General features: G+C 40.5%; 1 protein-coding gene and 1 long non-coding RNA gene across 2 annotated transcripts; both read left to right on the top strand.

Moving 5' to 3' along the window:
• The first annotated feature begins 27,119 nt into the window (after positions 1-27,119).
• Positions 27,120-31,830, top strand: LOC137096562 (uncharacterized). Its single transcript, XM_067466231.1, has 3 exons — positions 27,120-27,463; positions 29,440-30,734; positions 31,780-31,830. The coding sequence occupies exons 1-3, from the start codon at positions 27,433-27,435 to the stop codon at positions 31,828-31,830; spliced, it is 1,377 nt and encodes a 458-aa protein (XP_067322332.1). The 5' UTR covers positions 27,120-27,432.
• A 2,586-nt stretch (positions 31,831-34,416) lies between these two features.
• LOC137096718 (uncharacterized) lies at positions 34,417-68,130 on the top strand. The gene is made up of 3 exons (XR_010909650.1): positions 34,417-34,936; positions 40,077-40,259; positions 67,831-68,130. It is a non-coding gene; the product is annotated as an uncharacterized lncRNA (long non-coding RNA).
• The last annotated feature ends 3,959 nt before the right edge of the window (positions 68,131-72,089 follow it).

Genomic DNA, 72,089 nt, shown 5'->3' with positions numbered 1-72,089 from the left:
TAATTGAATTAGCTTGTGAAATTTGCTCATATGACTTAAAGAAATTATGTCCCCTCCTCAAAATGTGATGCCATAGCTGATTTTCTGCATGGCATTCAATGTTCAAAATTGCTCTTTTAATGGTTTCAAAACTGGATTCTAGGATTGTTTTTGACTGCTTTTGGGAATTTAAAAAAATATTTTAATGTGTTTTATTATTTTAAAAAAATAATCTTTGTATTTCTTTAATAGGTTTGGATTTAGCCATCACCCCAGGAGCTCCTGTCAGCTGGACAGCAATACAGAAACACTTTAAATAATTTTCCATCCTTCCTTCCTTCCTTGCTTGCTTGCTTCCTTGCTTGCTTGCTTGCTTGCCTGGACTCTGCTGTTTAGGCATAACAGTTCCCAGATAGCTTACAAAATAACCATGTGAACAGCATAGACACCATGACACAGGAAAATTTGCAGAACTAGTAGTTTAGCAGGAAACTAGTGAAATCTGGCAGAAAATACCCTTTTCCAAATTGCATGTCTCAGGATCTCCCTGTTTAGAGTAGGCCTCTTTGAACATGAAATGACTGAGCCCTGCCCCATGCAAAAAAGGTGGTGAAATGTGTTCTACACAAGCAAATTTTCACAAAAATGACCTGAAGTCATTAAAAATGTGCCTGGAGTCCTCATAATTTTACACGGCACAAGAAAACTGTTAACAGTTTTAATTATTATCTATGAGAACAAAATAAGGAAAATGTTTCCATCATTGATGGACACTGCCTTTTGACATCACATGCCACAAAAAGTAACTCTGTTTTGAAAGAATGGAAATATAACATGAGAAATAGAATATACTTGGGTGGTAGCAAGATAAACATAACTATCTATATCACGTTTGTTTGATATGATTTTAGGGGCTGTCATTATTCCTTGTGAAAAAATAGCAACAGTAAAAAGAGCCATAAGTATCTCGCCTTTCTGGTCCAGAAAAGTGCTTGAAAATTTGCCTGTAAGAAGACCTCTACAAAGGCATGTGTGAGTTCACTCATGTCTTTAAAACAGTTTGACAAAGGGCCGAAAATGTGTGGACCATGCATATATACTTAAGGAATAAAGCTGGTCAACACATGTAGCTACAGGGTACATTTGCTTTTACATATGTCAGCATAACCCGAGAACACTAAATTGCTATTGAGCATACTTTTAAGCATTTCAAGGGACATATTGAGGACTGGGGAAAAAACCCTACTGTGTTGTTCAAAACATATTTATGAACTTGGAATATCACTGTGTAGGATGTTATTTTATTATTGCATACCTTCAGATTTTCCCTATGGGCCATCTTGAGACCATTTCTAGATTCCAAGGAATGAAGTAGTTCTGCCAATAAATAAAAAAGCATTATTATTTGAATAAAAAAGAACAGAGTATTCCCTTTGCATTTGAGCTGCAGGGCTGATAAAAATGGAAGTGCAGAGTCAGACCAGTTTAACATTTCACCATAACCTGTATACTTAGGGTTGGGGTTGACATTTGTCTGGCTAATATTGCATTGTAAATTTAACCAGATGGCAATTTTGGAATGAATATGCCAACTGAAATGCAACTGGAGTTTAATATTGGCTTGTATCCAAAATTAGTGATTTAGTTATTTAACAAAAGAAATGTTTAAATTTGCGTATATTTTGAGAGGCATGCAGAAACAGGCATAAGTTAGTAAAAATACAAAATACAGAAACAAATTGACTGGCATAATGTTATTGACATATGTATTTATTTATTTATTTCGCGTATTTCTACCCTGTCCTTCTCAACCCCCGAGGGGGGACTCAGGGCGGCTTACAAAAGGCACAATTCGATGCCAACATAAACATAACAATGGATAAAACATGTAACAGCAATTATAACAATTAAGACAGTCAGTCCATACATTAAAATCAATAAAACAATCTATAAAACAATCTAATGCTCAGCGTTCGCCATCTCATAGTCTAAATTCATTCCACATTGTCAAGTACTCTCGATTCTGGTCATCACTGTCCTTATCTAACTGCCAGATTGCCCGAAAGCCTGGTCCCATAACCATATGTATGCTTTACATGCACATTTGATGTTTTCTGTATGTGGCACAACAGACTATTCTCCAGTCTCTTGAGTCTTACCCAGTCACTCAACAACTTTGGCAGTTACTGTTGTAAGGAAAAGGAGTGCCATCTCTATCATGGGGTTTTATCAGCAAGATTTGTTCAGAGGTTACCATTGCCTTCCTCTGAGGCTGGGTGAGTTGACTTGCCCATGGTCATCCAGTGGAATACAAAGTCCAAATGGGGATTCAAGCCTTGGTCTCCCAGAGTGCTAGTGCAACACACCACACTGGCACTCTTGTAAATACATAAAGTAGATTCATCTAATAATACTTATGCATGGTCAGATACATAGTCTGATGGATGAGGGAGAAAGAGAAAGAAAGGAGGACATCACTGCAGGTTAGAATTTATTTATCGTGTCAGGAGTGAACCAAAACAGTTGTATTGCATTAAAAAAACAGACAAACAAAGAAACAAAACACAACGTTTGCAGACTTGGTATTATATTAAATGTCCTTTGACCAGTAGCTGGCCACTTGGAGTGCCTCTGGTGTTGCTGCAAAAAGGTCCTCTATTGTGCATGTAGCAGGGCTCAGGTTGCATTGCAGTAGGTGGTCTGTGGTTTGCTCTTTTCCACACTTGCATATCGTGGACTCCACTTTGTGGCCCCATTTCTTAAGGTTGGTTCTGCATCTTGTGGTGCCAGAACACAGTCTGTTCAGCACCTTTCAAGTCGCCCAGTTTTCTGTGTGCCCAGGAGGGAGTCTCTCATTTGGTATCAGCCATTTATTGAGGTTCTGGGTTTGAGCCTGCCACTTTTGGATTCTCATTGGCTGAGGTGTTCCAGAGAGTATCTCTGTAGATCTTAGAAAACTATTTCTTGATTTAAGTCATTGGCGTGCTGGCTGATATCCAAACAGGGGGTAGGCCAGAGATGTCACTGCCTTGGTCCTCTCACTATTGGTTGCTACTTCCCAGCGGATATGAGGTGGTGCAATACCGGCTAAACAGTGTAATCTAACCTAAACAGTAGGTTAGAATGATTAAGGTAGAATAGAGATAGTGCAGGAACTCCCCTCTCCCCAATAAACAAGAAATTACCATAAATATATGGTGTGCCTCAACTCTAGAGAGCAGCATGTCAACTGTGAATTAGTGAGTATAGGGTTTTTTTTCATGTCAGGAGCCTTGCTTCAGGTTTGAGAGAATTAGCCATCTTCCAGGATGTTGCCCAGGGGACACGTGAATATTTTTGATGTTTTACCATCCTTGTGGGAAGCTTCTATCATGTCCCCACATGGGGAGCTGGAGCTGACAGAGGGAGCTTGTCCACGTTCTCCCTGGATTTGAACCTCCGACCTATTGGTCTTCAGTCCTGCTGGCACAAGGGTTTAACCCATTGCACCACCGGGGACTCCTGTGAGTATAGGTGAGCAAATGTTATTACCACATGTCCTCCTGCAGTTTAAAAAACTGGGGGCCCAGAGAATGCCAGTGCTATAATTACTCAGTCCACTCCCCTCTCTTTTACAACCTGAGGGGAAACGAAAGGCAGTCACATCTACCGGGTCATTCTACTTTCCCTCACTTAGTCTTTTAATTGTCAGACCACTGGACTCACAGGGCAGGTAGGTGCTGAGCTATGCATGTTTATGGTCCTCACTTACTACCCTTGGATCTTGGCCAACATGTTTGAGGAAAGGTCTTAGAAAAATACATATATTAAGCAAGACACGATTCCACAAATGTTTTCCCTTTCTTTCCCATTGCCAGAAAATATAATAATAAGAAAGGAATTAAAATATTCTGCCCATTTATAATACCAGAATCTGTTGAATGGGCAGCTGCCTTGCTCTCCCAAATGGTAAGGCAGGCTCTGATTTTGGGAAAACTTTGCACAACAATGTGCTTATTAGGAGAAAAGTACCAAATAATTGTGCCAAATTTTAAGACAGTTTTTTTGGTTTTTATTTTATTAAGCACACTGCCAATTGATCTGGAAACAAGATACAATGGACTTAATGTTGTGAGAATTAGAACTTTTGCAAAACCCAACAAGACAGTTTCCTCTGTCTCTAGATGCTTTTAGTCACGTGATAATTCCACAAACAGAATTCATGTGGAACAAAAAGGGTGAGAATAAGCAACCTGATATACTAATTATATGTTCCTAAATAACCCTTGCCTACTCTCACTTTTCTCCATAGCCTGATCTTTTAAAAAGTATATCCTTTTATTCCATGTGGAAAGAAAAGAGTATCTGAAGGTTTCATCCAGCTGAAAGATAACTTTCTGCAAAAAAGGAAAAAAATTAAGCAAGCGAGAGGGTTTGCATAAGATCCCCAGTGGGCGTGTTTTCTAAAGATTTCTGCACATTGTCTTTCACTAGCAGATCCGATTTACTCTATTACAACAACAATAATAACCCCTAGTGGTCTTGGCTGGGTGGAAAAATGTTAACAGCTGCATCAGGGAATCTGAAGAGCAAGAAACAAGAGGCCAGTGTACCATGAACAACTGTTCAAAATGTGGTTACCTGATTTTCACAATCACCAGAAACTGCCTTTGGTGTATCGTAGCTGAAGCCTTTTTTTTTCTACCCAACACAGAGTGGGTTAAATTAGCAGCTGTCAAAGAATAGCTACTAGCATTTCTTAGTAATATTTTAATTAACCATTTGGGACATGGTTGACTGAAATGGGAGGAAAAACACCCATTATACTTTATGTAGCAGGATGCCCAAATGAACAGAAGAAAGAGCTGGAAAGTATTTCCCTTTACCTTCTCGTATCTTCATAGTCTCCCTTCTTTTTTAGGTTGTTCATTTGTGGAACTGTGTGGACAAGAGCAGCTACACTGCAGCGTCTCTTCCAGGCTAGTGATGAGTGGCCATGGTCTAGAAATGAGGCATCAAGCAATGCACTATAAAGCAAATCATCTTAGCTGGAACTGGAAAGACCACAACTTTATTGATTAAATAATAAATAGTATAAACTTTATTTTTTAGACCTATCTCCCCCGGAGGACTCAGGCAGTTTACACATACAAAGGCAAATATTCAATGCCTGGCATATACCAAAACATTACAACAATAAACATAATATGTAATAATAACAGCATTGTACTAATCAAATGAAATGAAATATCAAAATAAAAACATAGAACAATTAATCACTAAACAAGTACATTTAAAAACATGGTCAACAATAAAACATCTAGTTTTTAGTGATTTGGCACAGCATAGGATAATGATTCAAGACATTGGTTGACCTACTCATTGACAAATTAGCCCCTCATGCCCATCCCTGCTATTTGAGATGCTCATGGGTAGTATTTGATGGGAAGCACACAGGCTTCCACCTCTGCATATTTTCCTGTACAAGGGGGAGACACCAAGCCGGGCATCCCTTTCAGCACTTTAATCTCCAGAATCCCATAAGTGGTTCTCTGAAACTAGAGGGATGTGCATGCAGACCACACTTCCCCCAAAAAATGTTTCCAGCACAATGCCTAAAGTGTCATCCAATGTGTAATAATGCAATTACAGAGCATCACCTAGCTTCAACTCTTCCTGCTCACCAGCAAATGCCTGAACCTAAAGAAGGATGAGTAGATGAAGCCACCTCCAAATGATTAACTGTCAGGGAAGCCAGGCAATTGTTTATCTCTCCTACGGGGAGCAGAGGGGAGCTACTCCATCAATATGTGTCTCAGAGACATGGTCCTCCTACCCACCAGCCGACTGACAACACTGTGCTAGGATCTTTAATACTACTGTAGAAAGAAGTTAGTGGTTACCCATATCTCCCGCCAGCATCTAGTAAACATTGCCTCATATAGGTTTGGAAACTTTTCTTTCTGTGGTTGCCACATCTCCTTGCAAATCCTTCTTGAGCTTGGCTTGATTCATTGGATTTCTCATAATTAACACAAAAATTCAAAGGTCTTTGTGGATCAGCATTGGATATAGGAAAAGAAAGGATGTATCATGCTTTTTATTTTTAGTGGGTGGGATAGCTGGCTGGTTTAATCTTCTGACAGTGTTGTTTCTTTTCCATGGTATAATTTTGCATTTGATCAGTCACTGACTAACAACATTAATGCAGACATGTATTTGACTTTACATGTTTGAAGACCTGTCCTATTTGGATTAAATGTAAAAAAAAACATAAGATGGAAGAGCAGGGGCCTTAATATTGGCCAATTAACTTTCCATGTCTGAACAGCAGACTGAGAGCCTTATCTTCATATGAATCCTGTGGCATCTTAAAAACCAGACAGTGGGCTTTTAAATGGCAAAACTATAACAGGACACACCCATTCTTTAGAAAAATTTGGATTCTAATGAAAACCATAAAAGTGGCTGATAGCAAATTTATCTAACTCCAGTTTTCTCTCAAAGCTTTTGCAACCCAAGGTCATTGCACTGATCCTGACCATGGATTACCCAAAGTTTTGGAGGAATGCTGGGGTTAGATAAAATTACTTTCAACCACCTACTTACATGTGTCTTTCCTCATAAGTCAAATATTTTGAAGTGTGGAACAGCCCTTTTCCAGTCAAAAGGAGTAGAAAATAATTTCTCTTCTAAGTTTCAGATTTATTCCTTATAGGACGATAAAAATTGCCAAATACCTCAGAGGGACCATATCCTGTCACTTTACAGCTGAGCAGGATTAGCCATGGTTAATACTTGGATGGGAGAATGAATACCAGGCTATATTTCAGAAGAAGGAACTGGCCAAACCACATCTGAGTATTCCTTGCCAGAGAAAGGAATCTAGTACTGTTCTAGGTTCTTGTGGATTCATTGTACATTATAATTAGAGTTTTTGCTAAGTTTTGAAATATTCAGTCCTTCTCAGTTTCACATATATTCATCATAAGTCAGTTTTATCAAACTCCAGGATAATTCTTCAATGTTTTAAAAAACAACAGCAGCACAGAGAGTACATATTTATTCCTATATGCACATTTCTAATCATTTATGTATTCTAAATGCATCTTTCCTAATCATGTACACTTTTTCTATCCAGCAGTCCCCAAAATACACAATATGCATTTCTTGAGTGAGTAACCTGATATCACAGTAAAACAAAAACTGTGGGATCCAAAGCATAACTGTCTTTTAATCCATGTATTATGGGGGAAAGAGAGATTTAGGTCAGCTCATGTTACATAAGGACCAACCAACATATATTAGCATCACTAATTATTTCATAAGTTCTTATGAATCATTAGTGTTCTGGATGTCAACTGAATCTGATGGATTCTAGTACAAGGAAGCTAAAGTTGTGTTCATTCGGTAGTTATGACAATAATAGTGTCACTCTCAAGAAGCCAAATTCTTGATGTGCAGAGATTGTCATAGTTTGGATGTAATGAAAAGACATGGCTCATGAGAAAAGGCAATAATACTTCTTAAGATAGAATATAGTAAGAAAACAGGAAGAACACATTATATGTAAGTGGACTCAGTCAAGGAAACTATGACTCCGAGTTTTCAAGATCCAAGCTGGGCTGTTGACAGCAAGGTGACTCTCTCATGCATAGTCTCACTAAAAGTGATGTTGAGCTGATATCAATTAACAACAAGAAGAACAAATACCATTGAGGGAATATAATATATCTGAGTTCTTGTGGGATTTTTGGGCTATATAGCCGTGTTCTAGAAGCATTCCCTCCTAATGTTTCACCTGTATCAATGGCAAGCATCCTCAGAGGTTGTGATTTCACAACCTCTGAGGATGCTTGCCATAGATGCAGGTGAAATGTCAGGAGAAAATGCTTCTAGAACATGGCCATATAGCCCAAAAAACCTACAAGAACCCAGTGATTCCAGCCATGAAAACCTTCGACAATAGAATATATTTGTTGATCACACGAACAGCCTGTTGTGTCTTTAGATAGAAAGCCATATTGGGATCTTTACAATTGAATTTTTTGAGATATATTGAGCAGCATATTTAGGAGCAACTGCAGGTGGAGGAGACCTCAGATGGTGCTACATCAAAGAAGAGAAACAAAGATCAAACATCTCTTTAGCCCCTTTAGCATTACAGTATATTGTCAGTAGTCTAGCAGAGTTTATTTTGCTGAGGACAGCTCTCCCACAAAGGCTGTTATTTTACAAGCTCTTACAACTCGTTTCTGGAAAACAACAGCACCTTTATCTGCCCATAAGGAATTAGACTGGAGGGCTGAAAAATGATCTAAACCACTCCAAAGCAAAACACACTCTGCAACCACCAAACGACCACCGCCACCCTCAAACCTCTACAGCTCAATTTCTCCTTGCCATGACATCAAAGAAAGTCTGTTGCCTCAGCGGTTTAATCTGTAATAAGTATTTATATCTCTATAGCAGGCATCATATTTCTTGGTATTTAAGTGACCCATAACCTCAAGGGAAATGAGATCCTTGAAGTTGGGTGGGGCATTGCCAAGTCAGCTATACACTGTGGAAGCACACTTAAAAAAAAAAGAAGAAGAAAAAGATAGGTGCATGCAAAATGACACTCTCGTGTGCTATTAAAATTAGTATTTTGTATTAAAGTGTGTGTGTATTTGTGCGTGTGTTTTGCAACCCTCTGTCAGTGAAATACCCAACTCATGACACTGCTTTAAAAAAAAATCCCACAGGGAACAAATGTCTGACTATCTTAATTGCAGGATAAATACTGCCAGCATCCAGTGTTTAGGAATAACACAAAGCATTGCTAACAAATAAATTAGTGAACAAGTGCAATTAGGCAACTTTGTGCCTGGGTGGGTGGAATATGCTTTGATCTGAGAAGATATAAGAGGGAGGGAAGTAGGAAAATGTCAAAATGGAAAAAAAATAAAATTAAAGATTTTAGTTTTGCTCAAGAGGAAAAAAAATCTGCCATTAAAGCAGTGTTCCCACCCTGGCTACCCTTTTATGGGATCTTGGATGCTTAGGGCTCTTTCTGTAATTGCTTCTTGTAAATGATCTTTTGCTCTGTAACACTTTACTGTAAACCACTTTCCTTTTGCCATCTGTTATCCAGTTGTTTTAACTGGGTTTCCAGTATTTGCATCAGTCATTTACAAGAACCTTTATAACCCCCCATGAAAAGGAAAATAATTGCAACCCCTTCCTCTCATATTTTTGTCTCAGAATCAGAGGCAGAAATCCATGGAGTGAGAAATCCATGGAAAACCTATGTGCCTGCATGAGTAATGGGCATAGTCAAGACATTGGACTTTCCCCAAATACTGCTGAAATGAGTGTTTTTCTGGGTGGAGGGGGTTAAGAAAGTCTTGATATTGTCTGCTCTGACTGGCAGCAGATCTCCGAAGTTTCAGATGAGGGACTTCCTCAGATCAACCAGAAGATGGCGGGGACTGAATTTCGGATCTTTTGGATGCAAAGCATATGAGGGACAAACTTTTGGATGGTAAAAGGATTGTGAATTATCTCACTTGCCAAGCTCTTAAACTGTTGATATATTAGTGGTTTTGCAGTGTAAAAATATCTAGTGCTCAAAAGGAATTCCAATTGACTTCAGAAGTTTGTGACTTCAGTATTAAAAAGTTTAAGATTGTGTTTAGGAACCAGATTTTCTTCAAGGCTGTAGAGCAGTAAATCTATTTGTGACATCCTTATCATTTTGCCCTATAGTTACTGTTCAAGCTGCCTTTTAAAAAACACTTTGGTATTTTTCTGACTTTTAACTACTGAACGTAAAAGGAGATGTGGGATAAGAACCTGTATTATCCAATGTAATTTTCTTGTAAACTGAACTGAATTAACTTGGAACAAGAGCTTGGAAAGGCTGCTTTTTGGACTACAGCCCTCAGAATCCCCTGCCAGCATGACTACAGGGATTTTCTTTCCAAACATTGTTTGGAACTGATATGACTGAGGAATTAAGATGAAGAAGCAAAAGCTCTCCACCGCCTACAGCTGGATGATTTGTATGGAGAAGGTTATCTGGTCTGGCATTTCATTTGGTTGAATCATAGCTTTAAATGTAATCCCTGGCAAGTACTATAGGTGTGGCTTTGTATCTGTGTGTGTGTATATATATATATATATACACACACACATATGTGTGTGTGTGCAGAAAAACCTTAAATCTATCACAAATGAGAATTATATTTGTGAATGTTAATTTTGTGACTGATAATTTTGTCATGGAAGCAAAATTGGAAAATTCAAAGCAGGAATCATCACTAGAAAAGGGCTATTATCTATGGGACAGACCTTAAAACATTATAAAATGTATACCGAGTATGAGGTTTTAGTGTCTGTTATTTACACTAACATTTCTGGAGAAAAAGAACATTTTGTCTACCTGATATTTGAATACATGTCTTGGTTAGAATGCAATTCCAGATGCCCCTTCCATACCCTATGTGAGAACTAGAGATGGGACATAGTCAATGGGACAAAGGACCTTCCAAGATCTCAGTGGGAATCCAGCTGCCAGCTGTCCAGCATTCCCCTCCTAGGGTCTTGACTATCTACAAGACAAAGGTTCACAATAAAAGTGTGATTACAATCCCATCAACAGATATACATCTCTGAGACTCTTTCTTTGTCTCCTGGCATGGGAAGATGTTTGGGACAACAACACCCATTGTGTTCTCTGGCAGGGTCTGATCCTGTCAGATCAGCTTTTGGACCTCTTTGTTTTCCACATTCCAACACGACCCACCCAGGGGTTGGCACAGCCTCTGGAGATCCCTCCTTCCCCTGGACTGCCTCCAACAGTCCATTGGAAACCTCGGCGCCTCCCTGCCCAGCTGGGAGGAGATCCCCAACTACATCACTGCCGTGTCCTCCAATCAGGGTGTGCACCAACTTGGACCCACCTTCTGACCAATCAGAGGCCTGGAGGATGCTGGCCACATTCACTACACTGACCAATCAAGGGAAAGGAAAAGTTATGTGCATAAAAATGTCTGCTTCTGGTTATGCTTTTACAGTTGTATCCTTCAAGCACCCGTGCTTGAAGGGTACAAAAGCGCCCCCTTTGTACAAATTGAATAAAGTCTCTGACATTTGCCTCCAACCTGGTGAGATTCCTGGCTCCTGATTCTTAATCTGGGGGGAAGAGGCAGGCCACCCTAGAGCAGTGGGAAATGAACAAGGGCAAGTGCAGAGTTGGTGGCAAGCCACTCACTGTGGGAGGGATAACAAAGCATCTGGGAGAGATGTTGGCTCTCAATGACCAGCACTTCCTGATGGTGGAGCAGGAAAGGTTTTGTTGATTGATGGTGCTGTTTGCTCTCCAATACAAGGTCCACGCCATACCACTTTCTCCAGAATGATGGTTCCATCCCTGTATTGAGGCTGCAGGGAATGCGTGAAGCAGTTGCTGGATAGCATTATCCGGACATCCATCCACTTCACCATGGACATTTGGTCCAGCCGTGGTGGAGCCCATGTGTACTTCTCCCTCATTGGGCATTGGTGGGGAAGAGAGGGCACCATGGAGACAGGGCATTGCTGGGTCCTGCTCTATGTAGAAGTATTGGACAAGGCCCATACTTCGGCAGAGATCCACCAGGACATAGACTGCATGCTGGAGGGTGGCTGTCGGAAAGGTGCCAGCTCACCTATGGTTTTATGGTAACAGATTATTATTGTAGAGTCATGCTTGCAAATTCCTAGAGAACATACATCTCTAGGAATGTTCTAGGCCCTCCATCACATCTCCATAGTACCTTTCAGTGTAAGCTGTTTATTTCAATAGGATTTGCTATTATCCAAAGTTTCCTTATTCACAGTAAGTTCTGAAACATTTTCCTTGCAGATAATAGGTTGTATTGTATACTCATGTCAATGCACACTATACTTGCAAACTGCACACAAATGTGTGCTAGTCAATGTGAAAAATATCTTTAAAACATGAGCATTAACACAAAAAAGTACACCACACTATGCACTAGTTTTTCTCTGTCTCTCTCCTTGAGGTCTTGTAAGGTAATATAAAATATGGCTGGGATAGGAGTAATGGGCAATGGCTTCTAAGGTTAGGAAGCATTGGGTTCTACTCCAGATGCCTAAGGAGCTGTTCAGTGTGCTGAAATCTATCCCTCCAGTCGGTTCAATATACTTCTTAGCTCCTTAGAAGTTGAAATAAAACCCAAAATGGATTTGCTGCACATTCACTGAGAAAATGCTGATAGGATTCTGAGCAAGGCAAACCAAATGAGATGTTAACAACCATATTGCCTGTATAATGCATTTTTGTGTACACCTGCTTTGTCCAGCCACTCTTCGCTATATTTACTGTGTGCTCCAGCTGAATGTGGTTCCCAAAATCAGCCTTTGACAGGCTTGTGTGCAAGCTTCTCCAAAAGTCTAGCCGTTTTACCACATTGTAATTGCCATAGGAAGACTTACTGTTAGCACCTGGCTGGCAGTTGGGATAATTAGCTGCTCTTATTATCCTATGAAACATGATAATAATAAGAACATTGTTTGACTCTAGATTAAAAGCAGCAAAATGCAGGCACTGAATTAGGAAGATGGTTTACAAATACGGCAAGTTATTGTGTGGTGAAAACTTTGATGTGGTGGGTAACCGGGCTCAAAGTGAGGAGAGCATCAGAGGAACTCTTGCCCCATCCCATCCTTGCAAGGCAAATCCCTATTTTTTTAAAGAAATAAATAAATGGAATAAGCCAATTAATGCAACCTGTATACAATTACTCTCAGGTGATATTTGAAAATGAGTCTTTGAAGGACAAACATAGGCCTTCTTCATGAGCTTGTCTCAGTAACAAAGGAAATTGTGGGCACTAGATCAGAAAATTGAGAAAATTGACATATCATAAAGTAAAAGAAAATGAGAAATTGATTTTCTACGTATTGGCTTTTAGTTTAGTTTTGATTTTTACCATTTCAGGAATGACTTGAGAAACTGCAAGTCACTCCTGGTGTGAGAGAATTGGCCATCTGCAAGGACATTGCCCAGAGGACACCTGGATGTTTTGATGTTTTACCATCCATGTGGGAGCTGGAGCTGACAGAGGGAGCTCATCACCACTCTCCCTGGATTTGAACCTCTGACCTGTCAGTCTGCAGTCCTGCCGTCGCAAGAGTTTAACTCATTGTGCCACCGGGCTTATAGTTTTACAACTGTGAAAACATTTTCCTGAATAAGCACAGTTCCTGCAATCGTGCATCCATTTGTGTTATATCCATGTAATATTTAAAGTTTGCATACACATCGGGTGCATTCACACCGAAGAATTAATGTATTTTGACTCCAGTTCAACTGCCATTGCTCAATGCTAGGGAATCATGGAGTTATAGTTGGTGAGGCACTGACTCTTTGTGGAAAAGAAGACTAAAGTGGTTGTGAAATTACAACTCCAACTATTCTATAGCATCGAGCCATAGCAAGATAGTGGTGTCAAACAGGGTTACTTCTAACTGCAGATGGACCCATAGACTTCAATATTCTATTTTTATCTTGTAAATTGTTATTTTTTTCTTTACTTGTCAAAATACAAGATCATAGAATGAAACATTGTGTTTGTGACTGCTCTTTGACAAAAAGAAAAGACAAGACCTGTGACTGAATAGGATTATGAACACAATAGCAATATTCCTTTCTTCTTTCTCCTTAACAAAGGTTTGGTATGCTTTTTAATATTGACTGTTGATGTGTTTTGCTGGCTGTGTTCTGGTGTGCTGTTTTGTAGCATCCACCATGCCCATCATATATCGTATAGGAGTTGGGGGAATACTATGTGCCACAAAAATGTATATAGTATCTGGTGACAATTTTTCAAAATTCACTTGTTGAGAAAAAGAGTGCAACAAGGAAGAATCTCACTTCTTTTTTAAAGTCTGAGGGATTTCAACTGACTTCAGATCTAGAATGCATTATCATCTACACATTACTTCTGGAACAAGGCTTGGTTAGAAGGTACAAATCCATGCCAGAGATATTAAAAATGAATCAGGCAAGACAGTGGAAGAAAACAGATCTTGGGAGAGAGGAGGGTTAATTAAGAACGTCTTATTTATGTTCTTGTTTTGCTCCAATCTTTGTCTTTACCGAGATGTCTCAGTTCAGGCATTTAATTTCCTCACAATTTGGTACCATAACCTCAAAACATGTCTGGTGCAAATAAAAAAATATTTGCTTACTGAAATGTTTCTAACAATAAATTGTATATTTGTCCAAGTTTGAGTTCCTGTGCTGTAAATTGCTCTATAGCGGGTAGAAGGAAAACCTTCACTCATCCCAACTTCTCCATGTTGTGAAAGAGTTTCTATTTGTCATGAAGCTATAAAGATATAGAAAACCTGGTAGGGACAGAGAGACAAAGCAATGACAATTCTTTAACTTAAAAACAGGGCATTTTAACGTATTATTTACTGCAGTGTATTGTTTTACAAAACAATGCCTCTAATTTCAGAATGCTTTGGTAATGTCATAACTATTAGGTTAGGTCTGCAAGTTTTAGAGCTCTAGCCCTCCAGATAACTAGGATTACAACTCCAACAACTCCTTACTTGAGACCTGGTGGATATTTGTGTTCTGTATGGTTTTAACAGATAACTACAGATTCTTGAAACCCATTCATGCTACACATTTATAGAACTATTATTCTACTTTATAGCTGTAGTTTCATCTTACGCAATGCTGGTTTGTCAGGACTCTCTGGTTAAAAATTCTAAGTGCCCCTTCTCTATGCAGCAAGGTTCCATGAGATAAAACCATGACATTTAAAGCAGATGAGAAGTGCTATAGTTGTGTAATAAAAGTAGAACCCAGGTCAAAAGGAAAAAATAAGGCATTGATACCTTAGGTTTAGAGGAAAACATGACCTCTGACAACTGGTCTCTTGTTGTTTGTTGTTGCTGCTGTTGCATCACTTCACATATTTATTTTTAGTGAATAAAACCTCAAACTATTAATATCCATTTTTCATTTGGGGGAAAAACTTCCAAAGTAGCTGTTATTTACTCATATAACAGGAAAGTGAGAAAAAGTACTTCTAGTTCATTTCTTCCCACTTTCTGTGGTCTCAAGAGATAATTATGTAAACAGCCGGGAAAGGGTGTTATTTATTTGTAGACAGTATAACATGACCTTTTTTCTTCCTGGCTTATTCAAAAGGTTTGGGATTGGCCAAAATGATACTTTTATGCCAATAGTTTGCCATCTGCATTAGTTATTAGTCTGCTTCTCAGTCCAATCCAAAGTGCTTATTTTAATATTTAAAGCCTGAAATATCTCAAAGCCATGCTATCTTAAGGGTGTCTTTCACCTGTCTACTTGCCCAGATTGTAAGGACATTTTCTAGGGGACTTTTCCAGATGCTCTCACCAAGTGAGACAAGGGGCTCATCTACACTGGCCACTTAGGTCAGCATGTAGTTAGATCTGCCTTGTGGTGGCTAACCACTGCATAGGGATGATCAGGGCAAGTGGTCTTGCCCCAGGTTAAGCTAACTTGGAGGAAAGCCCAACTCCTAACTCAGGATTTGGACTTTCCCTATGTTAGGAGAAAGTCCTCACTGCCACCAGATGTTCCTTGGGCTCAAGCAGCCAAGGGGCACAGGATGGCAGCTCGTTTTTATTCCCCCCCCCCTCGGCATGGCTTTTCCCAGCCACAGCATCACCTACCTTGTTCTTGGACACCCCCCCCCCCCCGGTGCTTCCTTAGCGAGACAGTGCTAAGGCTGTTGTTGGCCAGACCAACAAAGACCAGATGGGGAGGGGTAATCCATGACATAGGGGGTGAGGGGACCCCTATGGTGGCTGGGTAATCAGGACTCCTGCCACCTCCGATGCAGTTCAGAGAGTTTCTACCTGGCTGTCATATAGACCTGATCCAGTGTTCTGGATGCTGAATCAGGCCTGCAGTAGTGACCACAGTGTAGAAGGGTCAAAGGTAGTGGCCACCATAGACAAACCTTTTTCAGTGGTGGTGTCCCATCCCTTCCCAAAGAGACTTACCTGGCACCTACTCTCTATTTTTTGGTACTATATAGAAGTGTGTTTGTTCTCCTAGACATTTTAGTAATAGTTTTAGTACTTTGAGATCTTCACATAGTTTTATTTTTGCTTCTGGTGTTACTTCATTCTACAGTGTATTATACTGTGCACTTGGTTTGATTTTGTGTTGCTTCATTTTCTACCATCTAGGTATTGTTTTATTGTGTTTTAGATTATATATTTTAACTGCAAGTAGTTTGAGGCCCGAACATCTTCTTTTATTGTGTTTTAGATTATATATTTTTAACTGCAAGTAGTTTGAGGCCTGAACATCTTGCAGTGTTGGGATGAATCATCTTTCCTGTTCAGACATTGACTTGCCAGTATTTAAAACTTATCTGTTCACTTCCCACAGAACTCTGGCTTTTGGGGAATCTACCATGTCTCACTGAGGCATATCTATACTCTGCAGTTTAACACACATTGGGGTAGCAGGAACTTGTCATACAATCCAGTTTTACAATGCCATGTCTAATGCATGGCAGTAGAGAGGGGAGACCTGCATACATGCAGTTCTCTGCATGTTGACTTCCAGAAAATAATCCCAGAGGCTTTGCAAATGTCAATACTGTATGTGTAGAAAACGAACGATGAGCAATGTACCATTTAAAGTGCTGGTTATCTTTCTGTATGAGTCAGCTCAGTCTCTGAAATTGAAATCATCAGAGTCCCTTCGTGGAGAAAGGGTGGGTTATAAATAAATAAATAAATGAATGAATGAATATCAGGAGGCCCATCTCTCAAGTCTCAACACCATCTCAAGCATGCTTGGTGGGGATGCTGTGGGCTGCCCCAGACTCTGGAACTCCCTTCCTGGAATAATTCCCTCTCTGCTGTCCTCTCAGTCAGCCAAAACCCCTTTTCTTCCAACAGGCTTTTAATACAGAAAGTCTGTAAAGAACAGGCTTGAAAGTGCCACAGTATTTAAACTGCTTTTAAGAGCTTTTAGATATTTTTAATTGCATTTTATTCTTTCAACTAGGGATTTGAACTGTCCTCCTATGTGATCCCATGGTAACTTTTGCGGAAAGCATACCATAGAATTACACAGGGGAACCCAGAAGATTGCTGGAGTGTCTGGACACAGGTAAGTGAAACTGTGGGTATAGGTGCTACAATTACAGGGATCTTGTTCTATGGCTTCTAATACCTGAATAGAGTTAATATTCAATAAAAACGAACTAAATATTGCATGTACCAAATAGCCTGTAGAGAAGCTTGGAAAATATTACTGATGTTAGGCAAACTATACTTTGTAAGCCACCTGTCCTAATATTTTTGTTTGTTTTAATACATAGGCCACTGTCTTTCTGTCTGCAAGAACACATTTTTGTTTTCAGGCACATATTATCACTGTCAGCTTTCAAAGATATGGTGGGGCACATATTTGTTCCATTGCACCTGTTCTGGAGGGGTTGTTGAGACCTTGATGCTCCCTGTCTCAGGAAGATAAATCCTCTTTTGACCCGTAGTGCAGGAAGGTCAGCGTCTCTGGGTCTTCCTAAACTCCTGTTTCCTTTGCAGCCACAACAGGAAACAGTGGATTCTAACTCTTGCAGGATCTCTCAAAAAGGCCCTATATCCTGAAGGACTGCAAATGAATGCAAGCCTCAAGTTGATGGCATGCAGGTTATTTTATTCCCAATTTCTCCTGGTTAGCTTATTCCTAATTTCTCGTTCATATGTTGTAACAATTATCTAAAATTGTGTTAAAATAGCAACAAGGGGTTCATCTAGACTAGCCCGTGGAGCATTTTGCTTTCTTGAGTGACCTGGGGTGCTTTCTTGAGAACATGACTGAGTTGTCCCATATATTCCATATATATGGAATATATGGGACATTCCATATATTCCATATATTAAGACTGAAATTCATAAATTCCCCTCATTCAACTTGGAATTTGTTGTTATGTGCCTTCAGGTTTATTTCAATCTATGACAACCGCATTGTAGGGATTTCTTAGTAAGTTTTATTCAAAGAGGTTTACCATCTCCTTCCTCTGGATCAGCTCACAGCATACAATTTGCTTTCATGTAAACAGATCTAGGATCAGTTTGCACTCCTTTTCCTACACATATCTCATGTCAACCCATGTGGCACATTCAGTAAACAAAGAGAAATAAAAGACCTTTTCCAGCTAACAATGCATGAGAATCAGGGTAGTTCAAAACGAGAAAACAAGTGCATATTAAGTAAATGATGGCAATGAAAATACTCTGATTTTACCACAGAATCCACACAGCATAGCAAGCAGGCCAACATCATTTATAACCACAAATACTGACATCATTTAACCACATTGTTCATAGTGCATCCATGCCAATAACAATTGAAGATGATGATACAGAAGAAACATGGGTGCATTCAGCAAAATTAGAAGAATATCCCTTTCAATCTTTCAGTTCATTCAGTTGTGTTTTGTGCTCTTGCTTGTTTTTCTCAATGCAACAAGCAGGTCAATTGACAGAAAGATTGCACAAAGGAGCTATATTCCCTTTGAAATGTGAGCATTTATTTATTTATTTATTGTGTCAGAAACAAATTGGGAATACACTTAGATACCGTTCTCTGTAAACCCGGAAGTAATCACAACAAAAGGCAAAAAAATGAGATTTCCAGGTGCGGGAATATCGTGGTTTTTAGCTGAATATCCAGATCTTCACTTGTCTGTATGTCCCTGCAATTAGAAATCATGGGATTTTTTATCTGGGTTTGTTCCTGGGTTTTAGATACTTGTTCCCGATTGCTCGATCCCTACAAAGAAGGTGACACTTGAGTAGAAAGAAAAAACCTTTTCTGTTTGCGTGCCAGAAACTTCATGAAACATGTGGAGGGCACATTTTCTCTTGCCAGGATGAAGTTGTGGCCCCTTAGTCAATATCGTATGTGTATATCTTTTGACAAGAAGAGCAATCAGGGACAGGCATGTATAACCCAGGAACATCACCCTGTTGTTCTATGCCATTAGTATAGTGCTAAAACCGTCTGGATAGATGGTAAAGCAGCCTGTAAAAAAATGATAATAATTACAAACTTCTGCTCCTAGCTTGAAAGTGTGTGTTCCTGTTCCATTGTGAAGTGCTGACCTGGACTGAAGTAGTCCTACCCAATAACTTTGTTTGTGTGGCAGATATGAACATGTGGAGGACACAGTATCTCTGGCCTGCACATAAAACGGAACTTTTGCGGATTTGCGGATATCTGCATATCAGAGCCTCCAGGATTTTTTACTACCTACTACAGGGTGAAGGAGGGACACAACCTAATCTGTCTAGCTGGATGGCCAGGCAGTCAGTCTGTAAAAATATTAGATAATGATAAAGTATTGTCCCTTGTTTAAAAGTGTGTGTTTCTGTTTGTGTACTGCTGAGTTTGGCAGTAGTGATCATATGCCCATGAGGTTTGTTGGTGTGGGAAATACTTCATGAAACATCTGAAGGGAACGGATTTTCTGGCCAGGACAAAAATTGGAACTTTTGCAGTTATCCATATATCCAAATCTCCACAAAGTTGTATCCCATGAGGTTTTTTTAACATGCCAGTTTCTGATGGAAGTCCTGTTGTGGTCATCTTGGAAGCCTCTGAATATCAGAACAAAGCATGAAGTCTGGACAATGGAGGCAGCAGTCCCGGGACCAAGAAGTCAGTATGCAGACCTCTCGTGAAGTCCCAGGATTTTTTGCCCCTCACTAAAGCCTGTGATTAAGTGCTATCTGGAAGTGCCCTACATTATATTGTCCTTTCCCAAGATATTGGATCATACCTGCCATAAAATGTTTTTCTCTGTATCATCTAGAACTATATTCTACATATCTTCACAGAGAACACAATATCTCTTGTGATTTCTGGGTGGCAGACATTATATCTCAATAAAAATGAATGTGAAATTGCCTGTGGAACACTAACCCCCCCCCCCCAACACACACACAAAACAGATATTTTCAAATGCAGGATTCATCTGCTTTTTATTAGAAATATGATGATTCTACAAGTCAGTCTAGAAGGAGGTCTCCAAAAGTATCAGGATATAATTTCTCCCTTCTGATTTTTATTACAAATCTACTCTCCGATTTCATCAGTCTGCATTTGTAACCTGAGCTGCAGACATTTTGTTCCTATTTTCTTACAAGTAGGAGATTCCATTTATGGGATAGATTTGTAAACAATTCCCTTCACATTTCATAAAACATTATCATGATTTTTTTCTTCAAATATATATATGACTTCAGGACAGTTGGATAAGATTCCCATTGTACTCCAAGATATGAGTGAAAATGATCTCAGTAAAATGCTCCATCTGCCCTCAAAAGTATGCAGTTTATATGTCAAATCAATAATGCATGCTTCCTTCTTTTCTCCTGTTCCATTGTGTCCATTTTTATAACCTGCTGCCAAGTGCATTTTTTAAAATGAAAATTGCTTGTTTCCTGAATTAAGATAACATTTTTTTATTATTATTAACAGAACATTTTCTAGGAAAATGAACTAGCACCAGCACGTCTGATGTCCCAGTATTTGTATGTAATGCTGGAGAATAGTGCAGTCCCCGGCTTTGGATCGAAAATGTGAAAGTTATAGGCAGAAAATGAAGTGTTTTGTATCGATAGAAACAATGAATATAAAATGAAAGCAATGAAGAGTGCAGTTCAGAGAGATAGGAACTGAAGTGATTAAATGTTTGAGGCAAAAATGTAATGAAGAAAGGAAATAAACAAATGCAGAAGGTATATATTTGAGAGCACACAGTCATGGATCTCAGCAGAGCAGGGAAGAAGAAATATCTACCAGTTATGAACTAGCAATAGATTATTTTGTAAAATTACTGTAAAAAGAAGAGTTTGGTTGTTGTTATGTGTCCTATGTTTTTCTTGGAACGGTTTATTCACAATAATTTTGCCATTCTCTTCCTCCATGGCAAAGAACATGTAACTTACTCAAGTGGTTTTTCATGGCTGAGCAGAAATTCAAACAAGTAACTCCCAGAGTCCTAGTCTAATACTGAAACCACTATACCATAACTTAAAGAAGAGTACTATGCAAAAAAAAAAATGGCAGTGAGGGAAAGGATGCACATTTGGGAATGCAGTAATGGCATCTTTCTCATATACCCAAACAGCTCAGATTACCAAGTCCCTTCTACCATTATATTTTCCACATTTAGCAAGGTAGAATGAGTTTTCTCAAAATCAGTAATGGCTACTAATGGAAAAGTTTAGGGACTGAGATACAGATAAGTCATAGGAAATTCTACAGATAGAAGTAAATCAGTGTTGATTAATCTCATTCTGGTAGTGATAGTGATCAGGGTTTGAATCAAAATGGTCCTGGGACAAAACAAAAATAGATTTTGCTATTTGTCCCATCACTGGGGAAATAACTATAGGGACAAAATATCATTTGGAGTAAGAATACTGCTTCCTGTGAAATTTTATTTCATTTTCCAAGTGTTTAGTATGACATATAGTAAGACACTGAAAATTATTCATATCCACAACCTTTCTACTCAGAGGTTGAGAAAGACGGCATACAAATGCCCCAAATAAATAAATAAATAAATAAAGTACTTGTGTTCACGTTCACTTGGGAATTTTGACTGTCATTTTGCTTCAGGTGGCTAAACTGTATTTCCGAATGCCTAACTGAAGATTTAATATATCAGTGCTAGAAATTTGGGGACTAGAGAGATGTGTTATTTGGGGTGCCAAAGTTTCTTTTTGGAAGGCAATGTCCTCATTTTGCCCCCCCCCCCCCTGCAGCTGGACACTTGCCTCCACCAGTTTTTTTACTCTCTAAGGACATTCCAGACATCAGGATCTGATCCCAGGTTTTCTGCTTTAAACTGGATTATATGAGTCCACACTGCCAGAAAACATGGGATATAGGGCCTGCTTGGAAAGCCCCTAATCATATAATTCTGATTCTATTTTCTGGAGTATTAGCTATCTCTCCCAATTTGGAGTCACCTGAAAACTTGATAAGCATGCTCTCTAAACCTTCATATAAGTCATTAAGAAAGATGTTGAACAGCACCAGGCCCAGGACAGAAGCTTGAGGCACTCCACTAGTCATTTCTATCCAGGATGAAAAGGAACCATGGTAAGTACCTTTTGGTGTTGTCTAGCCCACCTTTGACTAGTTTGTTTGCAAGACCCTGCCAAAGCCCTTACTGAAATCAAGATATGCTACATCCACAGCATTCCCAACATCTACTAAGCCTGTAACCTTATTGAAAAAAGAGATAAGACCAGTTTGGCAAGACTTGCTTTTGAAAATTAAGAGTCAAGAGAATTAATTTTCCTTTTGAAATCTTTTTATGTTTCAGTACGCATCTTGCCTGCCACAAACCAAAGTTATTGGGATAGTTAACAGTTTGAACAGAAAATATAAGGCTAGAGAGAAACAAAACAAAATGAAAACCCTCAAAACAAGTGTCCAGTTTTGTTAAATAAACTAATTTTTACCTCAGCTCTAATTTCTATATGACCATCAAATCAATGTGAATGACCAATATTTCAAAATATGATTCCAAATGTGCTTAATCAGACAGCCTGAAAAATGAGCCCCAAGCAGTTGGCCTTTGCTATGATTTTTCCTAACCTACACTGCCAATAGATTACAATTAGATAGAAATGTTCAGCTCATCCATTGCTTAATGAAGAGGTTAGTGTCAGTGTCACTGAGACAAACTTTAAGATTTTACAAGACAATTACTTTCCCTTTGTTAGAAAAGTGTACTCTACTTGAACAAAAATTATAACTACTACTCTCCTTCAAAGTATTGTCATCTTTTCACAGAATGGCCACCTCATTCCAAAGTTCAGTGTTCTTCACTGTATGAAAGTAACTTTAAATCTTTGACCTTTTTCATTTGTTTTCTATCCAAGGTGACATTAGTAAATGAGAGGCCATATCAGAGCACTATTCAGCCTCAACACTGTGTGTGGTGGTGGTGGTGGAGGGGATTAGAAAAGAAATGTTGCCACCTAGCTTTTTCCTAACAAGAAAAGTCCCACTGTAGCAATAATTAACTTAAGAAACTTGGTAACAATAAAAACCATTGGAGATTAGGTCACAGCCCATGGCCTAGTGATGAGCCACTGAGCTGTTACAGCAACTGGAAAACTAGTTTGGACCATTGAATTTTTCACAAGCTACTCTAATATTGTATGACAAAGCATCCAGTCCTATCAATAGGCAAAGTAAAGTGGGCAAAAGTATGATAGCTGGGACCCTATGCTACTTGCGCAATGCGGGTCAGAATTAATGAAAGGAACACGTGTGTAAGACAGCAGAGTGAGTGAGAGACACAGCTGTGACAGGATAGCAGTGAAGTAATTTAACTCAGGAGGGACAGGATAAGGGTGAGGTAATGTAACAGTATTTCCCCCCTCCTTTTTATCCTTCGTTCCACTGCAATTACTCCATTGCAGTTGCGTCTCTCACTTGGTGCGCCTACTCGCGCATGTGTTCCCCTAATTCAGACCTGTGTTGCGCAAGCAGGGGCGGCTCGTCCATTACGCGAAGTAAGCGGTCGCGGAACACTTTTTTTTGCCAAGGGGCGCCTCTATAAATGCCCCTCGACCAGGGCCGGCTGAACCATTAGGCAAATTCTCCGGGGCGCTCTTGCCCCCCCCCCCCGGCCCACCCGTCCTCTCCCTGCCAGGCAAAGGATCGGCCACTCGTCAGGCCTCACCTTCCCTTGCCTGGGCACCGAGGGAAAGGGAGCCGTACAGCCCTCAGCCTCGCTGGGCCCGACGCGGGGTGGGCAGGAGGCGCTTTTCAAGATGGACCTCGCTCAACAAGTGCCGGTCCCTTCTTTCTTCTGCCACGGCCGGCCGTGGGGCGCCTTCCCGCCTGTTTGGCAGGTGGGCGCGCAAACGGGTCGCGTGAAAGGCACCTTTAATTAACAAACCCCTTTCATGTGGCTCGGCCTGTGCGCCCACTCGCCAAACAGGCAGGAAGTTGTCCCAAGGCCACGGCAGAAAAAAGAAGGGAAAGGGCGGCTGAAGGAATAAGGCCCCTCCTCTACTTCCTCTTTTCTTGCCCTGCAACACTTGCAATCCTATCCGGGCTCCAAGCAGCAGCAAGAGGGGTTTTGCAGTAGCAGCAGCAGGAGGAGGAAGAGATGTAAGAAGACGGTGATGGCACAAGCAGCAGCAAGAGGAACAGGAGGAGGAAATGCCAGCTCCTTCCTTCCTTCCTTCCTTCCTTCTCCTCCTGTTTCATCCTCTCCATTCTTGCAGCCTCGTGTTCCAGCCCCAGGAACACGGAGTCATCTTTGCCCCCAAAGAAAGTACTCCAGCACATCAAGGTTTGCTGCTTTGAATTGGACTCTATGGCAGGGTTTGGGGTTTGTTTTGTTTTGCACCCCTCTTTGCCCTGCCTCCTTCACCTCTTCTCTGCTGGAGGTTTCCTCCCCAGAGAGAAAAGGCAGCAGCGAGAAAGAGGGGAGCCAAGGCTGGCCTCCTCGTCCTCCTGCCTTTCGCTGAGTTTCTTCCCTCCTTGGCAGGGCTCCCTTGTTGTTTTCTAGGTCACCCCTCTCACCTTCCAATGTCCGCCCAAAGGATCCAAGGAACTTTCTCAAGGGAAGGGTCGGCTATGATCCGGTTGATTCCCCCCTCACTCATCCCTCACCAAGGCTGGGTCTACACACTGCCATATACAACCCACATATCTGATTTGAACTGGATGATATGAGTCTGCACTGCCACAGAAAACAGTTCAAAGCAGATACTCTGGATTTTGTATGGCAAATAAATGACTTAGCCTACATTTGATTTAAACCGGATTATATTAAAACCTTGTCCACTGCCATAAAATCCAGATTATCTGCTTCTACATTATTCTACATTGCCATATACAATCCAGAATATCTGTTTTGAACTGGATTGTATTAAACCCCTTCTCCACAGCCATATAAAATGCAGATTATCTTCTTTAAACTGGATTATATTAAGACCTTTCTCCACTGCAATATAAAATCTGGATTGTTTTATTTGCACTGGATTTTATTAAGCCTATTCTGCATTGCCATATACAATCCAGAATATCTGTTTTGAACTGGATTGTATTAAACCCCTTCTCCTCAGCCATATAAAATGCAGATTATCTTCTTCAAACTGGATTATATTAAGACCTTTTTCCATATAAAATCCAGATTATTTGCTTTGGACTGGATTATATTAAGCCTATTCTACATTGCCATATACAATCCAGATTATCTGCTTTGGACTGGATTGTTTTAAACCTTTTCTCCATAGCCATATAAAATGCAGATTATCTTCTTCAAACGGGATTATATTAAGACCTTTTTCCACTGCAATATAAAATCTGGATTATTGTATTTGAACTGGATTATATTAAGACCCTTTTCCACTGCCGTATAAAATCCAGATTATCTGCTTTGGACTGGATTATATTAAGACCCCTCTACACGGCCATATACAATCCAGAATATCTGTTTTGAACTGGATTATATTATGCTCCTTCTCCACAGCCATATAAAATGCAGATTACCTTCTTCAAACTGGATTATATTAAGACCCTTCTACACTGCCATCTACAATCTGGATTATCTGCTTCAAATGGGATTGTATTAAACACCTTCTCCACAGTCATATATAATCCAAATTATCTCCTTTAAACGCCACTCAAAAACAGGGGAATTCCAGACAGCAACCAATCAAGTGCCAGTGGACACCTCCCATACAAAGGATGCCTCCAGGCAACAACACTAATTAAGCTGTTGTAGGTTTTTTCTGGCTATATGGCCATGTTCTAGAGGCATTCTCTATTGATGTTTTGCCTGCATCTATGGCAAGCATCCTCAGAGGTAGTGAGGTCTGTTGGAAGTAGGAAAGTGGGTTTATATACCTGTGGAATGACTAGGTTGGGGCAAAGAACTCTTGGGAGCTAGGTGTGAATGTTTCAACTGACTACCTTGATTAGCGTTTGAAGGCCTGGCTGTGCCTGGGAGAATCTTTTGTTGAGAGGTGATTAGATGTGCCTGATTGCTTCCCCTCTGCTGTTTTGCTGTTATAACTTTAGAGTTTTTTTTTTTTAATACTGGTAGCCATATTTTGTTCTCTTCCTTTATGTTGAAATTGTCCACATGCTTGTGTATTTCAATGGCTTCTCTGTGTAGTCTGACATGGTGGTTGTGAGAGTGGTCCAGCATTTCTGTGTTCTCAAATTTCTGTGTTCTCAAATAAAGTTGTTGTTGTTATTGTTGTTTGAAACACAACAAGATTAGTACACAGCGAACAAATCACTATGCTGGGAGTTGTATTGGATCACACATCAGACACTTACCAAGTGTCTAGGACTATGTGTTATATCAGCGAATAATGTGTGTAGATCCCAGCAGGGGGCCTTTTCACCTCTACCTTCTACCTTTTATTTTTCAGTGATTGGTTGGGGGGGGGGGGGCACCAAAATAATGTTTGCTTACCTTTGGAAATTACCTAGGGCCGCCTCTGTGCGCAAGCAGCATAGCGTAGGGTCCCAGCTATCCTACTATTGCCTTAAAGTGGTTGCCTCAGATAGCAAATGCAGGTGTTGAAGACCCATCTGCTAAGTGCAGTCTTTTACTCCTAAATGAACCAGCTGCTTTCAAGTGTGGTAGGGGGCACTCTCTCATCATTGGTTTTGAAGAAAGACTCAATTGTCAACCCATTTTTTTCATGGGGAATGAGAAGTGGTATCATCATTTTTTTTTATCTCGGACAGCAAAAGTATTGAATTAGCCCTCTGTGCCAACCAATAAAAGATGCCACATGGGTGCAACTACACCAGTTGATGTTGTTGAACTAGAAACAATTGTCATGTCTGAGAACATTATCTCCTCCAATGGCTACTGGTTGAGATAATTATGTATAATCTTCAGAATCACAGGCAAAATTGCTAAGTAACATGAAAAGCAAGGTATAGTTGCAGTTATGCCTTGCTGGCAAACTACCCATAATTAATTAGTTGGCCACCATGTGAATAGCATTTTGGACTGTATAGGTCTTGGGTATCATCCAACAAGGCTGTTCTTATAGAAAGGCATTAATAAATTTCCTCTCCCCGTGAAATGGGGAGAGAGAAAATGGTTTGTCTGCCTCCCATGAGGCAGGGATGGGTTCCAATGGAACCTTCCAGAGGACTAGGGGGTGTGGCCTGTTTATACAAGCCAGCCCCCACCCAGGCTCATTCTGACCCTGGAAGCTGGAGAGTGAGAACGCAGTGACGACCAGGGAGAAGACAAGATTGAAGAAAGGGGAAGAAAGAAGAAAAGAGAAGACAGAGTGAAGGCAGACTAAAGAGGTCTGAAGATTGGGAGAAGATCTGAGTGAAGAGGAGAATGGAGTGAAGAACTCAAGAAAGAAGACCAGATGAAGCAGAAGGGAAAAAGAATACCTACAGGTCTGTGTCGGGGCCCTGTGGGGGTGGGCGGCACCCCCTCCTCCTGGAAGGCCTGTGGGTCGCTTCATCGGGGGTCTGGTTTCGAGCACCCACCCCCCCTCCCGCTTCCTGCCTCTTCTTTCCTCGTCCTTTGGCCAGGCCCGCTCGTGGAGGCTTAGGCCGAGCTCGGCCTTGGATCGCCATGTGGGCCTGGTGTGAGGTCATTACTGCAGCAGGTTTCTGTTTCATATGCCGGCTGGGCCCTCCTGATACTGGTTTCAGTTTTGGTTTGGTTGCACTTGATGGCGGCCATTTTAGGAGAAGAGGCGGCCGCCATTTTGGGCTAACCTTGAGCTGGGCCGGCTCGGGCATTTTGTCAGTGCAAACAGCTGGCTGGTTGATGATTTAAACCAGCTTTGCAAATGAATTGGAGCTCCTGCTATTAGATCCAGCTTCTAATTAAAATAAAATAAAATAAATAAAAAATTTAAATTACGCCAGGAGGGGAGCTCCTGCTGTTAGATCCAGCTCCTGATAGCAAAATAAATAAATACCGCTGGGGGGGGAGCTCCTGCTGTTAGATCCAGCTTCTGATAACAAAAAAAACGCCAGGAGGGGAGCTCCTGCTGTTAGATCCAGCTTCGGATAGCAACAAAAAATTATGCCTGGAGGTGAGCTCCTGCTGTTAGATCCAGCTTTGGATAGCAAAATAAATAAATAAATAAATAATGCCAGGAGGTGAGTTCCTGCTGTTAGATCCAGCTTCTGACAGCAAAATAAATAAATAAATAAATAAATAATGCCAGGAGGGGAGCTCCTGCTGTTAGATCCAGCTTTGGATAGCAACAAAAAATTACGCCAGGAGGTGAGCTCCTGTTGTTAGATCCAGCTTCGGATAGCAAAAAAAAATACGCCAAGAGGTGAGCTCCTGCTGTTAGATCCAGCTTCGGATAACAAACAAAAAAAATTACGCCAGGAGGGGAGCTCCTGCTGTTAGATCCAGTTTCTGATAGCAACAAAATATTACGCCAAGAGGTGAGCTCCTACTGTTAGATCCAGCTTCTGATAGCAACAAAAATTTAAATTAAATTACGCCAGGAGGGGAGTTCCTGCTGTTAGATCCAGCTTCTGATAGCAAAAATAAATAAATAAATAATGCCAGGAGGGGAGCTCCTGCTGTTAGATCCAGCTTCTGATAGCAAAAAATTAATTAATTAATTAATTAAATAAAATAATTACGCCAGGAAGTGAGCTCCTGCTGTTAGATCCAGCTTCGGATAGCAACAAAAAATTACGCCAGGAGGTGAGCTCCTGCTGTTAGATCCAGCTTCGGATAGCAAAAAAAAAAAAAACCAACCAAACAAAAAAAATTACTCCAGGAGGGGAGCTCCTGCTGTTAGATCCAGCTTCTGATAGCAAAAAAAATTAATTAAAATTAATTACGCCAGGAGGGGAGCTCCTGCTGTTAGATCCAGCTTCCGATAGGGATATCTTTGCGGTATGCAAATGTGAGTAGATCAATAGGCCCCATCAGTCAGCGACAGTTCATCAGGCAGACCACATGAGCATAGGGCTTGCTTAAGCCAGTCAGGTTCAAAGTCTGTTTACCATTGATAGATCACAGGTGGGAAGTGAGCTGCTGAGGTTAGCTCCAGCTTGAACTGATGACATTTTAGAGGAGACCAGCATTCTTTGCTATATTTGATGGAGCAGCATCAATTTTTCCTTCAGGATGGCGCCAAAGAAGAACATGAGCTGCTCTAAGGGACAGGGGCCGGCCAAGAAGATGCCGGCGAAACGCCCCCCCCCCCCTCCTCACGAGTCATCATCAGAGGATGAGGGCGTTTCGGCCGAGGACATCGAGGCCTTAATGGCCAGAATGGATAAGTTTGAGAGGGAGAGGGGTTTGCCGGTGAGGGAGGCCGGGCCGCGCCTGGCTCGACGGGCTAGTACTAAGCTAATCTTTAAGAGTTTGCTTTCTCGCATGTCTCCACTAGAGTCTGCTCGAAAAGCTGGGACTCAAGAAGGAGAGCAGGCGACCCAGTCAGAGTCCAACCAGCCAGACGGTGATCCCGGGGCTCGGGCTTTATCTCAGCCCCAGACAATGGCTGTCCAAGCTCCAGCGGCGAGTTCAACGATAACAACTGGGCCCATGGTGGCCCAAGCAGAACCGCAGAGCACTGCAACAGCTGGTCAAGTGCCGACAGCGAGGCCAGCCGTGACATCTACGCCCAAGCCGGCTGACCCAGTGCTGCCAGCACGTCAGAGTCAACCTTCCGCGCTTGAAATCATGGTGTCGACCAACCCCTCTTTGCAACCTGCTGTCCCGGAGGGACCCTCCATGTCTACAGGTAACAGCACCACACTGGTTTGGCCCTGGGGCCAAAATCAGACGCAAACTACATCACTTACTCACACGGATTCAGCGCCGGCTGCACCTGGGGTTTCGGTCATTAAGGCCGTTTCCCATGACACTGCTGTGGCCCCAATATCCCTAGAAGTGGCTAGAACGGGGGAGGCCGACCAATTTTGGGGAACTGACAAATGGGTTCTGCCGATAATTTCTACGGCGGCCTCGGCCTCTCTAGGGGCCCATTTGTCTCAAAAAACCATTGATAAGATCCTCAGGAATGAATATATAGATATTTTTTCTGTATACTTTAGAGAATTAGAGAAGAAGGAAAAAGAGGATCTGGATGAGGAATGCAAAGAAAAATTAAAGAAGAGGAGGGTGCAACAAAATTGGAAAAACTGGATAGCTTGCTACACCATTTATGCATCCTTGATAGTTGAGGCTCATCCATATAGGGCTAAGTCCCTGTTTAAATATCAAAATATAATTCATGGGGCATATGTTAATTACTCCGGTCAGGCGTGGCTGGTTTATGATAGCCGCTTTCGTGCTGAGGCTGCCACGATGCCTAATAAGCAATGGGACCTCATTGATAGTCAGCTGTGGATGGAGGTAATGAATACAACCAGATTGTCTCTGGTGAGAAGGCCGGTAGTGACCACACCATCCAAAACACTAGGGGAGGTCAGCCCTTTCGGCAAGGAGGCCCAGCATAACAGCCACAAAGAAAAGAGCATATGTGCTGGGACTATGCGGCGCAGGGAGCTTGCTCCTGCAAGAACTGCAGATTTCAACACGCCTGTACAATATGCCAGGGTAACCACGCAGCTAAGACCTGCTATAAAGGAAAGCCCGCAAGATTTAATCCAAGGGACGCCCAGTTTCATAGAAAGAACCCTGCCCAGGCTAATGTTCAGAAAGGGCCCCAGCCCAGTCAAGGTGGGTCCTCTTAGTGGTTGGCTGGAAATATACCCTGACAGAGCTGAGGCAATTTATTTGCTTCGTGGCTTTATGGATGGTTTCCGGATTCCGGCCCTTGGGCCGTGTTCTCCCTGTTTATCTCCTAATTTGAAATCTGTTATAGGCTTGGAGGCAGTGGTCAAACAAAAAATAGATAAAGAGGTAAAGGAGGGCAGGGTTCTGGGACCATTTTCTGCACCCCCCATGCCTTAGTTTAGGTTTTCCCCGTTGGGAATAGTGCCCAAAAAAGCCATCAGTCAATCTCGCCTCATTCATCATTTGTCTTACCCCAGAGGGGGCTCTGTGAATGATGCCATTCCCGATGAGCAATGCTCAGTAAACTACACATCTTTTGATTCAGCAGTGCGGTTGCTGCGGCGTTGTGCCTCTGGCTGAGGAAAAACGGAAGGTCCCCATACGGTTTTGACCTTTTTGGGGATAGAATTAGATACAGTTAATCAATTTTCCAGGCTGCCGGCGGCAAAGGTTGAGGGTTTGATAGATAAGTTAGAACACTTTTTGTCACGGCAGAAGGCTACCTTAAGGGAGTTTCAACAGATAATTGGCCATCTAAATTTTGCCTGTAAGGTAATAGCACCTGGCCGGGCGTTTCTTCGCAGACTTTGTGATGCTATCTCGGGTGTAGCCATGCCAGACCATCACATTAGGATAACGCTAGCTATAAAGTCTGATTTGTTCATTTGGCTACAATTCCTTCGCCAATTTAATGGAGTTTCGTTTTGGCGACAGGAGATGATGGTTAAGAATGCTTTACAAGTCTCATCGGACGCTTCAGGCGCCATAGGGTTTGGAGTTTGCTTTGAGGGACACTTTAGGCAGCATTATAAATTACCTGAGTCCATGCCGGTGCCTTATGAGCACTTGGCTCAGTTTTGTGTTTACCACAAAAGGAGAGGTTTGGCCCCACAATCCATCAAATCAAAGTTGTCAGCGCTCGCATATTGGTTTAAGGCCCAGGGCCTTAGCGATCCCACTGACGACTTTCGCATCCACAAAATTATAGCCGGATGGTCCAGGCAGTGCGGGCATCCCAAGGAGGACCGCCAGCCCTTGACACCTACAATTCTTAAGGGACTTAGGCAAATATGGCCCCGTTTGTGCACATCACTATACGAGCAGGCTTTGTTTCATGCAGCAGCGTTGACGGCATTTTTTGCAGCCCTTCGTGTGAGTGAATGGGTGTCATTATCCAAGTCTGATACCTCACACATCTGCTCGTTTCTGATGTTAAGGTTTTCCAAGACACACACTCATTTAGGATTGGCGCGGCCTCATCAGCATCAGCAATGGGATATGAAGAGGAAAAAATTAAGGCCTTAGGCAGATGGAGGTCCAGCGCGTTTAAGAGTTACGTACGTCCAGTTTCATTATAGTTATTGTTATCATTGGTCACGTTGGGCTGGCACATAGATAGAGGGTCCTGGTGTGCGGACACAGTTTTGTCTTCTGGGCGGGAAGAGAAGCCCACAAGACTGCCTATGGCCAACATTTGGGTCTCGCGTCCATCGCAACTGTCGAATGGAGAGGCGTAAGAGGCCTGCGTTGCGAAAGAGGCCTGTGTTGGGACGGTTTGTGCCCCCTTTGTTCTTTGATTCCAGGAGCTTGCGACCTCCTGATGTGTTAGTGATCCACCTCGGTGGTAACGATTTGGGCCTGTTAATGGCAAAGACGCTCTTTTTACAGGCGCATGCTGATATGCAGAAGATTTGGCGGGCATGACCCCGTGTCCGCATCGCTTGGTCGGCCATTATACCACGTCACAGGTGGTTGAGAGGAGGTGACGTGCGGAGGCTAGAGAGAGCCAGGAAACATGTGAATATGGCCATGCGAAGGTTCATGATCCGACAAAGGGGTCATTACATAGAGCATCCAGGCATCACCCGAGACGACAAAAGGTTATACCGGGTTGATGGAGTAAAAGGGCTGGCGCATAGGAGAAGGGTCCTGGTGTGCGGACACAGTTTTGTCTTCTGGGCGGAAAGAGAGGCCCTTAAGACTGCCTATGGCCAGCATTTGGGTCTCGCTTCCATCGCGACGGTCGAATGGAGAGGCGTGAGAGGCCTGCGTTGGTACGGTTTGTGCCCCTTGTTGTTTAGTGCCAGGAGCGGACCACCTCCTGATGTTTTAGTTATCCACCTCGGTGGTAACGACTTGGGCTTGTTGACGGGGAAAGCACTCTTCCTACAAGCACGTGCAGATATCCAAAAGATTTGGCGGGCATGGCCCCGTGTGCACATTGCATGGTCGGCCATTATTCCACGTCGCAGGTGCTTAGGAGGAGGCGACGTGCGGAGGCTTGAGAGAGCCAGAAAGAGAGTAAACAGGGCCATGCGAATGTTTATGATTCGTCAGAGAGGCTATTACATTGAGCACGTAGCCATCACTCGAGAGAATGAGAGATTGTATCGAGTGGACGGAGTGCACCTTTCCGAATTGGGCAACCAACAGTTTTTAGCAGATTTACAGCAAGGTATCCAGGGGGTGTTGGAGGAATTGGTGGGGGATGGGGGCGAAATAGACATTTGCCCCCAATCCGTGGCGTAAAATAGTTAGGGAAATCCTTTAGTCGGTGTGCACCTAAGGCACCCCCTTAAGGGGTGATAGACCATTAAGTTAAACACTCACCTACTGTTTAGTTAAAAGGTGAAGTGAAGTCAAATGGCCGTGAAATGAGAGGAGTCAGGCTGCAAGATCTTTAGAAGAGACTCCTCACTCATTTCCCTTGCTTTGTGGTCCGGGGTTATTACCAGGAAACCCAGGTGCTTCGCCCGAAAATTGTTGTCTTAAGATTGGGTAGTGATTCTACCTGGGTTTGTTATACCAGTTCCCGACACCCCTTTGAGTTAGGTTAAGCACTTAAATAGGTAACGTTAAATAAAAGTTGCCCAATTTGAACCCATTGACTTGGTTGTTGTGTCTTTATTCGTGAGTCTTTACTTCAGGGGTTGGCAGACAAACCACAGATATAGAAAAAGAGACTCTGTTAGGAATAACTTCTCTGCCTAATATCCAGAGATTAATACACCCAACAAGGCTGCCAGTACCAAGGCAACTGTCCTTCTTTCATATAGATTAGTAGCTTTTCATGACAGACTTACAACAGACAAGAAAAGACTTCTCAACTTTCCCTACATAGATCATTATATCACTGTAAACCATCATGCTGGTCTTTTATGGCTGGATGGCAATGTAGGAGTCTCTTAGAGCCCTGTCATGTAGGATCTAGGAGGAGCCATAAGACACAGAGAAACCTTCCAGTGAGCTTCCAGTTGTTGAACTATACCTCTTACTGGCCCTATCAGCATAGTGATGTGAGGGATGATGGAGCAGATGCCCAATGTCATCTGCAGGATCAAACATTTCCCGTCCCTGATATGAGAATTCCATAAGTAGAAACTCTGTTTTTGCAGCGCATGCACCTTAGGCTCCCAGTCTTGTTTTTTGTACAACTGATTCGCTACTTGCTGCATGAGCTTCATTCATATGGCTGAACTGGTTGCTAGCAGAGGTTGACAGTAAGAAAAACCACACTGGATTCATTTGGTCGTTTGACCTGATCCTATAATTAACACAAGTGTTCATCTATCTGTGGGGAGCAGGGAGCCTACATTTATTCTCTTTTTCTCTCGTTTTTAGAAGCTAAGTCAAAGGTGGCTGTATTTCCAGTCAGAATCTGGCAATGGAACCAAGCAGCTGTTCAGAAACTTCCAAAAGTGCAACAAATGGAACTGATGGAGTTAATGGGCTTGGCCTTATGACGGTGACTCATGGTGAGCCACAGTCACTTAGGGGAAACAATCCCAGCCTTTTAGTTGAATTTCATCTGAATGGAAAGGGCTTGCAAGGCTATCTGTTGAGTCTGGTGTCTGTGCTGAACATAAGACATTGCAGATATGAATTCCATCTATCAGCTCTGTGAGTCTTCGTTTGCAGGAAGGGTGTCTGAGGGGTTTTCCACCCCATCTGCATGAGTGTAGCTATCAGAAATTCAAACAGGAGCAGCTGCTGAGTACTTAAAATAACAGGGGAACCATTCATATCTTCCTTGAGATAGTCAAGTCAACACAAGCTGGATGTTTGGAACATGAAGCCAGACTTAAAAAATGTGGCTTAGGAATGGGAGGATGAGCACTTCTTCCAGTAAGTCAAGTTCAGCAAAGGTGAGCTGGCTTACTTTTAGATCCACATGAATGCTCTGATTTACTTGCAAACCAGAGAATTTCAGGGTTGCAGTTAAGGAAGCCAACATTTAAAAATCTGCCTGTCCCACAGACTCACCTAAATCAGGCATGGACAATTTTGGGCAGCTTACAGGCTGTTAGGAATTGTGGGAGTTGAAGTCCAAAACACTGGAGGGCCAAAGTTTGCCCATGCCAGACCTAAATGCTGACCTATACAACTTTCCTGTGCAACTGCTGGTAGGGACCAGTCTCATTATTTGGAAAGTTTGAAGCTTGCTTATTGGTAGTGCTTTCGTCTACCAGTTTTCCAAGAAGACAGCTCTCACTTTCTCCAACATGAAATGAAAATGTATCAAGAATAACTGGAATTGGTAAAGGGAGATAATAGCCTCCCATTAATTTAATCAGGATATTTTCTTTTCTTTTTCATCAACTCAGCACATAATGTTTTTCGATGTACTTTATTTCACTATTCAGTGAATTAACTCCCATTGTTTGTCCAATCCGAACTTCCCATCAGATACACTACCCTACTCTTCCATCCCTCCCAGGGTTTTAAAATCCTATTTGTTGTATTTGGCCCTGCCCATTTGGTTCAATGTTTTGTTGTGTATGCTATACTCTGTGTTTATTTTGTATTATCTTTTTATTTTATTGTATTTTATTTGATTATTATTTTATGATCTTTTGTTGTATTCTTTTGCTCTTTTGTAATTTGTTGGGCTTAGCCTCATGTTAAATGCCCCGAGTCCCCTTGGGGAGATGGAGGTGGGGTGTAAATAAAGTTTATTATTATTTTACTGACACAAAAACACAGTATGTCACAGCAAACAAGATCTATATGCTGGATTTCGTATCACAAAATCACAAGTCGAACACTTCCCAAGCGTCTAAGACTGTGTGATGTATTTTCGAATGATGCACGCAGATCCAAGTAAGGTGGCTTTTTGCAGTTGTCAGATCGAGATTTTGTCAGTGTTTATGGTTTCCAAATGCTGGCTGAGATCTTTTGGCATGACACCCAGTGTTCTGATTACCTGTTGTTTTTCCTGTTGTTTTTCCTCAATGCGATTATTATCATCATCATCATCATCTTGCTTTTAATAGTCTGCAAGGTAAATCTGTAAATGTATGCAGATTTATATTTGTAAACTGGACAGGGCATAAATATTTTTTCTGAAGACTAACAAGGTAAAACATTCCTTTTACGTTAAAAGACAATCCCCTATGGGTGTCAGATGCAACTTGCACTTTTCCACCCTTGTTGCAGTTGTGATCGATTGTAATGTCAGCGGCATTACAGGCGTTTAACTCTGATGCTCATGCCATGTTGGATGCCAGCATGGTCGGTTGCACTGGCAACCAGCTGAGCCCTGAGATACTTAGCCTTCCATCAGGACTGTCAATTTCACGCTGTCATAGTTGCAGAATTGTTGAGAGAACAACTGTAACATTGGCCCATATATCCTATCACATACACACATGTGTCTATGCTCACACAGAAGCCCTATCTATAAAAGCCACAAGTTAATATTCAGCATAGAAGTCATGGCAGCCTGGCTTTTTTTATTCACCAGGAAAAACATTCCCTATTGGCAGTTGAATAGACAGTCCCTTAGGGGACCAATTATTCTATTTTGCGCTGTACAAACTGCAGTAGCTGGCTGCCAGCTCTCCTGGGAGCAATTCCATTGGGCTGCACTAACAGAGGCCAGCCTGATACTCAAGACACAGGTTGTTCCTCATGTCAAAACTGCTGCTAATGACACAATTAACTAGCTGGGGACTACTGAGAAGCTCTTAATTAGGTAAACACTGCTCTGTGAGAAATGATTGCCCGCCTTGAAGCATCCTGGTGCATGTCAGTTTGTTAGGAGGTGAAGCCTCCATGTGGAAATAAAGTTCTTTCCTTCAAGGTTGGATTAAGGGGCTAAAGCACTAACCACACTGGCAAATCTCCCTACACCATTATCAACACAAAACTAAGCTTGTTGTGAATAGGCAGAAACACTCTCCCATCTTCCTGGGGCACTGCAGAGGTAATATCTGCCTTTTGTTAAACAAGAGCCTCGAGGAGATTAGAGCCTCAGTAAACAGTTCTCATGTGTTTGGGTCAGCCTAGATCAGTGTTTCTCAACCTGGGGGTCGGGACCCCTTGGGGGGTCGTGAGGGGGTGTCAGAGGGGTCGCCAAAGACTATCAGAAAACACTATTTTCTGTTGGTCATGGGGGTTCTGTGTGGGACGTTTGGCCCAATTCTATAGTTGGTGGGGTTCAGAATGCTCTTTGATTGTAGGTGAACTGTAAATCCCAGCAACTACAACTCCCAAATGTCAAGGGCTATTTCCCCAAAACTCCACCAGTGTTCACATTTGGTCATATTGAGTATTCGTGCCAAATTTGGTCCTGATCCATCACTTGAGTCCACAGTTCTCTCTGTATGTTGATGAACCGCAACTCCAAAACTCAAGATCAATGTCCACCAAGCCCTTCCAGTAATTTATGTTGGTCGTGTGGGTTCTGTGTGCCAAGTTTGGTTCAGTTCAATTGTTGGTGGAATTCAGTATGCTCTTTGATTGTAGGTGAACTATAAATCCCAGCAGCTACAATCCCCAAATGACAAAATCAATCACCCCACAACCCCACCAGTATTCAAATTTGGGCGTATCAGGTATTTGCGCCAAATTTGGTCCAGTGAATGAAAATACATCCCGCATATCAGATATTTATGATGCATAATATCAGCAAAATTACAGTTATGAAGTAGCAACAAAAATAATTTTATGGTTGGGGGTCACCACAACATGAGGAACTGTATTAAGGGGTCGCAGCATTAGGAAGGTTGAGAACCACTGGCCTAGATTGAGACTATAATGAAATGGCTCTAGAACCTATGTTGAGGCCTATCTACACTGCCACATAATGCAGTTTGAAACTCCATTGTATAGTCAGTGTAGACTCATATACTGCAGTGTAGATGTGGCCCTACTCTATCCTCTGCTGGGCTATCTGTCAGCTGGTAGAGCAAGAGAGGTAGTAAGCTCTTTACAACACTTCTTGACATTTATGGAGAGAAAAATGTGCCAAGATTCCAAGTGAATTTGCTTTCCACATCGCCCAGTTTTCTGTGTGTCCAGGAGGGAATCTCTCATTTGATATCAGCCATTGATTGAGGTTCTGGGTTTTAGTCTGCCACTTTTGGACTCTTGCTTGCTGAGGTGTTCCAGCTATTGTCTCTGTAGACCTTAGAAAACTAATTCTATGCTGGCTGATATTCAAACAGGGAATGGGCCAGAAATGTCACTGCCTTGGTCCTTTCACTATTGGTTGCTACTTCCTGCTGGATGTCAGGTGGTGCAATGGTGGCTAAACAATGTAATTTCTCCAGTGGTGTAGGGTGCAGACACCCTGTGATAATGCGGCATGTCTGCCACATGCACAATGGAGGATTTTCTTATAGCAACACCAGAGGCACTCCAAGTGGCCAGCTATTGGTCACTTGGCATGCCAAGTTTGCAAACTTTGTGTTTTTTTAAAATACAATACAACTGTTTGGTTCGCTCCTGATACTATAAATAAATAAATAAATAACTGAACTTGCTTTCAGGAGGGTTTCCTGACTGTTGGAGACTCTAGATGGAACCTTATGTAGCCTTTACATATACATAAGTACCATAGTTTCAGCGCTATGTAGTGAATCCTGGATGGAAAGACCCCCTCCCCCCCCCCCCCACACACACACAAATCCACTTACCGTAAAGCAGCTACTGCGATTGACAGGGATCTATTGTCCTGTCATTCAGAAAGCAGCTGGCTACTGTTCCTTTCTACTTCTGTAAGGGATCTCTAGTATAAAGGACCCCTGACAAAATTCCTCCTCATGCTAGAGATCGCTTGTGGGAGATGGAAGTGGGAGAAACAGTCAGCTGTGTCCTGAATGACAGGAGTACAGATCACAGTTGATCACAGTGGCTGTTGCCTGATGAGTATGGACTGAGGTATTTTTAAAGCCCCAAACTATGTAAGGCTAGTAAATGCAAAACAGTCATGAATGCATAACTCCAGGTTATGCATTCATAACTGCTATACAAAAATCCAGCCCCTATTCTTCTACTTGGGAAAAATAATAGCTAATATTCTTTCCACTCCTGTTAGTATCTCTTTATCATTTGTTTGGTAGCAAGCACTGGTGGGGAATACTTTCCAGCTTGAGGAGTGTTGCCTCTTTGAATGATGGTAGTTCTATTACTTTGAATGCCTCTTCAAAAATGAGGGACAAAAATCTATTTATTTGGGATTCTCTAAAATTTAAATAGTTTTAACTGCACCTTTTCTGCCCTACGTGTTATTACTACTTTTTGCCCATGAACTACCAACCTTTAAGCTACATTCTTGGGAAGAAGCATAATGAAACCTTGTCGATTTCATTCACAACATTTTCAAATGCCAGACTAGATATTTTAAATTAGTGATCTCTGGATTTTATGCAGTGCTGGTGGAACTAAAATGTTTGACTCAGGGAAAAAGGAAATTCATTTTGTTCCAAGAGCTGATTGCAAGGCAAAGGATTGATTTCCCCTTCAAAATTAAAATATCTGAGAATAATGCTGAGGAGTTTTAGCATACAGGCAGTCCCCAAATTACAAACATCTGACTTACAAATGACTCATAGTTAAGAACAGAGGATAGACAACAGGAAGTGAGATAAATCTACCCCTAGGAAGGGAAATTCACTCCTGAAAGAGTTATCATTGGAAAAGGTGTCTCACCTGAAACTTATCATCAATCCTTGTTTCTACAACAAGCCAATTTTTTCAAAATCCACTTATCACAGGGACAGAAACTGTCGTGAAATCTTCAGAACAGGGGCACAGACAGCAAAACAAACACCACAAGGAAGTTAACTCCATGCTATCCAAAGCTAAGTAATATATATTTTTGGCTGGAGTTACATATAAAAAACAATTTTACAAACAATTTTAACTTAAGAACTAACCTACAGAACCTATCTTGTTCATAACTTGGTGACTGTCTATATATTGTGTTTATTATTATTATTATTATTATTATTATTATTATTATTATTATTCGTTTCAATTGCTTGTTTCATATTTTCTCAGTACCCTTCCAGACAGTACCTTTATCCCAGGAGCTTCTGCAGCAAATAGGAAGGTGGCCAGATGCCATTCCCTGTAAACACAGAAGCAATTGCTACAAAAGGCAAAAAATGTGAGATTTCCATGTTCGGGAATAAAACATCAAGTCTGGACAATGGAGGCAGAAATCCTGGGGCCAAAAAGTCTGTATGTATACCTCTTCTGAAGACCCAGGTTTTTTTTTGGGGGGGGGGGTTGCCCCTGTTTTAAACCTGTGATTTAGTGCTGTCTGGAAGCACCCTCAGTTACCTGTTCCTGCAAAATTAGTTTTTTTTCCTGACTTCCATAGCCCACATCTCAAACAGCCTGGCTATAGAAGTTTTAGGCCAAAAGGTAACTTTTTCATCCTCTGGGTATCATCATCATGTTTAGACTGTCTTTTAGGTAGACAGACAAAATAAGTATTCAGACTAACTTTCTCTGAGGAAAGACTTTTCAGTAAGCTATGAACAATGCCCTTAGTAATTCTTTGCAATCTATTACTATCCTGTTAATTCTGGTATTGCCTGTTATTGCCAATTTGCTGCACTTCTGAACATCTCTTTTGTTCTTGTATGCAAACTTTACAGAAGCAAACTACAAGGAAAAACTTGTATTTTTTGACTGAGCCAAACCACAGAGAAAATGATGGGGGTGGGAGGGAACTAAATGGCTGAAATGCATGTTAATTAAGAGTTGTGATTAAGAAAGGAAATTGGTAGTTGAAGAGAATGGCTCTTTTGCAAATCATTCCAAATCCATCATTTCACTGATTTGAATGGCTCCCAAACCAAAATAGGCCAACTGTGTATTCTTTCCTTTCCTTTCCAAGGCTGTTCCTGGATCTTCTTCATTTTCTGGATGACTGGAAATTTTTAAAAGAACTTACTAACTTGGTGATATAAATATATGAGCAGAGATGTCAAAAATGCAGTCTAACCCCCTCCAATATTATCTCCATCCATCCCAAAATGGAGTAAGAATGTGTGTAGCAATTTTTAGAAAGTGCTGGCCAGCTGCCTTTTTAGATTTAAGTACCTTATCCTATTTAAATTTCACCGTGTTTTCTCTCCGTTTTCGTATGCTGGCAAAATGGAGTCCAATGGAGGCCATCCCATGATGCATGGGACTTCTGGTGTCTGTACATGGGAATCTGTCTTGTCCGCATGCCACAATTGAGAGAATACTCCATCTTCAGATGTTACCTGATTCCTGATTGAAGAAAGAGAGGAAAAACGGGGGAAAGCGGGAAGAAGATGGGAAAGGAGGTAGAGTGGCTGGCCATCCCCAAAGATAAACCTTGATGGGGTAAGGCAAGTCTCCACTCTTCCAAATGCTTTCTTCTGCTTTCCCCCACTTCTCTCACACCCATGAGGTGGTTTTTTTTCCCAACAGGAGGTTATCCAGAATTTGATTTTTACCATACATCACATTAAAAAAGACCTCTTCTGTACATGAAATGGACCTAAAGGGGCCACAAATGTACTGGGACATCAGGTATTCTGGGGCAAACAACAACAGCACACTCTTCGCTTTAAGGAATGTAGCAGGGACATTGGGCTCTATTGTCTTCTGAAGGGGCAATAATCTCTACACCCTGATAGTTGTCTACCATTATCCTAGAGGTAAAATACATATAGGGATCAGCATTAGCCTATTGAAACATATGCAAATATGAGTCCACACCATGATTATTGGTGGGGAATGGATAAAATTGGAGAAATTTGTGGCTGTGTTCCCCTGGCCAGACAAAAACTGATAACATCTCGAAGTCCCTGTGAGTCTGAGTGGAAAATGTTCTCAAGTGGTGGTAAGAACATAGCCAGGCACTTCAGTCCCCTCTGCTTTCTTCCAGGAGAGAAATGTCCATGGAGGGGTCTATCATAACAAAGATTTCTGGACATATTGTCATGGAACCATAATAGAGTTCTGCATGCTGAACTTTTACACTACTCTCAACCATGTAGTATGTCAGCTTAACGTTGGTGTTACATTATTAGAACTCAACATGCCACTTCCGTGATCCATGGGAGAGGTCCTTGTAGACACTGGAAAGACTGGATGTCCTCCTCCAAGAAAACGACAAACCCTAATCTCAGGGATACACTACATGACAACATGGAAACTTCCAGCTTTCACCTCTCTGACATTAGATTCCTTTTATGGAAGAGATAAAAGGAGGGGGAATTAGAGTTTTGATGTATGTGTACCAGGAGAGTCATTGGGTTTGCATCAGGGTGGGCAAACCTTTTTAAGCTGAAGGTTGAAGTGGTTCCTGGCCAACACATGCTAACAGTGGGGAGGCCACATCCCAAAGTAAGCAAAGGTTTTAAGAAACCTAGTTGCAGCAAGGGAAGGGAATATTTAGAGGGAACATTCAGGAAAGAAAGGCTAGAAGTTCCCCAGAACTGCCCTGTATACTCTCCTATACAGAAACAAGATCATCACTAATGGAGATTTTTTTAAAAGAAAGCCTCATTACAGAAAGAAGGTTGGGAATGAACTGGTCATCTGAATATTTATTTATTTATTTACTATATTTCTATACCGCCTTTCTCAGCCCATGGGCGACTCAAGGCGGTTTACAGAGACAAAATTCAATGCCCAACATCATAAAACAATTAAAAACATTTAAAACATTAACATATAATATACAATCATAGCAAGGTCAATAAAACATAGATCATTTCCATCTCCTAGTTAAAAACAAAGGTCCAATCTTATCATCCAATCGTTCTATATTCCTATGTCGGTTACACTGCCTTAAAGATTTCCAAACGCTTGCTCAAACAGCCAGGTCTTGACTTTCCTTTGGAATGTTAAAAGCAAGGGGGCCAATCTAATGTCCTTGGGGAGGGCATCCCACAGCCGAGGGGCCACCGCTGAGAAGGCTCCGTCTCTCGTCCCCACCAAACGTATTTGTGATGCAGGCAGGATCGAGAGCAGGGCCTCCCCAGATGATCTTAATGTCCTAGTTGTTTCATAGGGGGAGATGCATTTGGACAGGTAGGTTGGGCCAGAACCATTTGGAAGTTCTAGTGGGTGAGGGGTTCCTTATTTCTGATCTATAGTTAAATCTATTTTGTGGGGTAGCACTATACAGATTCTTCTAGATTCTTCTGATGAACCAGCCTGGACACAGCATATTATTTGAGAACACAGAAATGCTGGACCACTCCAACAACCACCATGTCAGACTACACAGAGAAGCCATTGAAATCCACAAGCATGTGGACAATTTCAACAGAAAGGAGGAGACCATGAAAATGAACAAAATCTGGCTACCAGTATTTAAAACCCCCTCTAAAATTACTACAGCAAAACAGCAGAGAGGAAACAACCAGGCACATCTTAACACCTCTCAACAGAACATTTTCCCAGGCTCAGCCAGGCTTTCAAATGCTAATGAAGGTGGTCAGCTGAAACATTCACACCTAGCTTCAGCAGAGAGCTCTTTGCCCCACCCCAGTCATTCCACAGACATATAAACCCATTTTCCTATTTCCAACAGACCTCACTACCTCTGAGGATGCTTGCCATAGATGCAGGCAAAACGTCAGGAGAAATGCCCCTAGAACATAGCCCTATAGCCCGAAAAAACCTACAAGAACCAAATGAAAGTAGCTTTACCTACAAATTATGTATGCATGGTAAAATATAGGGGAGAGAGGAAAGGAAGAGAAAACAGCTTCAGGTTAGAGTATGGAAAAGCAAACAAAAAAAATCTGCAAGCGTTCAAACTAGCATTGAGTGAGAACAGGCATACAATTGTTGCTAATTCTAACACCAGCCTGGCCAGCAAGTCTAAAAAAGTACAGATTCGTAGCTGTAACTTATGTCAGTTTCCATGTTCAGTATGCGTGTTTTGGGTTAATCTGTTAAAAGACCTTGATGAAGTGAATTTCTCACACATTCCTAGTCACAGCAGGCAATGACATTTGGAAGCTGACAATTTGGTTTGAAACTGAATATTATTTGGATAAGTGTGCTTTTCATTTGTTTCCAGCCATGTTAAATAACATTTGCGTAAGTAACAGCATTTCTTGGGACACAATTTCATACATAGTTTGTATAAAGCAGAAAGCAAAGGAAAATGAGGCAGAGTCTGTGAGTACCACCCTCAGGCAAACAGGATATATTTAGCACATAGAAAGCTTTGAAGCCCAAATATTTGTCAAGGGGGATGGTTGTCTTCCATGAATGGGGTGGATGGCTTGTTCAGTAGAGCACACATTTTGTCTTCAGTCAAGTTCAGACATGACATTGCCTGAGGTCTTCTTAAGTAATAATTGGACCACACAGTCTCCTGTCAGCACAATACTCTCTGTCAATAGACTACAGAGGAGGGCAAAACCTTGTTTTTTTTTTTTTAAGAAAACAATTTTGGCGGTCACATTAACTTTTTAAAACTAGCTATTGTGCCAGAACACCCAAGAATACATTTGCATTATCCTCCACTTTGGCATGACACATGAAATATTGTCATTTTTTCTTCTTTTTCTCTCGCTTGCTCCGTCACTCTCTCCTTTCACAAGAACCACAGTTATGAAAGTTAGTAAAAACCTTCCATTATAACATTTTTTTCCATTAAAAAGCTAAAAGCAAAAATATTCATTACAATTTTGTTGAAAGAGGGACATTTATTACATTTAATTCTGAGTTGGTATTTACACATACATTACATCAGTATACTAAACATCATACCTGAATAAAGATTAAATATGGCATCCATTATTTTATGTCTTTCCCACCCATTCATACTCAGTCTTTCCCCTGAGCCTGGGAGAAAAGGAAACAGGTTGTTGAATTCTGGGAAATCCATTTTTTTACCCATACACCCTTTCCCAAGGAACAGGGACTTCTTGGTGACTGGTCCCAATTTTGGGACTCCTTTCCTAGAGATGATGTTTCCTGCCTCTTTTTTATAGAATAAAAATAGTACAATATCACCTGTCACATCAGCACTTTTTAATTTCTGTACCCTTTTACTCTGGTCCGGCCCAGTTTATCTTGTTGATGTACTGTCTATTGCTTGTGGTTTGTTGTTTTAATGCTGCTTTAATTGTTTTAATTTTGCTTTAAGTGTATTGTTATGTTGTGTATTGAGGCCTTGGCCTTTGTAAGCCACATCGAGTCCTTCGGGAGATGCTAGTGGGGTACAAATAAAGTTTAATAATAATGTTTTAATGATGTTTTATTTGTATTTCTGTACTACGCCTCGAGCCATAGGGAAAGTCAGGTAATACATATCATGTACTATTATTATTCATGGTGTACTTTTCTATTGATATATTTTCTATTCATAGAATCATAGAGTTGGAAGAGACCTTGTGGGCTACCAAGTCCAACCCCCTGCCAAGAAGCAGGAAAATCGCATTCAAAGCACTCCCGACAGATGGCCATCCAGCCTCTGTTTAAAACCCTCCAAAGAAGGAGCCCTCACCACACTCCGGGGCAGAGAGTTCCACTGCTGAACAGCTCTCACAGTTAGGAAGTCCTAATGTTTACGTGGAATCTCCTTTCCTGCCATTGTTCCGCATCCTAGTCTCCAAGGTAGCAGAAAACAAGCTTGCTCCCTCCTCCCTATGACTTCCTCTCACATATTTATACATGGCCATCATGTCTCCTCTCAGCCATCTCTTCTTCAGGCTAAACATGCCCAGCTCTTTAAGCCTCTCCTCATAGGGCTTGTTCTCCAGATCCTTGATCATTTTAGTCACCCTCCTCTAGACACATTCCAGCTTGTCCCTTCAATTGTGGTGCTCGGAATTGGACACAATATTCTGTCTTCTGGATTTTTAATGCTTTTAACTCCACAGATAGTAGCCAAGACACATAGCCATAATGATGTCATGCTCTGGCTTCCAATCTGTCTTCTGAAACTCACCCTAAAATCTAGGCAGCTATACTGAGGAATGGAAATTTGTGGTGGCGGAATGTGGGGCATGGAAGGAGGACATGTCCAGCCTGCTACTGCCAGTGAATGGCTTCACTAAAATCAGAAGCAGGCTGTGTAAGGTCCTGGTTACGCTTCAGCTTACTGGTAGAATGACCATCCTTCAGTCCTGCAGAAATCCAGCTATCTGGCTATAAAGTGGATTTGAGTGGCATTTGTGGTTGTGGCAATAGTGTCACAATCATAAATACGAATGCAAAGTAATTGTGACGTTTTAAACCTAGCTTATGACATTGCAATTGCCTAAAATAATGACAGCTTGCGTGCATGAATGTGTGTGTGTGTACACACACTGATATTTATGCAGGATTTTAATCTGCACTGACTTTAATAATTTGCAAACAATTTGCAATGTCACTATTAGGAAAAGTACAATATAAATAAAATAGCAGCAGCAGCAACACCAGAAGTAGGATTTACCCCACATAGTCATGTATAGGTATAGAAATGTTGGTAAAAAATCAACCCTTAAAACCTGTGTTGACATATCTGCAGGTCAGTGTGAATATTGTACCTTTACTCTGATCATAAAATGAACCATTCCTTTCTCTGGATAGAATGGCAGAAAATAGGACATCAGCCCATCCTAAGAAAATGACAATTGCATGGGCTAGTGGAAGCTGGCTCCCTTAGGTTTCACTGATGCCATTTCTGCAGAATCACCCTTGACCTCTCTATGGATCATATCAGAATCCATAATTTTGGCCCTCAAACCTGCTCTTATATGAATCATTCATAAAGGGGGCATCTCCCTTTCATTATGAGTGATTCTCATAAATGAGTTCTAGGCCTGTGCAATCAATGAAAACATGTTTCAATACTCATTATGAAATTAGGTGTTGGGAGAAAAGTGAATTCCTTGTTCCATCTACAGCAGCTGTTTTGAAGCAGCATGAAAAAAGAGTGCAAGCCAGGAAAACTCAATAGTGCTTGAATTATCTCCAAGAGAAACCTCCCACCCTGAGTTTTCTCCCTTGTATGGATCTGGTGAAGGACCCAGGAACCTAGGACAACCATTAGGCCTGTGTGCTCAATGAAAAATGTTTCAATACTCACTACTAAACTTTTGAAAATGTGAAATTGCACAATTTTAATTTAAACAACAACAACAACCTATGATGTGGGCACTCCGGGTATGACATTTCAGTGTGGACATGCATGTGGGTGGTATTTTTATGCCCATAAGATGCTCTTTCTGCCACCATTACTCTTCAGACTTCTATCAGACTTCTATCAGTAACTATGCAATTTTGAACCTTTAAAATTCTACATTTTTAATTTTTTTTTATTAAAACAACTGTGACATGGGAACTTCATGCATGATGGAATGGGAGGAAACAGCACCTATCCATGAGATGAGAATTGAAGTTCAGGGTTTAACTAGAAATGGGAGGAAGCTATCCTGTGTGATGGGGGTGAGTAAATTCTCCTTCTTTCAAAACGGAATACCATAGAAGAAGGAAGAAGATGATTTCTCACACTTCCCCTCTTGTGGGATGAGGTCCTTTGACTGCAATATTATGCACTCTTCCTGACTGTACCACTGAACTCAATTGGTATTCCTAATTTACATTGACACATATATTTTATTGTGTTTATGCTATAAATGAATTTGAAATTGGGACATCCTAGCTCAAGCTCAAACCTTTAAGTCATTTTCCCGTGCATAATGCCCAAAGCAACTTTTACCTGACTCAATTTCAGTTTAAATATATAGCTTTGGCTACAATCCCCATCATACCATATTTATGCCTGAGTAATATAATGAAAATCAATTGTCCTATTCTGTATCATGTGAGTTGTGGTCTGTAGACACAGATATTTATTTAGAGTAATGTAAATTATACAGGATAGCTAAGATCATGATTGCATAAGTCTGTTGCAATGAATTACATGGGATGATTTATTACCACTGAAGATTTAGTGGAGAGGCAGTTTGAAGACTGCCAATAAAGGATTTCAAACTATTGAAAGACTTATATACACTTTTCTACTCTTATCACAAAGTGTAATACTTTCTTCTCATACAAAGGAGAAGGCTGCACATGCCCCGCCTGTGTTTACTGTGCCTTCAACAAGTTACTTCACTTGTCAATAAGTATGGATTATATTTTTATTGACTGGAAATATAAATTAGCAATGCATATGCTAAACTTGTTGCTCCACATTATTTAAATGAGGTGTCATTTTCTCATCACACAAGATATTGTTCTAGCAATACAAATGTGTAACATCACATTCCAACAGATACCTTTCCCTCTGACAGAATACATTTCCCAGATATCCCACCTGCTCAGAAGAACATGCTCATGTTCAATGCACAAACGGGTGCATAGGAAGAGCAGAAAATATGTGAAAACTGCACCAACACTGCATTAACACCTTCTAGTCTGTTTGGTCTGGAGGCTATATGCACTCACTTTAAAAAAGGGTAAAGGTAAAGGTTTCCCCTTGACATTAAGCCTAGTTGAGTCTGACTCTGGGGGGTGGTGCTCATCTCCATTTCTAAGATGAAGAGCCGGTGTTGTCTGTAGACGCCTCCATGGTCATGTGGCTGGCATGACTACATGGAGCGCTATTACCTTCCTGCCAGGGAAATTCCCATTGATATACTCACATTTGCATGTTTTCAAACTTCTAGGTTGGCAGAATCTGGGGCTAAAAGTGGGAGCTCACCCCACTCCGTGGATTTGAATTGTTGACCTTTCAGTCAGCAAGTTCAGCAGCTCAGCACTTTAACACACTGCACCACCGGGGGCTTCTATCTACACACTAGGGCTGTGCATAATTTAGTTTTTAATTCATAAGTCGTATCTAATTTGTAAATTTTGTATATACGAACAGATAGTAAGAAACACTTGAAGGGGAATCAAAGTACAAGTAGACAAATCATTTCTAAAAATTTTCCAAAATTGGATGCGGTCTGTATCATAACTATAACACATTAACTACTTTTTCATTACTTTTCATTAAGTAATTTATTGTGCCAATGGAGAAACTTCAGGGGTGCCTTTCTCCATCATTATTAGAGCTATTGGCATGAAACTTGTTACACTTATAGAATGCAATTACCACTGTTAGCCCATCACATTTCAGAACATTTCGCTCATCCACAGATTTTTAGGGAATTTTCAAAGTTTTTACAAACAACATTTTTAAAAGAAACAGCATGAGCTGTTTCTTTTGAATTTTCTATACAATTCCTTGAATTTTCCTTGAATTTTCTATACAATGACACGAGACAACAAGGGATCATTCCACCCAACTTTCAAAAATATTCACACATCTACAGATTTTTAGGATTTTTTAAAATGACAAAACCTTTTTTAAAAAACATCTGCAATATCTATTTCATTGAATGTCTCTCATATTAGCCAATATAACTTCAGTTTAGGGATTTCTTCCCAGACCACCACTTATTTATTTACTTGTATTTAAACAATTTATTTACTTGTATTGACTTGTATAGTCAGTTCTCCTCTTTGTAGATTTTATTAGAACTCTGGGTGCCGTTAGGAGGAAAAAATCTCTCGCCAATTCCAATTGAAGCTTTCTGATGCTGAGCAGAATTCTGGAAAATGTAGTTTAGGGCAGGACCTTTCGAATTTTCTGCCATAGGGCTCCTCGCCTTCCCAAACTATATTTCCCAGAATTCTGTGCTCTCAAAATATAAAAAAGAATATTAAAATGTTATTCACTTAGCTCACATAGTTCCATTAAGAGATTTTAAAGCCTTTCCCCAAAAAGCAGTTTTCATATGTGTTACACTAAAAAGCTCATAATCCTAATCAGATTATAATCCAATGCACCTGGGAAGTTTGAGGTTGTGATGAAGAAAGCAACTTAAAAATAACAATAAGAGTACTGGTTTGGCATTCCTTTTCCAGAATTCTAATACTTGAAATATTCCAAAATCCAAAATTGTACACATGGGTTGCTCAGATTGTGACATCTTTACTTACTGATAGTTCAGTGCACACAAACTTTGCTTCATGTAGCACAACATTATAAAAATATTGTATAAAAATACCTTCATGATATCTGTATAAGGAGCACATGAGACCTAAATGAATGTTATGCTTATTCTAGGGCCATGATGGTGAACCTATGACACGCGTGTCAGCACTGACACGCATGGCTATTTTTGATGACATGCGGCCACATGTGGCCGCATACAGAGAAGTACACCTTATAAGAGCCAATCTAATTCCATCCTTAAATTTGTAAAAGGCTCTACAAATTTAACATCTGCACATTCGAGCATTGTTCACTCCATAACTCAGTCTGGAACATACATTTTTCTTATTTAAACTATAAATATTGCAAAATTATGGGGTTTTTTTTCTCGAAGTTGACACCCCACCTAAGATATGCTCAGGTTTTTGGCAAATTTTGACACACCAAGCTCAAAAGGTTGTCCATCACTGGTCTAGGGTCTTATCATGGGGTCTTCCCATGGACATCAGGCTAGCTTCCCGTGGACCTCAGGCTAGCTCCCTCCCTGTTGATATTCCGCAGGAAGTTAAAGACCTGGATGTTTAAGAAGGCATTTGAACAAGAAGTGCAATGATTGGTAATTTGACCATAGGAATGGAACAACAGAAATGATACCGGATTGTGGGATTGATGATGAGACGACACGGAATGGCTTTGTAGAATTTGGATGTCTTGATGAGATGTTTTTTGATAATGATGTATTGTGGATTATTTTATACTATGTTTTGTATTCTGCACCTGTTTTTTTTTCCATGTTGTACACCACAGTGAGTCGCCCTAAAGGGCTGAGAATTGCGATATATAAGCGAAGTAAATAAATAAATAAATAAATAAATCATGATAACTCATTATGTCTGCATATTCAAATACAAACATCCAAAAATCTGGAAAAAAAATCTGAAATCCAAAACACTTCTAGTCTCAAGCATTTCAGATAACAGATACTTAGCGTGTACATTTGAAGGGATGACTGGCTGCAATCAGGAGCATCACTAGAAGACAACAATGAAAACAAATCAGTGTATCTCTGTAATTCTCCTTTGAAATCATTTATTTAATACATTTAAAATTGATTGGCATTCAAATGAATCATAGAATCATTGAGTTGGAAGAGACCTCATGGCCCATCCAGTCCAACCCCATTCTGCCAAGAAGCAGGAAAATTGTGTTCAAAGCACTCCCAACAGATGGCCACCCAGCCTCTGCTTAAAAGCTTCCGAAAAAGGCACCTCCACCATACTCTGGAATGACATTTCCAGTTTTACAACATTAATGATAGTAAATTAATTTCAATTTCCCAACAATAAAATTGGTAAAATGAATGAAATTAAATTACTAATTAAATTACAATTAATTAAATTAAAAATAATAAAATGCATCTTAAATACATATCTTCATTTCAGTCTATTTTTTTTAAAAAAATCCCAAAACTATATAATGAACAATATCAAAAGCCATAAGCCAGAAAATGTTCAATTCATGAACAATTATGAAAATACAGGCTTCTTTGGAACTTGATTATTCATTTATTTTAAAGTTGATATAGAAAATGTAGGATTGTAGGAAAACAAAGAAATACAGTAGGGAAATGTCTCTCTCCTTCTTTCTCCTCACTGTTAATACCATTGTTAGAAAAAACTGGTTTCTTTAGTTTTGCCACAGAAGGTAGACTCCAAGAGGTCAAAATAGGGTGTTTACTGGGTCTTAGAAACATTTGCTCCTTGATTGGGAGAGTTTTGAGGTCTGACCATATTTAGAAACATGAGTGAAACTGAAACAACAAAGTACAGGAAAAAAACATGAAGGAAAAATAACTGCTTATAGAGGGAGAAAAAAGTTTGATAAATTACACGGAAACAGTAAATTAGGCAAGATTCCATTGGACAACCTACAAAGCCTTTGCTGAATAGAAACGTCTGTAGTTGCTGACTCTGAGCAAGTGGTTGCCAGTAAATCCAAACTCTGCAGAATAACCACTTGGGACCAATTTTTCAGTATTTTTTTTCCACCTCAGTTTATATAATTTTACTGTGGCCATCTATCAGCAACTTATAGTATAAAACCTTCTAATTTTTCTGTGGAATAATTCCTCCTTCAGGCTTCCCATCAGAACAGCTGTGGTGGATCAGATAAAAAGCCTATCTAGAGAAAAGCCCAGGCCAATATGCTGGTCATACAGGGGCAAAGCAGATAGTTTTGGGAAGTCTGCAGAATACCGTGGGTGCATCATGACTGACTATTAAGTATTAGTAGCCACATCCTGCACAAATTTGGCCAATACCCTTTAAAGCCATCTCAGTTGACAGCCACATCTGGCAGCAAACTCACAGTTCAGCTATGGAGTCAGAATATAGAAGAGACATGTCAGATCCATAAAAGACATATCCAGTCCACCATTCTGTTTGTATAGCAGCCAATCAAATGCCCAGAAGTATGACAGATGCAGAATATCACCTTCCCATTTGTTTTTTCTAGTATGCACTATTCAGATACATATGTTTTCTGATACTGAGGGTAAGGTATAGCCATTTTTGTAGACTATTTGCTCTTGTCTGTGCTTAGTCTCTGATGATTTATTTGTTTGTTTAGAATTTAAACCTCACCTTTTTATCTAGCTAGGTGTTGGATCTGATCCATTGTGGCTGTCTTTAAATCCCCATGGGAATTAAATGGGACTGAAGAAGGAACTACTGTGTGATTTCATTGGGTGACCTCAAGTTTTCATATTATGAGAGATGGAGAAAGACTGCTTCCTATTCACTGTCTCCACATAATTTAACTCAAAAAGACTTTATTTTAACATGGAGCCCCCGGTGGCACAGTGGGTTAAAGCACTGAGCTGCTGAACTTGCTGATCGAAAGGTCACAGGTTCAAATCCGGGGCATGAGCTCCTGCTGTTAGCCCCAGCTTCTGCCAACCTAGCAGTTTGAAAACATGCAAGTATGAGTAGATCAATAGGTACCGCTCCAGAGGGAAGGTAAATCGCGCTCCATGCAGTCATGCCAGCCACATGACCTTGGAGGTGTCTATGGACAATGCCAGCTCTTCAGCTTAGAAATAGAGATGAGCACCAACCCCCAGAGTCGGACATGACTGGACTTCATGTCAGGGGAAAACCTTTACCTTTACCTTGTTTTAACACTTTATACTAAGGACTTTCCATGTTCACTCAAGCTCTAAAATGCTAAAATGCTGCTATTATCAGAATGTGAGAATTACTCAGCATTTCTTTAAATGCTAACAGAATCTATGTCTCAGGATTAACCACAGGTGCACTGTAATTGGGGTGTGGTAGCTGAATGTTGAGCATACTTGTAGTAACCCTACATTGAGTTGATGAGGGTTGGAGGCTGGTGTATTGTGTTTGAAGGGCAATAGTATGATAGCTGGGACTGCTACGCTACACTGCTTGTGCAACGTGTGTCTGAATTAGGGGAATACGTGCACGAGTGAGCTCACCGAGTGAGAGACGCAGCTGGGGTGGAGACATTGCAATGAAAGGAAGAATAAAAAGGAGGGGGGAAAGACGACCACTGGAAGGAAGGATAAAAAAGAGCGGGGAAATACTGTTATATTACCTCACCCTTGTCCTGTCCCTCCTGAGTTAAATTACTTCACTGTTGCAGCGGAATAATTGCAATGGAAGGAAGGATAAAAAGGAGGGGGAAAGATGACCAATGGAAGGAAGGATAAAAAGAGGGGGGAAATATTGTTACATTACCACACCCTTATCCTGTCTCTCCTGAGTTAAATTACTTCACTGCTATCCTGTCACAACTGCATCTCTCACTCGCTCCGTTGTCTTGCGCATGTGCTCACTACATTAATTCTGACCCATGTTGCGCAACTAGCATAGGGGCCAAGCTATCATTACTATTGCCAAAGGAAGATAGAAGTGTGTGTGTGTGTGTGTGTGTGTACATACTGTGTTAGTATTTGTACTATTTGTACTATTATGGTAACTTAAGAAATAAAAGCCTTCCAATTGGAACATCTTTGTGTCTGCATGTTGTTTTGGTTCCTGAAGAAATCACTTCACTACAATAAGGTATTTGTCTCCCTAACGTAAGTGAAGAGTCCCTTCCGCTATACAACAAGGAATTTCATGGCCTTTACCTAATGACATATTTCAGCAGGTAAAAAATAGTATATCAAGGCAATGCCATATTATTCAGCAAAGTAATCCTGGATTGTATTAAACTACAGTTTTCCATTAAATCCAAACAAGGGGATTCTGACTTAATGTTGGCTAACACATCAGAATAAGTTACTCATTATTTTCTTTCAATGACTGCTTTAATTTGCATTTTGCTGATCTTCCACCATATTACTTTTGGTGGACTCAGAACTATGAATGCAATGCTTATTCAGAAGTAAATCTCACCATGTTCAATGTGATTTACTCCCATAAAATAATTGTAGCCTCAATCTTTCAAAAGACTGATAAGGTGTCATTGCTATTGTGTCATATTTCTACTTGGATTTCTGCACTGATTTCTCATTTCTCTTGGCAACAAATGAAGTTTCTAGTTCTGATTTTTTAAGCTTTATGTCATTCTTTCCAAGAATGATATGATGATGTAGCCAAGCAACATCAGGGTGTAGTCAAGATGGCAAAAGATATTAATGAAGAAGAAAAGTCAAGCTAAGAAACCCTGCACCATTGGGGGCTTTTTGGTCTATACTTATAAGGAAGGACAAGAAAATGTGGGAATAGGAACAACTGGGGGCCCTTCCACAGAGCCCTATATTCCAATTCCAGAATATCAAGGCAGAAAATCCCACAGTATCTGCTTTGAACTGGGTTATCTGAGTCCACACTCAGATAATGTGAGACTTCCTGCCTTGATATTCGGGATATGGGGCTGTGTGGAAGGGTCCTGGGAAAATGGAAGAGGATTAATTGGGACGATGCCTACTCATTTGGGATCGTTGGAAAGTGTGGTTACTATCTCCATATGATGGTTTCAAAGATTGTGACACCAGGACAACTGAACATTTGAATTGTATTGTCGAAGGCTTTCATGGCCGGAATCACTGGGTTGTTGTAGGTTTTTTTCAGGCTCTATGGCCATGTTCTAGAGGCATTCTCTCCTGACACTTCACCTGCACCTATGGCAAGTATCCTCAGAGGTAGTGAGGTCTGTTGGAACTAGGAAAAAGGGTTTATATATCTGTGGAATGACCAGGGGTGGGACAAAGGACTCTTGTCTGCTGGAGCTAGGTGCGAATGTTTCAACTGACCACCTTGATTAGCATTTGATGGCCTGGCTGTTGTTTGGTGTTGTTTATTAGTGCCTGGGGCAATCTTTTGTTGAGAGCTGATTAGATGTCCCTGATTGTTTCCTCTCTGTTGTTTTGCTGTTGTAAATTTAGAGTTTTTTAATACTCGTAGCCAGATTTTGTTCATTTTCATGGTTTCCTCCTTTCTGTTGAAATTGTCCACATGCTTGTGGATTTCAATGGCTTCTCTGTGTAGTCTGACATGGTGGTTGTTAGAGGGGTCCAGCAATTCTGTGTTCTCAAATAATATGCTGTGTCCAGGTTGGTTCATCAGGTGCTCTGCTATGGCTGCCTTCTCTGGTTGAAGTAGTCTGCAGTGTCTTTCATGTTCCTTGATTCGTGTTTGGGCAATGCTGCGTTTGGTGGTCCCTATGTAGACTTGTCCACAGCTGCATGGTATACAGTAGACTCCTGCAGAAGCGAGAGGATCCCTCTTGTCCTTTGCTGAACGTAGCATTTGTTGGATTTTCTTGGTGGGTCTGTAGAATTGAATTGTACTTTGTTCTCTCACGATGCTTCTTTCTTTTCTGTCATTTCCAAATAGGATAGAACAGAGACAAAGGAAAAGCAGGGCCAACATGAATTTATGTATGTATGTACACACACACACAAACTGCAAGAAGAATGGAAACCTTTTATGGATTTTATATTAGAGAAACAGAAGAAGATGACTGCAATAGAATGTGTTAACTAAAAGTATTATGAAATAATATATATGTATAGACTATATAACTTGTATATCTAAGAGCAAAAAAGTTTTAGAAAAATTGATGAGTTATTACTTCTAAATTAAAGTAAAAATGTGTATAAATGTATAAGAAGGTTGATACTATATATATATATATATATATATATATTAGGCCTGGGTAACAACGGAAAAAATTGTTTCTAAAATCGATTTGTATTTGGGGGTTTTTTTTGTTTCGATATTTAAAATAATTACAAAATTTTCCTTTTAAAAAGTTCGATATTTACGAAATTTCGTAAAGGAAAAAAATTACAAAACATTAACGAATCGATTTCCGAAACAATAACGAATCGATTCGTTAATGGCGGACGCGACCGCGAAATACGCTAAAAAACCTCCAAAAACTTCTGAAGCTTCCCTCTCCCTCTGTTGTTGACTGTTGGTGTGATATTATAATTTTTTTTCACTAATTAAACAAAAAACTTGCCCCAGAAATGCGGAAATAATAACGAAACGACCTCAGAACAATAACGAAATGAATACAATAACGAAATACGAAGCATTTACAAAACGTGTTTAAAAATTCGTTTTTTTAAAAAAATTGCTCCAGAATGGTTCGTTATCGTTTTGTAATTGAAAAAATTAACGAATTATTAACGAATTACAAATTAACGAAACGAAACCGCCCAGCCCTAATATATATATGTCTTATGTGTAGATGAATTATAGATAATTATAATATTTACATATACACTAGCTGTACCCAGCCATGCGTTGCTGTGACCCTCAGAAAACAGAGGATTTGCAGACATGAAGCTATCTGGGCGAGAGAACTCTTCCCACCAAAGGTTTCCTGCTGGCTAGTAGAAGCCAGGGTGTTAAGGTGCAAGGTGGTATGGAAAATAATGTAATGAGAAGCAGCCACTGAAGCTGCAAGGCTTTTCAGTTATATTCATGCTGGCCAAAACACTCAAAAAAGCCTCTTTGAAACAGAGGCTGGGTGGCCATCTGTTGGGGGCGCTTTGAATGTGATTTTCCTGCTTCTTCACGGAATAGGGTTGGCCTGGATAGCCCACCAGGTGTCTCCCAACTCTAGGACTCTCTGATTCTATATTCTTCTCTTCCCTTCACCAGTTTCCCCCTTTCTTTCTTTCTTTCTTTCTTTCTTTCTTTCTTTCTTTCTTTGTTCCTTCCCTGCCTCTTCCCTTCCTTTCCTCTCCCATCCTTGCCTCCTTTCCCTTCCTTCCTCTTTCTTTCCTTCCATTCATAATCTTCTCTTCTCTTCACCAATCTTTTTCTTCATTTCTTCTCTTCTTTCCCTTTCTTTCCCTTCCTTCCTTGGGGACAGTTTGTAAAGGTTTTTAAAGAAGAACCCAGAGGGTGCTCACCAATGCTTCCTCTTCATCTTGGAAAGAAGTGATGAGCGGAGTGCTGCAGGGTTCCGTCCTGGGCCCGGTCCTGTTCAACATCATTATTAATTACTTAGATGAAGGGTTAGAAGGCAGGATCATCAAGTTTGCAGACGACACCAAATTGGGAGGGATAGCCAATACTCCAGAGGACAGGAGCAGAATTCAAAAAGATCTTGACAGATTAGAGAGATGGGCCATAACTAACAAAATGAAGTTCAACAGTGACAAATGCAAGATACTCCACTTTGGTAGGAAAAACGAAATGCAAAGATACAGAATGGGGGATGCCTGGCTCGAGAGCAGTACGTGTGAAAAAGATCTTGGAGTCCTCATGGACAACAAGTTAAACATGAGCCAACAATGTGATGTGGCGGCAAAAAAAGCCAATGGGATTTTGGCCTGCATCAATAGGAGCATAGTGTCTAGATCTAGGGAAGTAATGCTACCCCTCTATTCTGCTTTGGTTAGACCACACCTGGAATATTGTGTCCAATTCTGGGCACCACAACTCAAGAGAGATATTGACAAGCTGGAATGTGTCCAGAGGAGGGTGACTAAAATGATCAAGGGTTTGGAGAACAAGCCCTATGAGGAGCGGCTTAAGGAGCTGGGCATGTTTAGCCCGAAGAAGAGAAGGCTGAGAGGAGATATGATAGCCATGTATAAATATGTGAGAGGAAGCAAGCTTATTTTCTGCTTCCCTGGAGACTAGGACGTGAAACAATAGCTTTAAACTACAAGAGAGGAGATTCCATCTGAACATGAGAAGAACTTCCTGACTGTGAGAGCCGTTCAGCAGTGGAACTCTCTGCCCCGGAGTGTGGTGGAGGCTCCTTCTTTGGAAGCTTTTAAACAGAGGCCGGATGGCCATCTGTCAGGGGTGATTTGAATGCAATATTCCTGCTTCTTGGCAAGGGGTTGGACTGGATGGCCCATGAGGTCTCTTCCAACTGTTTGATTCCATGATTCTATGATTCTATGATTCCCTGGATCTAGACACTAGACTCCTATTTTTACAGGCCAAAATCCCATTGGCTTTTTAAGCTGCCGCATGACATTGTTAGCTCATGTTTAACTTGTTCATGAGGACTCCAAGATCTTTTTCACATGTACTGCTGTCGAGCCAGATGTCTCCCATTCTGTATCTTTGTAAACATTGTAACAAATGTTTCAAAAACATTTAAATGTTCTATCATATTAAAATCAAGCACTCTCACACTGTGGACTTAGAGTTATGCTAACTCAAAATCAACCTGAAGACACACACAAGAACACAGTGAAGGGAAAAAACTATACCAACATTCTTCCAGAAAACACAACTGGTTTAAAACACAGGTCATTGATTTCAAAAAACTACCCCACACCCCCATAAATAATGTTTTAATTATTCTTCCAGGAAGGTGTGTATAACAATGCATTATTCATCAAATTGACATTCTGATGATATCATATATGCCTCCTTCTGGAATTACAATGTTTAATTGTTTTCTGTTCAGAAGGGGCTTTAAAATATGGGGAAGCTTTTACTAGCCTTGTGAGTCTTGTAAAAATATTAATGCCTTTTAAGGCATTGCTTCTGATCCAGTGGGGGCGGGGATCCCTTACAACTTTGTTTATCTGATGGTACGAATCAACCGATCTACTATAGGCTTTCTCGAATACGTATAATAGAACCATGAATGCACAGTATTTATTTATTGTTAAGAAATACACGTAATGTACAAAATACATAGAGCCGCCAGCATTCATTGACATTGGCATTCAATCATCTTAAAATCCTTTAGTTTAAGTCTTTGTTGGAATATCAAGTAAATGCATTTCTGTTGTATGAAAGATGCACGTCAGGAAGTGTGAAGCAAATACAAAACACATTTCAAGTAAAATGAGAAGGCATACAGATCCCCATATGTCTGCTTAATTAGTCTCATGCTTCCATAGTCCTTTGAATTATTATGAAAAAAATTACTGTACTGGGCTGTACACTGCTCTTCATGCATACTGAACTGAGGAGTGTGCCATTTTTGAATTGAATCCTGATGCTTGTCCCTTTCAAGTTTTGCCTTGTAGATGAGAACAGAAGGAAAATATTGCTTGATATGATATACCTTTTAGAGAACAGGGTCGAAAGAAAGTACAGGGCAGATTAGGCCAAGATAGGAAATATTGCAGTAAAGGAGGGGGGAATAAATTCCACAACTCCAACCACCCCACATGGAATTGTCCATTAGTTATGAACCTCATGAGTCTTTTGGCCACCCCATTATATAGACTTTCTTGGCAAGACTTGTTCGTCTGAGACCAATAGTGTTGCTTGTTCAAAATAACCCAGTTAGTTTTCATGGCTGATTGGGGATTCACACCCTGATCTTCATTGTCATGGTCCAACACAAGCCACCACACCAGGCTGGCTGTGTTGGGACTTGTAGGTAATCTTAATTGCAGATTTTGTTTTTAATCTACCAAAAGAGATAGGGTTTATGTTAGCCAAATGAAACTTAGTTTCCATTGAATTAAATGTATATTTTTGGGGATGTTAAGCCCACTGAGTATGGCAGCATTTATTTGCAAATTAAGTATAAGGGTTATGGTGTGTGTCACAATTATTTCTAATTAGATTGGGATTATATTTTAAATAAAAATACTATTTAGGAGTCTTTCCTCTGCCCCCCTTCCTCAGGAACATCAAGATTATTTTCAATTATATTTTGAAATACAGAAATGTGACTTTATTTGGCTTTTTTTTTTTTATTAATTCAAGGAATGGTCTAAAAGAGGAAAACAATTTAGGTCTGGTGTGTTATGGATCTACAAGACATTGGCTTTATGACTGGTTATTAATGTTAGCAGCCCACACAGTATTCAGTTTCTATTGTTTGATCTGCTTCTGCCGTGTTTGCCACACCAGTGGAACACTCTGTTTTCCCTATTGACTTGCATGGCAAATCACATTTAGCAATCTGTACTCAGTTATGCTAATCAAATCCAGCTTTCTTATAGTCACCACAGTTCCAGCTCTAGGTTTCACAGAAATGTCTAAATAGCAGCCTGTTATTATATTTGCTAGGTAAAAACAAAAAGAAATGTCCAGGGTTTTTTAAAAAAAATTCTAATAAATATTTAAAGAACAGGAACCAGAACCGTGAACCAGTGTGGTATGTTTTCAGTGTTGGACTAGGCTGCTGGGACTTGGCTATGGTAATCCACTTGGTGGCCTTAGGTTACATTCTCTCAGCCTCAGAGGATGACAGCCCCCCACAAATTCTGTCAGGAAATTCCTGTGACAGATTCACTTTCAAGTCACAATAATTACTTGAAGGCACACAACAGCAACAACCACTGTATCAATTCAGTGGCGCATTAAAAACCAATCTCAAAAAAAAAAAAGACAGAGAAAATAAATGCATCCTAAGTATTTTTAGTATCATGATTTCAGAACCCTGATCCACTCTCTTCCCAGGCCCGTTTAAGTTTGTTAGTTTGTCAAAATAAAACAAAGTCACAATGACTAATTGATTGCATGAAGATATTAAGTGGGATGCAGCAATTAAACCCAACACAAAGGCAAAATTACCTCACATCCCTTAACTCAGTGGTTCTCAATCTGTGGGTCCCCAGGTTGTGGGCCATATTTTGTCCTATAACTCCCAGAAATCCTAGCCATTTTACCAGTTGTTAGGATTTCTGGAAGTTGAAGGCCAAAACAACTGGAGACCCACAAGTTGAGAACCACTGTCTGCCTTAACTGATTGCAGTACTTTGTCACAGCTGCTTTTCAGAAGGGGTTCTCTTATGAAATAATGCCACCCAATGGCCCAGGCTCCTGGGTTAGAGTACAGTGAATTCACCTCCTAAAATGCTGAAACTGCTAGAAGCTCCAGAAGGACCCAAACTCTATCAAATCTAACCCTTTAATAAATGTATCTATAAGGAAGTTCCGAGAATGCTAAATTAAACTGCCACCAATATGTATAGAGACGCTGGTATTAAAGTCTCTGTTTAGGTTGTGAGGTAACTTTGGTAGAGTGGGTGCACCAAACGTAAAATCAATGGAGATGAGGCAGTTTTAAAATAACAAAGAGAACAAGTTTATTGTTGAACAAAGCTTATGTTGCCATATGAAGATGTTGAGCTTGGCATATGTGAAGAAGTATTAATGCCACCGAATACCACCAAAAATATAAGGAAGTTCCGAGAATGCTAAATTAAACTGCCACCAATATGTATAGAGACGCAGGTATTAAAGTCTCTGTTTAGGTTGTGAGGTAACTTTGGTAGAGTGGGTGCACCGAACGTAAAATCAATGGAGATGAGGCAGTTTTAAAATAACAAAGAGAACAAGTTTATTGTTGAACAAAGCTTATGTTGCCATATGAAGATGTTGAGCTTGGCATATGCTTGATGGTTACAATATGGCTTGGTTGAGATACAATTCAGGCTTTTGATGTTACAACTTATAAACTCTTTCTGTAGTGAAGCGCTTTATTATTTCAGTGTTCCCTGTTGTGAATATTCTCACTGTTTGACCTATACTGGATCAAACCACTGATCTCCAGTCTTCCACTACTGGCGATCCTAAAACGCCTCTGTTAGATTCTTTTTACTCAAAGTAATCTAACGAGGTTTTCCCCTTCAGCTCCTTTGCTGAAGAAATATTCACAAACACTAAAAACTAACTGACTTTACACTGCTTCACTTCTCAGAGTCCCTATCTGACTCTGCCACTCTCTCAGGGTCTCTTCCTCCTGACTGAGCTACTTTCTCAGAGTCCCTTCCCGACTCTGCTACTTTCCCAGAGTCCTATCTGACTCTGCTCCTCTTCTCAGGGTCTCTTCCTCCTGACTGAAACTTAACTGTCACATTCAAACCTTTTTCTCTCTAAGCTCCTCCCACCTCCTCTTCTGCCTTGTCTCCATGGCAACCTATCTCTCACAGCTAGGCCATAGGCAACCAATGTAAAACACAAATACAGATATTAACACATTATAATAAACACTTTGTAATAAACACTTCTCTACACCTTCCCCCCCAGAAAAATTATTTTTGGACCATTCTCAATCCCAGAATGGCAAAAATAATTCCACATATTATTCAACAATATATACATATACACCAATTCTGAAAGGGAAACATATTATGGTTAAATACATTTCAATTACACATACATACAAACCTTTAACCTACGAAATTCTAGATAAGGCGTCCGCAACTATGTTCCGTTTACCTGAAACATGTTTAATTTCAAATATAAAATCCTGTAAACATAAACTCCATCTCAACAATTTGTTATTCGTACCTTTCACATTATCTAGCCATCTGGCTTCTGTACTAACACTATGGGTGAAGCCCAAGAGCTAACTGATGGAACAATAATACCTAGGTCCAACATTTCTTTAATCTCCTTTTCAATACACTCATTAATTCTCCCTGTGACCCTGTAGGGTGGAGATATTATAGGAGTTGCATCACCGGTGTTTATTTGATGCTGGACTCCCTGGACCTTTCCTGGCAAATCCGAAAATATGTCTTTATATTTACTCAAAACTTCCACAACCTCTCTACGCTGTGGTTGGGACAACTCCATGTTCACATCTACTCGATCTAAATTTTTGTACTGTTCACGATCACCCTCTCAATAAGAAAAGGGACCGGATTCCTCTTCCGAAACAACAAAACATACATTAGCAGACCTTTCAACATAAGGCTTTAACATGTTTACATGAACTCTTCTTTCTACATTGGAATGTTCATCATAAATATCATAGTTTATCTGGTTGTGCTTTCTGATGATCTTCCAGGGTCCCGACCAATCCAATTGAAGTTTGTTGGTTTTGTTGGGAGATAAAAATAAAACTTCATCTCCGATGTTGAAGATCTTTGGTTTAGCAGTAGAATCATAATAGTCTTTCTGTCTCTGCTGAGCCGCAAGCAAATGTTCTTGAGCAATGTCTCTAGCCAGCTGCATTGTTGCTTGAAGATCCTTTAAATACTCCGACACTGGAACTGGATCTGTCGCCGGACTTTCCTCCCAATATTCCCTTATCAGGTCTAATGGACCACGAGCTTTCCTTCCATATAGCAATTCAAATGGACTGTAGCCAGTACTGTCATGAGGGACGGTCCTGTAGGCGAATAACAGTTGTTGCAATTTGACGTCCCAGTCGTATGGCTTCTTTTGACTGTAAGACTTTATCATTTTGACTAAAGTCTTGTTCATATTTTCAACTAGTCCATTTGTCTGTGGATGATAAGCTGTTGAAGTCAGGTGTCTAATACCACATAACTCAAGCAATTTCGACATAAGTCTGGAAGTAAACTGGGTTCCCAAATCCGAAACCAATTCTCTAGGATAACCAGTTCTTCCCCAAATGGATAACAGTGCATTTGCAATCGTGGTTGTCTCGATGTTAGTTAGAGCTACAGCCTCTGGATATCTTGTGGCGTAGTCAATCATGGTTAAAATGTATCGGTAACCAAGTCTGCTTGGTTTACAAAGAGGACCCACTATGTCAATGCCTACTCTGTAAAATGGTTCTCCAATTATTGGCATAGGGATCATAGGAGCTTTAACTTTATCCCTTCCAGTACTCAATCTTTGGCAGATGTCACAAGACTGGCAAAACTCTTTGATCTTCTGGAACATGCCAGGCCAATAAAAGTTCTTAGTGATTCTCTTTGTGGTTTTCCTCACACCCAAATGTCCACCTTGAGGGTTTTCGTGTGCCACCCTCATCAGCTGTTCTCTAAAACTTTGAGGCACTACAATTTGACTACATGTCACTGATCCTTCTGTCGACTTTACATTTCTGGTTTCTCTATATAAGACACCATTCTTTAACACAAACTCGGAGGGCTGTTCTTTTGCCGATATTGTGGGGTTTTGAGCCAAAGCGAATAGAGGTTTAAGAGATTCATCGGCTCCTTGTTCCTGCCGAATCTCTTCAACTCCTCCCGTCTTCTTAACAAGCTCGGCAACCGTAGCGCTGGATTCCGGACTCTCATCCCCATCTTGTTGTATGGCAAAACACCTGGCTTTTTGATCAGGGCTTTCGTTGTTATATTCTTTCTCCTCACACGTCATCCTCCAGTTTTCAATCTTCTTAGCCAAATCATTTCCAATTAAACATCTGTATGGTATGTCAGGACTGACTGCAAAATCCCACATACCCTTCCATCCTCCATATTCTATTGGCAAAGTCACTACTGCTGTTGGTATCGCAGGTCCCAAACCTTTTAATCTTATTTCAGAGGTTGGCTGCTGAAATTTCTGAGGTATTATTTCTGGGTGCACTATACATACTTCCGAGCCTGTATCTCTAAGTCCTTTCATGTCTTTGTTGTCAATAGAAATGGATTCTAAGTAATCCTTAGATGGGCTGCCTGACAAAATGAACAAACATTGTTTCTCTTGAGGCTCTGAGCCTGAACTCTCCTTTGACACAGTATCTGGTTCTGCCTTTGGTGTTTCTTTCACTTTATTCATAAAGAGGGTTGTTTTCTCTTTCCTTAACAGGGGACATTGATACTTTATATGGTCCCATTTTCCACACTGAAAGCACCTTCTTTTTACCTCAGGAGCAGTTTGTCTTGTTACACTCTGCCTCCTATAGATGGTGTTTTCTAAGTCAGAACCCTTTTCTTGCTGTGGGCGCGTTTGTTGTTGATAAAATGGCTGCCTGTTTGTTCTTTTGTCACTTGGCAGATCTTCCCTTTTGAATCCTTCTTTTAGGGTTGTTATTTGATCTGCCATAACCGCTGCCTCTACAATGGTGGATGGTTTACGATCCTGAATCACCAAGCGAATATCATAAGGCACTAATTGGAAAAATTGTTCCAGCTTTAAAAGTTCTCTCAGCTGTTGGTAATCTTCCACCTCAGACGTCCTTATCCAACTATCGAACAGTTGAGACAATTTTGAGGCCACCTGAGCAAAACTTTGGGTTTTATCTTTCTTTAAGGTTCTGAACTTAAATCTGTAATATTCAGGAGTCAATCTAAACTCTTGTTGAATCTGTTTCTTAAACAGATCATAGTCTCCATAAGACTCCTCAGGCATCGGTCCATAAATCTGCAAAAGTTTCCCACTTATCTGAGGCCTTAGGTATGTCATCCATTTTTCCTTAGCCACCCCAAAATCTCGACAACATCTCTCAAAAGAGATTAGAAATTTCTCTGGATCATCGTCCTTGGTAAATTTAGGGAATTTCTTTGTCAAATCTGGGGTATCCACTCCAGATCTCACTTCCTGGATATCACTGGATGTTTGAGACAAAGCTAATCTTTGCTTCTGCAGCTCAAACTCCATTCTCTTCAATTCTATCTCCTGTTCTCTCTCTTTCTGTCTTTCTTCAAATTCTCTTTCCCTTTGTTTTTCTTCAAATTCTCTTTGTTTCGCCTCTCTCTCCATCTCCAACTCTCTATCTCTTTGTCTTTCTTTTGCCTCCATTTCCAGTTCTCTCTCTCTTTGTTTTTCTTCAAATTCTCTTTGTTTCGCCTCTCTCTCCATCTCCAATTCTCTCTCTCTTTGTTTTGCCTCCATCTCCAATCGTTTCATCTCTAGTTTGTACTTATAAGCCATTTCTGACATAGGCACTGGCTCTGTTTCTGCTTCAGAGCCCGAACTTCCTTCTTGGTCTCCCTCTGTTTCCTCAGCAAGCTTTCTCTGTCACCTGGTAGCCATATTCCAACAACTTTTACCTCACAACTTATTCCTAAATTAATCTTAAGGCACTCGATCAGTTGTTAAACGTATCCCGTCGTCTGCCACCAAAAATATGTGAAGAAGTATTAATGCCACCGAATACCACCATAAATTGTAAGGAAGTTCCGAGAATGCTAAATTAAACTGCCACCAATATGTATAGAGACGCTGGTATTAAAGTCTCTGTTTAGGTTGTGAGGTAACTTTGGTAGAGTGGGTGCACCGAACGTAAAATCAATGGAGATGAGGCAGTTTTAAAATAACAAAGAGAACAAGTTTATTGTTGAACAAAGCTTATGTTGCCATATGAAGATGTTGAGCTTGGCATATGCTTGATGGTTACAATATGGCTTGGTTGAGATACAATTCAGGCTTTTGATGTTACAACTTATAAACTCTTTCTGTAGTGAAGCGCTTTATTATTTCAGTGTTCCCTGTTGTGAATATTCTCACTGTTTGACCTATACTGGATCAAACCACTGATCTCCAGTCTTCCACTACTGGCGATCCTAAAACGCCTCTGTTAGATTCTTTTTACTCAAAGTAATCTAACGAGGTTTTCCCCTTCAGCTCCTTTGCTGAAGAAATATTCACAAACACTAAAAACTAACTGACTTTACACTGCTCCACTTCTCAGAGTCCCTATCTGACTCTGCCACTCTCTCAGGGTCTCTTCCTCCTGACTGAGCTACTTTCTCAGAGTCCCTTCCCGACTCTGCTACTTTCCCAGAGTCCTATCTGACTCTGCTCCTCTTCTCAGGGTCTCTTCCTCCTGACTGAAACTTAACTGTCACTTTCAAACCTTTTTCTCTCTAAGCTCCTCCCACCTCCTCTTCTGCCTTGTCTCCATGGCAACCTATCTCTCACAGCTAGGCCATAGGCAACCAATGTAAAACACAAATACAGATATTAACACATTATAATAAACACTTTATAATAAACACTTCTCTACAGTATCAAATTTGTATTTTATGTGTAACTTGTATTACTTGCATATAGTGTCAGTTCTTGAATATATAAAATATATTAAATGTATCTTGAAGACAGCTACCTCTACTGTGCCCAGGCATGTAGCCGGGGGGGGGGGGCTTGAGGGACTTCAGCCCCCCCCCCGAAATTCTCATGGTGGTTCGCGAAAAGGCCTTACTGGTGCATTATTTAAACTGTTATGTTTATTCATCTGATCACCATACTCAATATATCCCATTTGCATGGGGGTATTGGGGTAATGATACAAAAGGTTTGCTAGGGTAGACCCTCCTTCACTCAGACTCACCCCCCCCCCCCGAAAGAAACTCAGTCCCCCCCCAAATCGAAATCCTGGCTACGGGCCTGACTGTGCCCTCAGATTACATAATCCCTTGGAAATGGATATTGTGGTTAGGTTCACTCCAACTATTTCCCAAGTCAGATAGTGTGTGTGTGTGTGTGTGTGTGTGTGTGTGTAAAGACAAATGATCCCCTTTGTCACCAAGATGAACTCAGGGTGTTCATCCATTTAACTGCGGCTGAGAGCTTGCCACTCCCATGGAAGGGAAGGCTCAACAAACATGAATTAATTAATTTCCTGACTGGGCAGCCAAGCTTCTGATAATTTGGAACTGTCACCTTTGTCCTTTTGAGTCTTGAAACCTTTGTTTCAGTGTAACTTGACATTTAAGTTAATTAAGTAATAACGTGCATATCCACATCATCATTTTTCCAGGGGGTGTCTCTGCAATGGACTGGACCTTTAAACTGTTCAACCACCAGCTGTTCTTCCGACCATGAGGATCTCCTCCTGCTGCCTCTGATGTCAGGGGAACCTCCAGTCAATCCCTGCACAGATACAAGCTGACATCGCCTTTCAACAAATCAGGAGAGGGAGCAAAAGGTTTGAATAACTGTCAGAATGGCATAAAATGTCATTTTTTGTGAATTTGTGCTTGTATCTTTTGAAGGGTATTGTTTGTACTTGCATTCTATTTGACCAAATCATAATAAACCTTTGTAGCTTTGCCTTCAACCCTCAATCTGGGCTCATCTGGTTTAGCGGAAGCTCACCAGGCATGAACCTCCTTATCTGCGATCCTAGCTGAAATCTCTACAAAAGGGCAGGGAAGAAGAGGAAAAGATCATTTTGTTCTGACTAACAAAGAAAAGTTTCCTAGGCATTCTGAGATAGTTACATTTATCTCTTCAGCATTAGCTGACATTGTATGACCTGCTAGAAAAAAATACAACTATTGAATGTCAGATGATGATGATTTGCTATAAATCTCCTTGGTTAAGTAATACATGCCCAGTTACTATGTATATAATTTCCCACCCACCCTCTCTCTCTCCCCCCCCCCTCTCTATATGGTGAACATAACAGCTAACTGCCACTGTTTGCTAGCTGTTCCAGAAATTCCAATTCTCAGCTGTAATAAATGCCTATAATGAAACTGTTAAACATCCACAAAGAGGAAAGAAATTTTTCCATAGTTGTGGGTGATCACTGAAAATATCATTTTGAGTGACTTCATCAATGGCCATGTGAATAATCTTCAGCAGTTGACCTATAAGTCCAAGTGATTTGTTAAGGGAGAATATGATTCATCAATTAATTTGGTCTCATACATATTTAAAACATTTGTTCCAGAGAATTCTTTTCCACAGAAGTGATGCTTTTCCATAGCCTTATTGCATGGCAAAGGCATTTTATGACCTTTATCAAACAGGATTTGATGTACTGGTTGTGTTAAAGAGATGACTCAATTGAATTTAATATTGGAATTAACGTAAACTTGTATTGTATTGAATCTTGATGGTGCCATAAATAAATGTGTATTAGAGTAAAGAATGACAATGTAATACGCAAACCTAAATCCAACTGTTGCTCCAGCTAGAGAAGAAACAATCAATTAGTGCAAGCAAACACTTCTATGAGTTCCACTGATTCAGTGATCATTTTTTAGTTGAGACTAACAATTCTGTTTGAGACTCAAGCAGTAATCCTAGGTGTATTTACTAGGAAGCAAGTTGCCTTGAATTTTGCAGGAATTTTCTGGAGTATGTTAATTTAGGGTTAGGAACTTTCAAGGTAGAAACTTTATTATACATTTGGTGCTCTTAAGATTTTTTTTCTCTTACTATTGGTATTAAAATCCCATGGCCATGATGCATAACAGGAGTTATGATTCTGTGGTGTTCTATACCACAAAATGTTTAGACCGTAAAGAAAAATTACTAGTCTGTGTGCACTAAAGAATTAGACCAATAAATGTATTGACTCAGCTCTAGTTGGATTCACTAAATTTGTTCCTATTCAAATAAATTATGATTCAGTAAGTAGTAAAACAACTCTTTCCCGACTTAGTTAAATTCTCAAAGATCCAACACAATTGCTGTTGAGAAACTCCCTACAACAAAGCAATGCTGAGAAGGACTTTGGTTTCAGCCATTCACTAGCCAACCACATGATCTACATTTCAATGGATTTAAGAATTCATTTGTAGAGAGCTACTGCTATGACTAACATAATTCAGCCATAGATCTACTATTAGACATATTGCCATACAACATAATAATAATAATAATAATAATAATAATAATAATAATGCTTTATGTATATTTGTATACATTTAATTTAGAGTTGCCTTTCTCCCAATGTGGTACCCAAGACAATTTACTGTTATGCAGCCTTGACCTGAATTCTGTTTTGTGCACTGATGACTATTCGGTATTCATATAGCCTTTAACTTAGGACAGTGGTTCTCAACCTGTGGATCGCCAGAGGTTTTGGCCTTCAACTCCAGAAACCCTAACAGCTGGTAAACAGCTGGGATTTCTGGGAGTTGTAGGCCAAAATACCTGGGGAGTGTGTAGAAACAAAAAGATTCAGAAATCTTTTATTCAGGTCTTCATGTTATGTCATTTGAATACTATGTCATCAATATATTATTTATCATTGGAAAAGAACATATTTTACACACCTTTCAATTTTTCTGGGGAAAAGGGGTTTGGAAAAAACTGGAAATAGCTGTTCTTCTCCATTTTTTCCATTTTTCCAGGCCTTTCCATCTCTAGTCCTGATATTTTCAAAGTCCTGATGCTTTGACCCTAGAAACTCTGGCTTATCACATTTTGAAGCATCTTGATGGTTTAAATATCCAGCTGATAAATGTGTGGAAGAGATCATTCCCTTCTTATTTTCCCCATTTCCTCCATACCCCAAGGGCTTAATGCAGGTTACAAGTCATAGCAGATTCTTGTATTTGCTCAGTTCAGAAATAGAATTATTGGTTTGGTGCAAAAGTTGCAAATAGAGTTTGGCCCTTTTGATCTCGTTCCACAAACATCAAGCTTTAAAAACATCAGTGGTTCAGACTGCTTTAATCAGTTCAAGATAACATGACAGATCAATTGTCTTCAGCCAATTGTCTTCAGCTTTGAAGTTTTCAACATGAACAAATTAGGTTCAACTGAGACTGATCCAAAAACATGGAAATTCAAGAGGATTCTTTTTAAGTGAGGGAGATTTGAGATTGATGTATATTTTATTTAGGTAATTGTACTAACAATTTGTATATCCTAGTAAATCTCAAATATTTGTCGGATGAGTTCTATCTACTTACGCACAGAGATTTCTATCTTCTTCTCAGCATTTATTTATTTATTTATTTTCTATGCTTTTACCCCACCTTTCTCACCCATGAGGCGGGACTCAGGGTGGCCTCACAAAAGCATCATCGGGTGCCGGCATAATAAAATCAATCAGCAATATTGATTGATTTTATTAAAAATATTAAAAACCAGTAATAAAACAGTTAATTAAAACACGTCTGTTAAAATCAGAATCCAGAATCCAGTCCGGCTCAATTCATTGTCTTAAATCTTCTTTCATTTGCTGTTATTACTGAGATAAATGACATATTTGAGATTTGACTGGGATATACTGATGCAAAAACATTGTCTTAAGATAAACAAAGACGTGTGTGCATTTCAGTGTAGTGTTTTGAACTTTTTCTTAGGGAAGATTGCATCTGATTTCTAGCAAACAGATGAAGCCATATAATATAATCACACATCTATAATATGATTATATTCAAAAATTCTAAAACAGCTGGCAGAAAATACAATATAAAATCAAAGCCAACAGTTCTGGGGGTGGATAGAGGTCAGCAAATTCCTTCTTTTGACCAAAAGTTCTATCATTTTTAAGGTTCAGTTATCCTTTACATTCCTGTACCAAATCTGTATACTTAGCTTAACTTACTGGAACAAGTTTAAAGTAACAAAATCTAAACCATTCAGGTTTAATATACAGTCTCTGGCATTGACTTAATGGCAAGGAAGAATCCTCCTTCCTGTATTTAATTTAATCCATGTGTGTAACATTTCATGTGCCGAGAGGGATAGGTTTTAATTAAAGCTGTTAACAACCTATTTGGACCATAGGAAGTTCTGAGAAAAGGATTCTTCATACCAAAAAAAATCATTTGATTTTTGTCACCAAAGAAAGAGAAATATTTTCAGGGCATTTCCGCTATATCGGTAAGTGTCCATCATCTATCTGAAGTTTTACTATGGCGTTTATTATTTCTAAGAAGCCGTGGTGAATGATGATGACAGGGTTGGACAGTTGCTCTCAGGCACCTTGGCTAGATTTCTGCAGCTGTCTTCCAGCTTCCTTCCGCTCTAGGACTAGAGAGCTGCTGTTGATGCTGCTTCTGGGCAAACAGCCATGGCCATGATGTTTGCTTTAGATAGGCCACAGCTGGGCTGAGTGGGTGGAAAGCAGGCTTTACAAAACCAGCTCCAGCCTCCAGCGTCTGCTCCTGGTGAAAGAGCTTCCTGGATTCTTTTTCATTTCAGATCTTTTTCTAAAGCATGCCTACCTTCGGATGTCTAAGGAACAGTGTACAACTGGGCCAACAGGCACTAATGACAGACATGCTTGTGCTGGCTTTTCCAGAGAAATACTGTGGCTCCCATCATTTT

This window comes from Anolis sagrei, chromosome 3 (assembly GCF_037176765.1).
Source record: "Anolis sagrei isolate rAnoSag1 chromosome 3, rAnoSag1.mat, whole genome shotgun sequence".
Taxonomy (NCBI): Eukaryota; Metazoa; Chordata; class Lepidosauria; order Squamata; family Dactyloidae; genus Anolis; species Anolis sagrei.
The sequence above is the reverse complement of the archived record's forward strand: the minus strand, read 5'-3'. Positions and strand labels throughout refer to the sequence as shown.

Excerpts from the sequence above, each read along its gene's own strand:
- LOC137096562 (XM_067466231.1), top strand. The coding sequence starts at position 27,433 with ATGAAGCAGAAGGGAAAAAGAATACCTACAG. Across the intron at positions 27,464-29,439 it reads GGGAAAAAGAATACCTACAG|AGTCTGCTCGAAAAGCTGGG; the intron begins GTCTGTGTCGGG and ends TGTCTCCACTAG. Across the intron at positions 30,735-31,779 it reads AGGGCCCCAGCCCAGTCAAG|CCGGATGGTCCAGGCAGTGC; the intron begins GTGGGTCCTCTT and ends ACAAAATTATAG.